This window comes from Populus euphratica, unplaced genomic scaffold (genome assembly GCF_000495115.2).
Source record: "Populus euphratica unplaced genomic scaffold, PopEup_1.0 scaffold2.1, whole genome shotgun sequence".
Lineage (NCBI taxonomy): Eukaryota > Viridiplantae > Streptophyta > Magnoliopsida > Malpighiales > Salicaceae > Populus > Populus euphratica.
The window spans coordinates 2,278,313-2,350,401 of record NW_011499846.1 but is presented as its reverse complement, the minus strand read 5'-3'; the positions used below and the strand labels follow the sequence as shown (position 1 = coordinate 2,350,401).

General features: G+C 32.1%; 5 protein-coding genes across 8 annotated transcripts; 2 read left to right on the top strand and 3 right to left on the bottom strand.

The window, feature by feature from the left end:
• Positions 1 to 15,043: 15,043 nt before the first annotated feature.
• On the top strand, positions 15,044 to 16,606 carry LOC105131040 (phospholipase A(1) DAD1, chloroplastic-like). Its single transcript, XM_011033808.1, has one exon. The coding sequence runs from the start codon at positions 15,178 to 15,180 to the stop codon at positions 16,501 to 16,503; it is 1,326 nt and encodes a 441-aa protein (XP_011032110.1). The 5' UTR covers positions 15,044 to 15,177; the 3' UTR covers positions 16,504 to 16,606.
• Positions 16,607 to 21,926: 5,320 nt separating this feature from the next.
• LOC105131027 (GRAM domain-containing protein 1A) lies at positions 21,927 to 31,167 on the bottom strand. 2 transcript variants are annotated; one of them, XM_011033788.1, is made up of 18 exons: positions 30,742 to 31,167; positions 30,600 to 30,659; positions 29,734 to 29,784; positions 29,433 to 29,498; positions 29,229 to 29,324; positions 28,992 to 29,093; positions 28,767 to 28,864; positions 28,487 to 28,671; positions 28,012 to 28,052; positions 27,789 to 27,876; positions 27,565 to 27,651; positions 27,378 to 27,432; positions 26,288 to 26,354; positions 24,718 to 24,817; positions 23,863 to 23,924; positions 23,730 to 23,769; positions 23,293 to 23,603; positions 21,927 to 22,513 (listed from the first exon to the last, which is right to left on the bottom strand). In XM_011033788.1, the coding sequence occupies exons 1-18, from the start codon at positions 30,928 to 30,930 to the stop codon at positions 22,265 to 22,267; spliced, it is 1,947 nt and encodes a 648-aa protein (XP_011032090.1). In that variant the 5' UTR covers positions 30,931 to 31,167; the 3' UTR covers positions 21,927 to 22,264. The 2 variants fall into 2 exon arrangements, with proteins under 2 accessions (XP_011032090.1, XP_011032099.1); XM_011033797.1 differs by having other exon boundaries at positions 23,293 to 23,600.
• Positions 31,168 to 45,989: 14,822 nt separating this feature from the next.
• On the top strand, positions 45,990 to 51,462 carry LOC105131015 (serine/threonine-protein kinase D6PK-like). Of its 2 annotated transcripts, XM_011033777.1 has the most exons (4): positions 45,990 to 46,433; positions 46,542 to 46,627; positions 47,181 to 48,526; positions 50,436 to 51,462. In XM_011033777.1, the coding sequence occupies exons 3-4, from the start codon at positions 47,229 to 47,231 to the stop codon at positions 51,328 to 51,330; spliced, it is 2,193 nt and encodes a 730-aa protein (XP_011032079.1). In that variant the 5' UTR covers positions 45,990 to 46,433; positions 46,542 to 46,627; positions 47,181 to 47,228; the 3' UTR covers positions 51,331 to 51,462. The 2 variants fall into 2 exon arrangements, with proteins under 2 accessions (XP_011032079.1, XP_011032069.1); XM_011033767.1 differs by lacking the exon at positions 46,542 to 46,627.
• Positions 51,463 to 55,011: 3,549 nt separating this feature from the next.
• Positions 55,012 to 60,472, bottom strand: LOC105131006 (uncharacterized). Its single transcript, XM_011033755.1, has 4 exons — positions 59,094 to 60,472; positions 58,790 to 58,974; positions 57,428 to 57,648; positions 55,012 to 56,069 (listed from the first exon to the last, which is right to left on the bottom strand). The coding sequence occupies exons 1-4, from the start codon at positions 60,268 to 60,270 to the stop codon at positions 55,280 to 55,282; spliced, it is 2,373 nt and encodes a 790-aa protein (XP_011032057.1). The 5' UTR covers positions 60,271 to 60,472; the 3' UTR covers positions 55,012 to 55,279.
• Positions 60,473 to 66,131: 5,659 nt separating this feature from the next.
• Positions 66,132 to 71,811, bottom strand: SBI1 (Leucine carboxyl methyltransferase). 2 transcript variants are annotated; one of them, XM_011033738.1, is made up of 13 exons: positions 71,578 to 71,810; positions 71,365 to 71,453; positions 71,139 to 71,281; positions 70,826 to 70,873; positions 70,518 to 70,599; positions 70,227 to 70,329; positions 69,708 to 69,828; positions 69,516 to 69,563; positions 68,866 to 68,949; positions 68,297 to 68,361; positions 67,303 to 67,354; positions 67,024 to 67,062; positions 66,132 to 66,510 (listed from the first exon to the last, which is right to left on the bottom strand). In XM_011033738.1, exons 1-13 carry the CDS (start codon positions 71,658 to 71,660, stop codon positions 66,433 to 66,435), a joined length of 1,035 nt encoding a protein of 344 aa, XP_011032040.1. In that variant the 5' UTR covers positions 71,661 to 71,810; the 3' UTR covers positions 66,132 to 66,432. The 2 variants fall into 2 exon arrangements, with proteins under 2 accessions (XP_011032040.1, XP_011032047.1); XM_011033745.1 differs by lacking the exons at positions 66,132 to 66,510; positions 67,024 to 67,062 and having other exon boundaries at positions 67,297 to 67,354; positions 68,297 to 68,368; positions 71,578 to 71,811.
• Between the last annotated feature and the right edge of the window lie 278 nt (positions 71,812 to 72,089).

The following is a 72,089-nucleotide window of genomic DNA, read 5'->3' as shown; positions in this document are numbered from 1 at the left end:
CGTATTAAAGGTGTTAATACTTCATTTTACGCAATCAGTCCCTTTACCCAGACTATAAAACCAATTAAGATTTCTTGTGACCAAAATACTAAATGGCAACTCTCATTCCTTTTCATTTACTTATAAATGACAAGAATTCATTGTCCTTTCTACCCAAATTATTCCTAATATATTAAAGGTATTAATACCTTCATTTTACGCAATCAGTCTCTTTACCCAAACTATAAGACCAATTAAGATTTCTTGTGACCAAAATACTAAATGGCAACTCTCATTCCTTTTCATTTACTTATAAATGACAAGAATTCATTGTCCTTTCTACCCAAATTATTCCTAATATATTAAAGGTATTAATACCTTCATTTTACGCAATCAGTCCATTTACCCAGACTATAAGACCAATTAGAATTTTTAGTGACCAAAATACTAAATGGCAACTCTCATTCCTTTTTTTTTACTTTTAAACAAGAATTCATTGTCCTTTCTACCCAAATTATTCCTAATAACCTCAATCTGAGATGACGATTACCACGACGCTACACACGTGTGACATGTATAATAACACATAATTATATCTAATAATCTCTCAAGCTCATAAAAGGGCCTGAAGCACTCATGGACAGGTTTAAAGCTCTCGTGTACGGGTTTGGAGTATCACCCCAACTCAAGGACAAGTTTGTAATATCCATACAAGTGTGAAGAGGACCGATAGCATCCCAACTCATTGATGAGCCTATGTTGCTCATGGACAGGTCTGTGTCACTCATGAAATGGCTTGGAATGCTCATGGATGGGCCTGGGATACTCGTGTATGGACCAACATCCCTAACACTCCCATGATGATCAATCTCAACTTTCGCTAATATTACTTCAAGATGCTCAACTTCTTCGATCTCTTAAAGTTCACCACAATATAAATTGAGCATAGTGTTAGCCATAACATGTTTTATCTCCTCAACACCTTTATGAATAGTCATTGTTGCTTATTGAGCCTCTCGTACTAAGTAATTAATCTATATACATACATTAAAAACCAATTAGTAGTCATCATCCATATTAAAATTAATATAGTATTTAATAAATATATAACAATATTGTCTACCAATAGATTATATCTTGGATATTGGAGGGTATAATGCATTGAATTTTATGGATGTCTCAGGAAATATGATCAGGTTGGTGTAATGAAACGGTGTGTAATGGATAAATACCATGTCATATAGGTATTTATGTCAATCATCGGGTGTTGCTCCTTAAAAAACATGATCTCTCCTAGCAACCTAGAGATCAATGTAAGATATGCAAATTATCAACCAATTTCCCTCGCGCCTACCCTAATCACTAATATTGTGCAACTTGTCTCCAATATCAACATAATCTAGAATATGTTGAGATAGTCCAAACTATCTCATTACCTGATCTGGACTATACATCTCAAAAAAGTCAAAATAATGCAACAAGACTTGTGTTAATAAAATACGAAACCCTCATGATATATTAACGAAGTTGCAGGTATCAGGTCCTCTATATAAAGCATCCATATAACCTACGAAACCCTCATGATATATTAACGAAGTTGAAGGTCTCAAGTCCTCCATATAAAGCAGACTATCTCATTACCTGATCTGGACTATACATCTCAAAAAAGTCAAAATAATGCAACAAGACTTGTGTTAATAAAATACGAAACCCTCATGATATATTAACGAAGTTGCAGGTATCAGGTCCTCTATATAAAGCATCCATATAACCTATCAAAACATATAAGTAACTTATTTTAGATAATCAGTCAAAACTAAATAATTAACATTCAATTAAAAAGAAATTAAATATATTTGTGTTACATACATGATACAACAATTAGGCATCCAATTCATCATGGTAAAACTCATGGGCATGAGTGGGATTTATCGTGAAATGTCTACCCCACACCATCTAACAAGACAAGCGATAAAGTTAGCATCTTTTTTTACATTTAATTTATATAAATAACATATTGAATATATCAAATCTATTTTTAATTATTACCAAGAACCAATGGAGAATGGCCTCTAGGTGACAATATCAAATATATTATTACCCCATCTCTCTAACACCCCATAAGAATATGCTCTCATTACTAAAGTTGTGTTAATCAACATTGAAAATTATAAATTAATATTTAATATATCATTAATTCTCATAATCAAATAAATTGAAATACATAAATCTAAATAACTACAAGACACCTAGCAATATAGCAGTTAGGAATGCATGGCTTCCTCCATTATAAGTGATACCTTTTATCGGTATTAACAAAGATACCATCATGGAAGCATAACATTTCTAAATTATCAGATATTTTTTTAATCAACATAACAAAACATAATTTTAATTTATTGATATCTTGGGGTCTGTCGCATGTCCCCCGCGCGAAGTCCATAGTGATTTTTTTCCATTTGCTTGTTCTTGGAAGTCGGCACCTAGTATTTGGTTCAAAGCTAGTAGGAAACCTAGATATACTAGTCTTGTTAGAGATTCGAGGATAATTGATTGCTTATAACTATTTCAAAGCTAGTAGGAAACCTAGATATACTGGTCTTGTTAGAGATTCGAGGATAATGGATTGCTTGTGACTATAGAAGGTATTAGCACCCTTAGCACACCTTACTTGAAGTAACCTGCTTTGTGATTTGATGTGATTTAAAAGAAAAATAATATTAGTCAAATTTTAAGGCTTTAATAAATTAGTTATTAAATCCCAAAATATATATAAAAATATATTATTATATTTTCATAGAAAATACAATAGGATTTTATTTGTCCTTCAAATACTTAACCATATATAAATTAAAATATTAAATTTCATTTTTTATCTTTTTGTTTTTATAATTCAATAGCATATATAAAAAAATATAAACACGCACACACATCTCTTTTTTTATTTTATTTCTACACCTATATTTACATGTTACTAATCTATAAAATTTAAAATAAAATAAATAGAACATTAAACAAACTAAAAAAATTACAAACATGGCCCCAAAACAATCTGGAATTTTAGGGAAGGCCTTTTGCAACACTAAAACAATGGTGGCGCATTTCTTCCACTCGACACATCCACTGGCAGTGCGTGGGTTCATACATAGCCGCAAGAGAATTCAGACAAGTAAGGGGGTCTGTAATGGCTTCCTTTTGGTTTCTTTTCCTAGCTGGCGATGACTTGCACAAATAGCAAAATCACAACAACCAGTTGATTCTAGTTTCTCTTTCCTTTTTAAATTTGTTCATGGTCTTATTTCTTCCTGTCAATTTACTATGAAAGAGAGTTGTTGTGAGGGAAGAAGGCGGATAGATCTAAGTTTGCGGGAGTCGTTGTGCCCGAACTCTTATGAGAGGCTCTAATTCAATCTTAGCAAGGTAACCGGTTGGCGGTAAAGAAGATCAGCAGCTGCTGTGGTGGGGGCTATTTGTTGGCCCGAAAAGGGATGTTGATGGAAGGGAATAACTGGGATAAAGAGTGAGGGGTTGTCTTGTGACATCCTTCAACAATGAAAAATTATCTTCCATCATGTAAATAGATTCCTCGCAACATCCTCTTCCTCTACTGACAACACATGTTTGGTGTTTCTGGAAGGATTTTCACCAGAATTATTTCCTTTTTTCTCTATTGTCCCTCGAAATTCATGTCTGGTAATTAAAACTTCAAGGTGCTCATTTTTGTTGAGGATATTTAGGTATTAATCCTTTTTTTTTTCTTTAGTTCTTTTATAAGTTTTTGTTTTGTTTTTGAATTTCATCCTTCAATCTAATTTTTTTTTCAAATTTAATCCTATTTTTTTTTCTTTAGCAATCTAATTTTTTTTTCAAATTTAATCCTTTATTTAGATATTTAGAATTTTTTCTTTATTTTTCTCTTTTATAAACTTTCAATTGTTTTCAATTCTATCCTTTAATCAAAATATTTAGTTTGTTATATTTTTAAATTTAGTCCTTGTTTTTTGGGTGGTTTCTTCTTTGAATTATTTTGTAAAAATAATTTTTCTTTTTAATTTAGTTCTTCAATCCAAAATTATCCACTCTCTTATTTTTTAAGGTTGATTGTCATTCTTTTGACTGTTATTTTATGTTTTTAGGTTTTTTTATGATTGCATGTGTTTTTTTTTTATTTCATAATTTGACATTAGTTTTAATCTAAGGTTAGGGCTTCATGATTTTTTCAAATTTGATGTTTCTAATCAAATGGCTCAAGTCACGAGTTTTATAAGCTAATATAGGTTATCATTATTTTTTTGTAGACTTCATATTTTTTTTTATCTCATTATTCGACATTGATTTTTTTTTCAAAATAGGCTTTGTTTTCTTTATTTATTTATTTTTATAAGATTATCCTGATCTCATCACATAACTAGTCAGTTTGGCAAGTTAAGCCAATAGGTTTGCACTTTTTTTTATCTTTTTTTCTTGGGATCCTTTTGTCTTATTGATTTTTAAAAAGAAATAATCCTTTAATATTTTATTTGTTAAGAACTGGCTTTCATGATTTTTTCATATTTGATTCTTCTAATCAAATAGCCTAGGGAATGAGTTTTATATGCCAACAAGGGTTGGTATTAGTTTTTTTTTTACTTATTGTTTTTCCTCAAGGGTTGGCATTAGCTTTTTTTTTTTTTACTTATTTTTTTCCATCTCATAATTCGACATTGGTTTTAAATTAAATCGGGTTTTATAATTTTCTTCATTTATCTTTCTATTAGGTTATCTCTATCTCATAACTTGACATGTATGATTGACGGGTTTATTCAAGCAACTTATGTCTTTTTTATATATATAGTTGCTATTATTTATCCTTTTGCATGTTAGATTTTATTTTATTTTATTTTATCCTTCAATATTTAATTTATTGAGAATTAAGCTTCAAGGTTTTTTCATGTTTATTGCATTTGGTCAAATGACTCGGGTCATAGGCTTAATGGGTAAGCATGAGTTGGCATTTTTTTTTGCTTATTTTCTTTTCTTTTTTTATTATTTGATTTCCTTTCTTTAAAACATGTTTGCATCGACTAAATTTTTTTCTCTAAAATTTTTTTATCCGACCCATGACAAAACAAGAGTCTCATAGCTAGTTGTATGTAAAATTGGAAGAAAGAATAGGATAAATACATGAAAGATCAATATTATTAGGTCCATTAGCGGCTAATTTAGTAATTATTAAAGTGAATCCATTAAGATCAAAATAAGTTTCATGGTGATTAGAATGTAGTCATCCGATCACTCTCTCTCCTCAATATTTTCTAGCAAATTTATCTTCACTCTCAACACTAGAAATTGACATGTGAAAAGGCTAAAGTTTGAGATCAAAATATAAAATTATTAATTAACAAGGACTAAAAAATACATGACTCAAAATTTTAGGGACCAAATAAAAATTTTTAATTCCAAAATGAAAATAGATACCCAAAATTCTATTTTGCAAAATTAATCTTTAATTTATCATTGAAATATTCATCAAGTCTATTTTGCAAAATAAATCTTTAATTTATGTTGAAATATTCATCAACACTTGGCACATGTGAAAGCATGTGAAGCGAAATAAATCTTAAAAAATAACTTATAAGAATCCATGATAAAATATAAGTATATGAATTGTAATTTTAATCATTTCTTTTTCCATGTGTTTTAGTTTTACTATAATGGTGAGATTTAATAGTGAAAACTTACGAGCTATAGGATTGAAGTGAAACTTCTCTGAACTTATAGGACCTAATTTAATTTAAGTATTGAATAAATCATTATACCTTCACACTTATGTGGTAGCATATATTGATCACGACAACTTTCTTTTTCTTCCAGATTTTCTTTCTTTGGCTATGGTTTTCGGTACAAAGAGCATCGAGCTTAGGCTCGGTTTTTGGTTTTTCATATCTAAATGCTATTCTAATTAACCCTTCAAGAATTTGAACCTGAAACCTGTCAATATAAAACCCAAATTTTAAATCCTATGTCTTTAGGGACCATATTTTTCATTGGTTCTTAAAATCATGTTCCTTAATATATGGAAATAGTCATATGATCCAAATCAGTTATATTAGAAGATCAATTGCAGTTAGATACATAGCAAACACTAAGATCCACATCATTAAATCAAATAGCTTTAATTCGCATACAGTCAGGCCAATGCATAGTAATATTTTTTTATATGTTTCATTATTTTTATGAAAAACTATCGGTCCATAATATAACTATCACTTACTGGCGTGGGTGTGTTTTTTGTCCATACTTGCTAAAGTGGAGGCCCATAACGTACAATTTTGATTCTAGAGATCAGGTGACATCCCTAAAAATATCAAAGTTGTCAAATTGTTTTAAAAATCAAATTATGGATTACATATATTAATTCAGATTTATTTAAAATAATATTATTTTAAAAAATTAAAAAATTACATTGAGTTTTGACAAGTTAACTTATTACGTTAATCAAATTTAACTAGTTCAACTCATACCAAATTTATTTGAAAATCTAGATCAGATCTGAGTTAACCAGTTATAAATCGTTTACTACATTGAAAATATCTTCAACAATTTGATGGCTTGATAAGTTCGGTGGGGTATTTTAGAAATTTCCGGATTTTTAGCCAGGGCCACCACTGGCCACCGCGTAACTTTGTACCTAGTGGTGCGCGTCGAAATTTTCTGTGTCGATGATTTAATGTGGAGAATTGAGAGGTCCGGCTTCGACTGATGCAAGTTTATGCTGGCAATGATGAATTCTTTGTGTGTTTCTGTGGGTCAAATTCTTTGTTAAAACTGCCAAAGGATAAAAAAGGGGTACTAGCACTTTAGTGGCAAAGAAATGTTTGGCACCCATCAACCAATTCCCATCATGCTGATGATTGACATTATTTCTACTCAAATCACTCGAAAAAAGAAAGGGGTGGGTTTTATGCTCTGATGAATTTGCTTATTTGCACATGATATGTTGTTGAAGAGCAAAAGGTGACCTTGTGAGATGAACGGAAAACAAACTGAAAAGGGCACACATAACCATAGTTATGAGAACTAATAAGGGAGCAAATCAATCCAAGTCTCGGGTTATTAGGAGATTGACTTGGGGTTTATCCGAGTTTATATAGATCAATTTTGATCCAAAAAAATACTCAAACGAACGTTGCACAGGATATTTTTACTGATCCAACCAGCCGTCAGGCAGAATCTTGAATTGAATTAAGGGATCAGGCGAACCGGATCTTTTAGAACTGGGCACAGGAACACATATATCCCATCTGTTTGACCTTGGTTGCTCCAGAACATTCTTTGCTGATAAGAAATATAGATATTTCGTTTAATGTGAAAGGTTCGGATTTCAAAGCACAAATCTAGACACTTCTAAAAATAGTTTCTCGAGCACATTCGTTAACCATGGAGAATAAGATATCTTATTCTTTACTAAGCATCGGTGTCATGTTTATCACATGACGTGTTTCTACTTGCGTTCCAACAAAATAAGCACTTGGAATTATTCATCTTAAATCCCAAATTGGGATCTCGAGGGACATAGCTTTTCTCAATTTCATCCTCATAGGATACCAAATTAGAGGCCTGTAGATAATTACCTTATTTAGACTACAATAAAAAAGGGAGTGAAATGAATCGGAATATCTTCGGCAAATCAAAGGCAAGATCTTAGTAGGTACAGTTGATGTCTTTCGAGGGACTTAGTGGGAAATTTTCGGGGGCCGAGGATTTGAATCGCACGAGGAACACATTACATTTCCACGTTTCGAGATTGATCAATGGGATGTCACTGTCACTGCTAAACAACAATGGATTATGGCGGCTCCTTCCATCCCTTTAGTTGAAAAATGCTGGCCAGAGGCCAATGGGAATTTCGAGTAATGATATCCATTTCCTTTTCTGTGATTTGTACGACCTCGACATCCTATTGGCCTGGCTCTGTTTAAAGAAGAACGCACATTGCCATCCTTTCACTTCTCGATATTCATGTCATATTATTATGATTCTTTTTTCAGATCAATTTTTGTGTACTCAAATTAAGTTTTCTCTTTATCTAAGTTTTAATTAGGTAATTTTCCATTCGAACCTATGCATTTATAGTATATAACAATAATTAGTTGTGTGTATTTTAAAATTTTATATAGACAGTTTCAATTTTCTCTATCAACCAATTAATTTCATTATGAAATGAGTCTATCGTCATTTATTAAATTAAAGTAATAAACTAGAACAAAATGGTATTTCATTGTTCATTCTCAGTTCTCTGTGAACGGCCATATTCAAGAAACATTGTCCATTTTTTGGTGTGACAGGATACATTTTGATTCCTGATTTTTTATAATTTTTCATGTTTGGTTCATTTAGTTTTAGGTGTTTATATTTAGATATTAAATTTTATGTTTATTCATGTTTTATTCCTTACAAATAAAAAGAGGAGTGCGGAAGTTTTTGGAAAAGAAGAGGACTGAGAAAGCTATATTTCATCCATGAAAAAAGATCAATCTAAAAGTCAAGGATTCGTGTTGGAGGGGAGAATTCAATAGGAATGATTTTTATCTTTAACTATGCGGAAAAGTAGATTGGATTTTATTTTTTTAATTTTATTTTATTTTGGGTTTTTAGACTAGTTACAAAGTGTTTTTTATTGAGGATCCAACAATGTTTTTTTAGGTACTTTTAAATAAAAAAAATTGAAAAATAGGTTTTGAATATACAATCATCTATACACTAATTTTTCTAACCATCGAAGATAATAAGAATTTATTATAATAGACAACATGTTATCTATCTTGTTACCAAACAACTCGTTATCCAATCTATTTGAGAAAAAACACTTTGGCCACTCATTTAAATAACACTTTTAAGGTCAAGTGCACATATTCATTCTTCTAGGCTTAAGCATGTTTAGCCTTCTTAAATCACCCTTCAAGTTCTTCTTCTTTTTAATCCTTTAGAATATTTTATTTAAAATAATATTATAAAAATAATATTTAAGAGATTATTCTATTATACAATTTAAAAAAATAACCAATTATCTCATGGTTTTAAATAAGATTGGAGTTTTTAATGGTAATATTAATAATTATTTTATGAATAATCATAAATGAATTTGATATACAAAAGTTTTTAAAAATCTTGTTCATGAATATTTGATAAAAATAAAATATTAATTTTTAAAATTAACAATTCATTTATTTTTTCATATGGTTGTTAAAAACTTATCGAGTCATGATTTTTTTATTTTTTTATTAAAATTCACTTTTTATGTTTTATTTGAAAAACAATGTTTTTAACAAAAAAATATTTTTTTTCAAAACAATAAATATACATACATGAATAGAGAAAAAGAATTTTGATTAAAGATATATGTTTTTCTCCTTAATTCAAATCATTGTTAGTTTTTATTAAAAAAAAACATATAGCCAATAAAAAAAATGTTTTTGTTAAAAAAAACACTCTTAAAATTATTGTATTTTTTATAAATATCCATTTTGATTACCATAAATCAAATATGAATGAATTTTAAAAAGTAATATGTATCATGACGTGGGGCACGGCTAGCACTAAAAGGTTAGTGCAGGGTGCAGTATTTCGTAATTTTGGTTGTTTTATAGTGTATGTTTTTCAATCTGCAAGTCTTTGTCACCAATTTGTTCCTAGCATCTCAATGCTGCCGGGGGTGGCGAAAATAGTACATTTTGTATGGTAGTGCATATATATATATATAATGTACTCTTATATAACTTTTTTCTAATTTTTTATTTTTTATTTTAACACACTAAAATCATCTGAATAAATCGAAAATCAAGTGATTAAAATGTGTTTTTAAAATATTGCATTCTTAAGCACTCACAAATTAGTCTCCCAACAATATATGCAATTCAAGTAAATTAAGTCCCAAAAGTTCAAAATTGAACAATGTCATATCCTTGTATTATTACACATTACTCGATTTTGTCCTCACATATGTGACTAACAAGAGAAATTAAAAAAATTCACCGAGTAAGTGTGTTTTTCTCAGGTCCCCCAGCACTAGCACTGCTTTTTGGAGTCAATCAACTACTGTTGGCAAGTGGTGCCATAAAAGATCGATCCATCAAGTAATTTGTTAACAATCAATTGCCGAGTAAACTAACAAAAACAAAGTCATATCATGTACATGGTTTTGGCATTTGCAACTTCAATTGAGTTTTTCAGCTAAGATGCTAATTAATAATAAAAACGCAGGCAAAAGAACATATGCTACAGAATTTTGTCAATTGTTTTTTTTCGGAGGGACAGCATTTATTAAAATTTGATCATTAATTTTGAACTTCAAGAGCTTAATTTGGAATTCCCATACATAATTGATGAAATTATTTGTATGGCCTGTTCTTTAACATAAGTAGAAACTCGACCATTATATGTAACCCCATAAAAACATTGGTATCGAATTAACCCGACTTTATTAGCACCTCTTATTTCAAGGTGGATGCGAAAAAAGTTAATTTATAATTAATTGATCTGATTTGCTCATATTAATTCACAATTAAATTGATTATAAAAGTAAAATTAAAATAATTTTATTTTAATTTAAAAAATATTAAATTAAATTAATCCAAGTTAACCTATTCTTTACGTAACATGACCTGTATTTTAGGTCTGGTTGGCCTTGGGAATGAATTTGATAACTATACATGAAATTACAGTTACCTGTAATACTACGACATAAAGTGTAAACAGTGGAGTCAATACAGTAATAGTAGTCAAATAGAGTCGCTAATGCTAGAAAACAAAAACTCGAAACTGTTAAATAAAATATAGAGTGAACAGGGGAGCTAATCCAAGTGTTGTCTACTTTTTTTCCCTTTTCTTTTTTTATTTTTTTTAAATAAAAACTAACATGAAACGGTCAAAAAGGATTAAATTATTAATGGATTCTAAGCACGTGGATTAAATGTATAATTTTTAAAACCATGGAGACCGATTAGTTTGTTTTAATAAACTAAGGGACTAAGTTGTAATTAACTGACTAAGGTAATTAAATAAGAAATTATATTACGAAACTATCAAGTCGACGGTCAAATCATTGACAATGATTGAGAGTCATGAAAACGATAAATTGTTTCTTCACAAGTCATTAGATATGGAACTCAATTTCTTGACTAGAATATGATATGTATAGCTGTAACTCTATACATGAATATCTCATTACATAGTTTTTACACTCGCTATGTCTAGTTTGACGAGTTATTTTGAATTAAATTTTAATATTAACTCAGTCAAATTTAAATTTAAATAATTAATAAATTAAATTACAAGTTAGTTAGTTCAATCAAACTAAATCTAATTTATTGTTAATCAATTAAAACTAGATGTGTTTAAATAAAAAAATTTGACAAACATCTTTTTAATGATAAAGATTAATTCATATTGATCTAGTAAATTTATAAATTTAGTATCTTCATGTACAATCTTAAATTAATTTTAAGAAGTATGATTTATAAGTTAGCTCGGAGATAAAACTAGTAATAATTAAGAATAGAATCGTAGAACAAAAGGTTTTAGCTCATAATGGGACGATAAAAGGAGCTATCCTTCTCTGCTAATCAAACATAAAAATGTATTTTAGTACTGTTTGGTGTAGTGTTTTGAAAATATTTTAAAAAAAATAATTTTTTTATTTTTTAAATTAATAATTTTTTTATTTTTATATCATTTTAATGTATTAATATCAAAAATTATTTTAAAAAATAAAAAAGTATTATTTTAATATATTTTAAAATAAAAAATACTTTAAAACACAATCTTACAACACTTTGAAACTTCAAATCAGCAGCCAGGTACGGATAAAAGCACTTGAAAAGCCTAGATTAGGAATTAAGGGTGGGTGGCTTATTCGCATAAATCCATCTTTCTATCCTTTCTTTAACATAAGTATTTATTGATGCTTATCAAATCATAGAACGTGTAAAGTCGTGGACTTAGGCGGTCCAAAGTTTGATCTGATAAGAGAGGATCTTCACCCATCTTATCGGATGAGTTTTTAGCGTTTTCTTTTTCCTTTCCTTTCCACCTTCATTTCTTTCAAAGAAATCACACAATCTCCTCCTCACTTGACGTGAAAATTACTTATAATAATGATTTTTAGTTGAAAAATATAATCTTTGTTATTTAAGATGTAATAATTAAGCTTTTGAAGGCATTTTTTAAGTGTGTTTGAAGTTGAAAAAAATAAATCAAATTTAATGTTTTTTTTTTAATTCTCGGAATGTTGGAATAAAAAATAACACTCCTATTAAGAGGAAATATTCTTCCATATGCGACTAGAAGCATTCCAGCCAACATGCATCGGTCCCCTCAGCAGAAGAACAATTACATATATTATCGCTCGGAAGTCATAGCTAATGATCTATGCTACAGTGTTGATTAGTTACATGTAGAAAAAAACATTTTTGGAATATGGAATGTTAGGTCGGATGCGTTGATTGATTAGGGGTGTCATAAGAAATCCCATATAACTTCTAAAATCTTGTTCCCAAGTTATTGTCTCTTTATTTTCAAATTTAATTGAAGACTATAAGAAGAGGATTTTTCATGTCAAATTGAGTAGTGAAGCATGCGAGCAGTGAATAGAGATGGCAGCGATCATTTATTGTAGTAGGTTTTATTATTTATATCTTATTAATTATTTGAGGGGTAAGGAATTTAGATATTTATATTAAATTTATTGGATTTCCAGTAATTATATGATTATTCATTATCCAAGTAATATTTATTGTTTAACATAAAATAAAATAATATATAAAATTTACATTTTAGTTATAACACTCTATTTTACTAGTAAGATATTATATGCTTTGACTCACGGACCTCACAAATTTATTCTTGACAGTTACACATGATTCTAAAATATGTTTTACCAGTTAAGATGAGCATATTCATATAAGATCTTTTTCTCGAGTCCTGTAAGATATTATATTAGCTCTCTAATTGTCAAAGTCTTAATTTACCCCTTTATCAAGGTCTTAATTTACCCATTTGCATATGTGACATCTAATAACAAATTATAAACTTCATTTCATTATACAAAACCTAAACTAAGAATACCATAATTATATATTATATGATAAATAAATAAAAGAGTTAAGCATGGCCATTGATAAGGAAGTTTATATATTGTGGTGTAAGATGTGTTTTTTAAAATATTTTTTATTTAAAAATATTTTTATTTTTTATTTTTAACATTATCACATTAAAACCGATGAATCAATATTTATTGATATTTTTTCATATTTAATAGAAAAATATTTATTTTTAACATAAGTTCATAATAGTCCTAGATCTAATTATTGGACTTGTATCTAGCACCTTGTGAGCATGAGTTATGTACCCGAGCTAGGCCTTAAGGGTGCGCCTGGCACTCTTGAACTCTAGTTTTTTTAAAAAGTTTAATTTTTTTTATTATTAATGCACATGGAAAAGATATTTTTTTCATTAATTAATATATGTGTATTGAATATATTTCTTTATTAATGTACATATAAGAAATTTTTATTACACGTTAATGTTATAAAATAAAATAACTTTTGAACACCTTTACTTAAGAAAAAATAAAATTTATATGTTATAAATATTTTTTAAACTACTTGGATAAAAAATTCAAGATTTTACATTCAAAAACACATTCATATTCAGTATAAAGGTAATCTTATTCTTATAATTTAATTTTTTAAGCATATTTATTATTTTTTCTATAAAATTATTGATTTTATAATTTAGAGATCTGTATATCCTCTAAAAATAATATTTTTCATGGGTATCTAGAGGTATTAATCAAAAATTATTATTTTTTATTTTAGAGAAAAGAATTATTTGAATGAATATTTAGTTAAGTCTTAATCATTAAAAAAATTATTTCTGAATATATCAAATTTTAAAATACAGAATTAAAAAAAAGCAATTTAATACTTGCAACCAAAAATAAAAGCTGCGCTCAGCAGCCGTAGAAACAGTACTCTTTTCACAACACAAATTCAAGGCAGGCAAAAGCAGGACTGGTACTGTGAAGTTTGAGTGTCGAACGGAGCGGTGACGCGGCCTGGGAAAAGCACGTGCCTGCACTCTTCCTTTTGTTGGTCGGAAAGACAAAACCCTTTGTCTTTTTTTCGGTTGGGTCCAAATCAAGATCTCCAATTCTTCAATTCAACCCCTTTTTGATATCCAATCATCATCAATAAATTAAAATTAGAGGGTGGCCTCATGCTCATGACGAAGAGATTGTATTAAAACCGAAGTTCAGTGTGATGCTAGGAAAGAATAAATTTTCTTGAATATCTTAATGATTTAATATAAACAATCTATTTTTATCCATAATTAAAAGGATTATAGCTCCTGTGTGTTAAAGTTGATATTGTCGATTTATTCTCTTTCTTCTAGTTTTATTTTTATTAAGCTTTTTAACTCTTCAAAAGTCAATATAATTGGTTTTTTTCACTATTTTTCTCCTTGGTAAGAATATACATATACATATATATATATATATATAGTGCGTTTTCTATATTTTTAATATGTTTTTTTTTGTTTTTTTTACTTTTCTTAATATATGTTTCATATTTTTTTACTTTTATTTTGTTATTAAATTATATATATATATATAAACTTTAAATACTTTAAGATGTGAATATTATATTTAATTTATGAATACAGAGACATTAATATAGTAATGTTTAACAAAACTTGAATAATCTACATGCAACTACACATATCTAAAAACTAGTTCAATAAAAGTATTTAAAAAATTGATAAAGATTAATTTCTATTTTGTTTTTGAAAAGATTTGAAGCCAATAAATGAGACCGCATGAGCAATAGTTAAAAATCTAAAATTGCTGGCAGGACCCACAGCCGTTTTTCAGGTTATCATGATCCAATTAATCGTCCCCGCAACCATAGAGTACTACTACCATCTTTCTCAAATCTATATCATCAAAGCTAAGCTATCACCCCCTCCCCTCCCCCCCCCCCCCCCCTCCTCTTTTTTTTTTCACTAACACATGCACCGCCGTCCACCCTCTCTCTCTCTCTCCATGGTTTTCTATAAATGTCCACTTTTGTAGCCTTCCCAAACCAACGGAAGATAAGCACGATCGTCCTTCTTCCATCTAGAACAATAACAACCTTCCAAAACTAACCAGAACTAACAATGAGGCTTGCTGTTGTATCAACAAGACCATCATCCAACACTTTAGCTTCTGCTTCAAAACACCTCAACCTCACCCACCTCAACATTACTCACTCATATAACTCCCAAGTATCATTACCTTCTCTTAAGCACAAATTATCAGTGCATTGCAGGGATTTCATTTCTAGATCAACAGCAAAGCTTGGCAAGAAATGGATGGAGTATCAGGGGGTCAATAATTGGGATGGACTGCTTGACCCTCTTGATGATCGTTTAAGAAGTGAGATTTTACGATATGGGTTATTTGTTGAAGCTGCATATCGCTCTTTTAACTTTGATCCTTCTTCATCAACTTACGCCACCTCTAAATTCTCAAGAAACTCACTCCTGGCTCGGTCTGGAATTGGAGAGACCGGTTATCGAACGACAAAGCATTTGCGTGCCACTTGCGGGCTCCAGTTGCCACGTTGGATCAACAGGGCTCCGAGTTGGGTGTCCACCCAGTCCAGCTGGATTGGTTATGTGGCGGTTTGTCAAGATAAAGAGGAGATTGCCCGGTTAGGCCGCCGGGACGTGGTGATTGCTTACAGAGGCACTGCTACTTGCTTGGAGTGGGTTGAAAATCTACGCGCCACCTTAACTTTCTTACCTGGGAAACATTGCGATTACGTGGATCCTGATGGTGGTGGGCCCATGGTGGAGAGTGGATTTTTGAGCCTGTATACTTCTCAGACTGCCACGTGTCCGAGTTTGCGGGACATGGTGAGGGAGGAAATTGCCAGGGTCATGGAAATGTACGGTGATGAGCCACTCAGCTTCACAATAACGGGTCACAGCCTCGGTGCCGCTCTCGCTACCTTGACTGCATATGATATAAACTCTACCTTTAAAAATGCTCCAATTGTGACAGTAATGTCCTTTGGTGGGCCACGTGTAGGGAATAGAAGCTTTAGGTGCCAGCTGGAGAAAAGTGGGACCAGGATATTACGTATAGTAAACTCTGATGATCTCATCACGAAAGTGCCTGGATTTGTGATTGACAACAATGACATGGCAAGCAACCGGGCAGTGCGTGTGGCAGGACTTCCATGCTGGTTGCGGCAGCGCGTGGAGGACACACAGTGGGTATATGCCGAGGTGGGTCGGGAGCTAAGACTGAGCAGCAAGGAATCACCATACCTCAGTAAAAGGAATGTTGCCACGTGTCATGAACTGAGCACTTATTTACACTTGATCAACCGGTTTGTGAGCTCAGCATGTCCTTTTAGAGCAACGGCAAAGAAGGTTCTGAATCGGCATCATATAGAGAACTTTGAATGCAGACAAGATGAGAAACTTAGCAGCTAAGAAAATGTAAATGGAGAAATTGTAAATTGTACATAGCATTCTCCAAAATCAAAGTGTGGATTTCTATTTTTGTAGAGATATAGATTTGAAACCATTTTTTGTATCCCAAAATAATTAAAGGAAATCAACACCCAATTGCACATGAGTGACAACACTACTCAAAGATTTTAAATCTTGTTTTACTCAATTCAATCACAAAGTTGGGGTTAAATCACGGGAGTAAGTCCCATTCCAAAATAGTTTAATGATGAGACCATTTTCAAGCTATTATTAATCATGATTTTTTTATAAGATTAGAATCTAAAAACATAACAATTTGTGTATATATTTAATTATTAAGTTCAATAATATCTCTATAGATATGAAGTTCAAACTAAAACAATCAAGTCAATGATAAGATTTTCTATACATACAAAACATAGAGTGTATATATATATATACGATTACAATCTTTTTATACATGTAGAATAATTTCTTAATTAAACAACTAATTAAATGCAATTATTGATCTGCTTCCATCCATTCAAGTTGATCAAACATAAATGATTACCATTTTTTTTTTTAAAAAAGGAGGGAGATCACAGAGAATCCCTATCTTGCTCATCAGCCAAACAATTGGTGATTCTGGTATTTTGATTATTTGATCTGTATGCATGGTCGATGTTGTAACATTAGAGACAAGCCACCCCTCTGACCATCAAGGATCGATGCTTGATATTTGACAGAAACTATAACGTGGAAAACACCATCTGGTACAGCTACAAAAGGCCCAACGGGATCTGTCGTGTCATGGACATGATATATATTCCAAGCTTTGATGGGACAGTGGAAGCCGCACTATTCCACACGTACCTCTGTGGCCTGCTCTCTCATCATTGCAACGGCAAGCCAAGCACTTTCCGCCCACTCTTGCTGAAACTAAAACTAGATTTTGATCCGAGTGGTAGGGGTACCATGCAATTCTCGATCTCTCGGCGGCTTATAGCCCGTACAGAGCAGAGACCATGCAAAATTAACAGTCAGTCGGTGGTCTTCCTATAAAACGAGTAGCACTCGCTGTATCTAATCAGATCACCCTTTAATTGTCTACATTTAGCTCACTAATATCGTTTCGGATTCGCCAGTCATGCTCAAGGGCCCAGGCCTTATAATTGTTTCGTTTTATTACCATCTATACGTAAATTTTAATAATACTGAATATCCTGATAAATGTTTTCTCTATTTAAATAAAACAAATAAATCCTAAGAATATCTTCTTAATTAAATAAATATTATAATAAAATAATTTAGCTTTACAATAATAAGATTTGTATCCCACGTCACCATCAAATTAAGAAAATATTGCAAAGGACGTCGCTCGCGCTTGCAGAATTTCAAGGATTCGACCCGCCGCTCTATAGATTTCGAGCTCAAAGATCCTCAGTTATAAAGAACAAAAAGACTAGAATAACCTTTCAGGTTTATAGTTAAGGCTAATTTGGTTTCTATCGTAGTAATATGACTTTTCAACCCGCTAACTATCAAATATTAATAAATATTTATCCATAAGCTACCAAACTGCTGGCGTAAGCCTATGAAGAAATTGTTTCCCCCTGTTTTAATGTTTTAAAGTGTGATTATGATTAATTTTGGAAGTATTTTTTATTTATAAATATATTAAAATTATATAGTTTTATTTTTTAAAAATAATTTTTAATATTAATATGTCAAAATAATCTGAAAATATCAAAATTTATTAATTTAAAACAAAGAAAAAAATAAAAAAAATCTAATTTTTTTCAAAAATATTTTTGAAACACAAAAATAAACAAAAAATCTATAGATTTCAAGCTCAAAATCCTATGTTATAATTTGGTTTCTACTACGACTTTTCAACCCGCTAACTATCAAATATTACTAAATATTTATCCATAAGCTAGCTAATTGCTGGCCTAAGCCTATGAAGAAATTGTTTTTCCTCGAAAATGAGTGTGGTTATAATTAATTTTTGAAATATTTTTTATTTATAAATATATTAAAACAAAATTGTTTTATTTTTAAAAAATAATTTTTAATATTAATATATCAAAATAATCTGAAAATATCAAAATTTATTAATTTCAGCAAAGAAAAAAATAAAAAAATATAATTTTTTTCAAAAATATTTTTAAAACACAAAAATAAATAGGAAACAAGGTATTGGTTTTTGTGGATAAATCAAGATTAGTTTCTCTAACCTTTTTTTTTTAGAAGACTCTTCCATATTTAAATTAACATAATCAAAGTGAATAACAAATCAAGAAAAAATAAATTTAGAGCAAGAGTGGTGTATGCCTTTTCTTAAATGTCGATTGTATGAGTGGTCCTAGGACATTTATGCGACCTGGCTTGCTTGGCGATAAGGGTAGTTCACCTAACAAAAAAGCATGGTAGCAAAACCGCGGCCTCGGAGAAGAAATCATGACAGGAAGTTTGCTTATCGCTGGAAACTATTTTCTTGGTCATTGAAAATAATAACCGACTACGGAGATCAATCAATAATAAGATTTGCTTGCTTAGAGTATAATAGAAAAGAAATCTAGTAGAATATTTCTCTAAATTAATGTTATGAAAACGAATAAAGTGAGATAAAACTTTATGAACTGTGATATTTTCTAAAATGAGCAATGGGGTGGCATGCACTAACATGGTTGTATTACGACATCGTTCTGTATACCAGCATGAGCTCCCCGAAAATTTGCGTGGGATTGGGATGTGGTCCCAAATACGATTTGTTGAGGGTGGCCTGGAGGATAGATGAGGCCCAAAACGATAGGCTGTAGTGACCAACGACAATCTATCCTCTTTTTTTTCTTTTTTTTTTTGGGGCCACTGTCAATATCTACATCAAAAAAATTATGAAATATAACAAAAGTAACCATTGACTCCATGTGATGACGAATAAAGGTACATCATACATCATTTTCACACGAAAAATCTGACACGACGATATTCTTCTCCGAAAAACAAAATACAAAGTGTGTTAATGTTGCCGATCCACTTTCCAAAGACAGGCGCAAGTATTTAAATTGGGTCAAATCCACCCCTTGCTTCTGATTAAAGGCACTTTCAGAGCCCTATATTGAATTGCATCGTAACGAATGAGCAAAATCAGATGAAGTGACTAAAGTTACCTTTGATTTGGAGAGGTTTGAGCCAAGTACAAAAATCTCAGGGATAGTGTTTGACTTTTAGCCTGTCCACAGCAGTACCGGTCAGCTGTTTGGCCGGTAAGTAGTAGAGCGCACGGACCTGAAGAAACGGCCCGCGTCCTATTGAAAAGAGCAAAGCAAGAACGAGAATACGGTCATCACTTTTGACCTTGCGTTTTTCTGGTACCGTTTTATTTTTCAGGCGCTTGGAACTCGATTGCTAGCAGCAACAAAAAATAATATAATCCATGTGGAACATGCCTCGACGAGGGTTTAGTTTATGGCCATAAAGATCGAGAGAGTGAGCGTGCAGACTTTTCTTTTTACCCATTGTCCCACTATTTTTTTTCCCACTTCACAATCATTGTCAAGAATCTTCAGAGTATAATGCAGATAATGGAGTAAATCTTTGGAAACAAAAAGTCATATAGCACTCACTGATGTACCTAGTTTTTTCGAGGATGGAGTGGTTCGAAGGAAAGTAGTCGGTGGTTCATTTTAGTATTTTTGCTGCTAATTAAAATTGTAAAAATCATAATACATTTTAGGCTTTTAAACGTAGTTGTTGACTGTTGGTTTACTGGGAAAAAAACAGAAGAAGATGAAGTCAACTCTAGCCGTAGGAAAAATTGTCTTTTCATGCTTTGACCTCCACATGATAGCAACAACTCAGAGAAATGACTAGCTTGCTTCCAACTGAGTTAAGCCGCAATGTGTACACTAAACTAAAACAGCAATTTCGAACTGATCATGGTAGCGCTTAATCACACCATAACCACAAGCTGCTAAAGCACACATTACGCACCGGCCTAGCTCTCTACCATTGTTATTAACCTCAATATTTAGTGTATATTTGGGATATAAGTTAATTTATGTATATATATTTTTAAATAAACTAAAATTATATTGTTTTAAAAAATTATATTAAAAAATCAACATTTTTTTATTAAATCAATAGGTTACCTATCACATCAAATTATCTTTTTTGATATTTTCTTATATTTTGTTGCGTGTAACCTTGTCTAGGTGACAAAATAGCTAAAAACTAAAGATCCAATCAATGACATGATATTGACCAAGCGATGTTTTCATTCTTAAACTTAGATGAAAAGGCTACTCCAAGATTGTGTTTGCTGCCAGAGCCACAATGAGAATTAATTAGTTTGCTGCCAGAGCCACAATGAGAATTAAGGGGGTAATTGTTCTTTTTTTAAAATATATTTTATATTAAAATTTTAATATAATAATTTAATAAGTTTTTTTTTTGAATTATTGTTTCTACATCTTTTTCTTCTATAGTTTAAACTATTAATTGATTAAATAAGTAACTTTTTATGCTTTATACTTAATGTTTTAGGTGAGTTTCATTCATTTTTTCTATTTATTTCATTGTTTAATTTTAGTTTTGTTACTTAATAATATGATAATGTATGGGTCTGTTAAATTAATATGTTTATATATAATATTATATGTATATGAATATGAATTTAAATGAGTTTTGATGAAATAATATGTATTTTGTTATGAATTCTATATAAAAAATAATGGTGATTAACATACTAGTGATTACAATTAAAGTACTAAACTACTAAAAAAATTAGGGATAAAATAAAAAAAATATTTATATTTATATTTATATTTAACCTACTTGTGTAAAATAACAAATTAACAAAGAATTGTTGCCAGTAATTTCAGTAATCTCTACAAAATTTAGAAATAAATAAATAAAAGATTCAATGTATATATTTAAAAATAATATCTTTAAAGAAATTAATAATGAAATCATAGTTAAGTAATTTTAAAATATAAAAACTTGAAAAAATTAATTATAATATAAGTTTTTTTATTTTAAAAATATTCTCAAATTAATTTTACTTGATATGAGTTACTACATAAATTTCAAATTGATTTCTCTGTATAAAACATATATATCTATATAATATATAATACTAAGTATTTATAATTTGCTATTTCATTTAGAATTTTCAGCTCCGTCACTGATTATATTATTAAATATAAAATTATTAATTCAAGTTTAGGATAAAACTCGTAATCTTACTGACAAAATCAAAATTTAATTTAACTTTTATAAAAAATTAATTTAAATTAATTTAAATTAACTTATCAAAATTTAATTTAACTTTTATAAAAAAATAATTTAAATTAATTTAAATTAACTTACTACCTTCCAAGTCAAGTCAAGTCTAATAACTCCGCTTCAAGGGAAAGAGGAATTAGGAATTAAGGGAAAGAGGAATTGAATAGTTCATTCAAGGCATGGGATTCAGGTTCTTTCTTCAAATTGTAGATCCGAGCATTTATATGAAATGAGATTCCTATCCCCTCTATTTCCTCCAACCAGACAATGGCTGTAGAATAGTTAAAAAGACATAAAATCTAAGTCCCATTGCTTCTCCGGGGCATCATATAAATTGCCTGTTAATTAGCAACAACACAACAGCTATCAAAAGGTCTTCGGCCCAGAAACTTAAGTCCGGGGTTCGATCAACTAGGTTTCTTGCCATATATTTAAAAGAAACGAGCAGAGCGTGGGAGAAAAAATACTCTCTTTTTCACTATAAAATTTTAGGTTATTTATGTTTTTCAAGATCATCAAGGTTTTTCAACTGTGATTTCAACCATGAGTGCTCCTGCTGCAACCTCTCTAGCTTAGCCTCAACCATAAACATCTCATCTTTAAGGTGGTGCATCCGCCTCTCCAACCAAGCCACAGCTTCAGCTGATTTTTCACCGGCCCCAGCTCGCAGGCCACCCATGTAGTATTCTGGAGAAGCCACGTGGACAGTTTGTGGTCTGTTCAGTAGCACGAGGATGCTCACCTGCAGTTAAAAAGGGTCAAAAAGGCAGTGAGGGTGTAGGAAGCTTACATCCAAGGGGGTACCTATCGATCCAGATGACAATGGTACTGCATAAATGAAAGGCTAATGTTATGCTCTAGCCACTACAAAAACCCATGAGACCGGGGATCTAGGACAAAGTGGATTAAAAAAAAACAAGCAGTAATACATGGAGCCTAGGGCACATGAGCACATGTAGTAAAAAAAATGTATGCTGCCGAGCAATGCTGATTTTTGTGGGGGCACCTTGCAACTAACCCTAATGTTTTGAGGTGGCAACACAGTTAACCCAAAATCATTAAAAAAAAAAAAAACTTCTTTTTCGGCCATTTTGTGAATACTTCTTTTTCGGCCATTTTGTGAATACTGAACTTCAACTGAGATATGTTTTCAGTTACTAAGGTTTTATTTTTATTTATTTTTGGGTTCTTTCCAACAACCAAGGTCATTTATTCTTTTAACCCAATACAAGGATCCCCAATGACTAAGGAAAACGGAGACTGAAAAAAGGAATAGAAAAAACAAATAGATTTAAATTACTTGTCCAGTAGTTATTTCATGGCATCATTTACCACCAAAAACAGCAACAGTGGTTACAAAAACATGGTGACAACAGTCTAACATGCACAAGATGCGTGCAAAATTAAAGACTAAACATTAAAGCCACAATTAAAACATCATGCCAGTGTTGGAGTTAATTGAGCAAAATAACTAGATTGAATTAGGCATGTCACTAGAAGAAATTCGGGGAATTTGCATACCTGCATCAGGATGATCACAATAAATGCAATAACTAAGACTAGAGAAATTTGGCTCTGGCTTTTAAAAAACAAAAAGATCTTTGTCGCATATTCTCCTAGCAAAGATGCAATGGATGTAGCATTTGTAAAATTTCCCTGCACAAGATCATCGGCCTGTTGACTAACAGCCACAGAACTAGACATCTGCTGCATCTGCATCCTCACATGCCCTCTTGGCTTGTAAGAGTTTTCTGAAGCTTCTCCAGTCTCCACTTCTCTTTCAGAATGAACTTCTTCCTCATGAATCATGCTGAGAGTCAGCCCTGCCTCTGCTTTAAGAAAATAGGAAATGATAGAATGAAGTTAGTAATTCAATTTCCTGGCAATATCACAAAAAGCAGAGCACGTCATGCAGAGGAGGAGCTGGTGTGAAGTCTTATGATGATATGATGATTAACCTTGTTTTTCAAGGTTTTTCTGCTTCAACAATTCATGTGCCTGAAAAATTAGTGAACATGCAGTCAATAAACCCTCCATCCAATATACACCGTTGATTTGATAACTCATGTCTAAAAAGAAGGAATATATTACCATGTTTATCCATATTGCGTAAGCTTCTCGACATTCTTCCACAGTAGACTGCACTATCTTACCTGTAATATTGCAAATCATTAGGTATGAAAAATCTAGTACACATTATTATGAAAACATGTATTGCAAAGCTGTTTTCGCAATAATAAAAGCATCCATGAAATGTAAATTACAGAAATGAATAAAAATACAAGTCATAAAAGCTTGTGGGGAACATCCTGACTCCTGAGACTTGATTTCAAGCAATTATTGAACCATAACCCCTGTTCTAAGAGGTATTTGTAGTGATAGCATGAGGGAAAGCATATCAGGACTTGTAGCTCATTTTATTCCTATTTCACATATAAAAGAAGAAATATCATTTTATATTCTTTAAAAAAATCCCTGATCATTCAGATTAGTCTTTCTTGATTACCAGGGAACCTTCCCAGTTCACGCTCCAATCTCCGTACATATTATTTTATGCAAAGTATTTGCATATAAAATAATCTCAAAGGTAGTGCACCAAAAGAATCCCGTTCGATAAAGATCATTATTAGTGAATCCTGTTCGAGAAGAGTTGGGTGGTCAGGATTTTCCACAGGTTCAGAGATGCAATCCATCTGCAGATTGATCGAGGGTATTTCACAAAGCCGGAGGAAAGTTTCCTCCCTCTGGTTTATGCCATGTCTGTAAGCTGTTTCTTACAGTATTATGCTAGCAGAGTTGGTAGAAGCTAGTTAGTTTTTCTTTCAGGTTTTGGTGCCAAAGGATACCAAAAAATTAAAAACATGATGGTGAAACCAAGATAGATTATGGGAAAAAAATGATGCAACATGAAGCATGTAATAAATGTATGCAATGGCAAACGCAAACCTTTAAAAATAATTTTCTTGCTGAATACAACATCCACATATATCCGCAAAATGCAGCCTTCATTTGATCCATTGCGATCTCTAGTCACATCCCATAGTCCCTGACATTGTACCCATGAAGAGAAGAGGGGCATCAGGTAGGTTCAAATAGGAGAGATGGGCTTAAGGAAGATTGAAGCTCATGCCATGAACTATTTTGAATACTTGCTGCCACTGGTATTTAAAAGTATCCATTCTGTTATAGATTTGTTTTTTCTTCACACATGTTGACAAATCATCAACATAACCATTACACTGATCTCTATCCACATATTTCATTTTTTATTTCATGAATTACTCGTTTTGTTTATTATCTCTTCTACATTAATCTGTCGTGTGAAATTGTTAATTGAATCCTGAGGATCATGACCATTCAATTAGTTTTTTTTTTCTCCCTTTCTACTCACTTCCCAAATTTCTTCCTTCTTACTCCTGCAATCTCCCTCCAATCACTATTCTTACATTGTAGGTACTTCTCCTAGACATTCTAGTTGACTTATTGGTAAAAGTGTATTACAAGAGTACCCATGAAGACAAAGAACTGAAGAATTCCCAACAGGAGAGGAAGGAATAAATTAAATAAGAGAGGACAACCTTGTAGGAGGCCGGAGATTGAAAAAACTCTCATATCTCTGTTTTAATTCACCATGATGTGCCCCAAAATACATAGAGTTTATGCTTCAGAAGACAGTAAGAAAATCCTAGTAACTTAAATCCAAAGAATAGAATCAAAACGAAACATTGTTAGACCCAGAAACTTCTTAGATGATAGTTAATTTCTAAGAGATTATTTAAATAATAAACAAATAAATAAAATTCCATTTTCCTGTTCAGTGTCAAAAGGTTTATAATGGGCAAAAGATCATCCAACTTATTATCTCTCCTTCTATTAATAAGAATTCCCTACATCATTCCATCCTCTTTTCTAAAGTCAATTCCAAACCTAGGGGTAGAATGGCTGTATCCTCTCTTATTGTTTGTTTCCAACATCTTAATGAGGTATTAGGAGTAAACTGCTGACCCAAGCCTGACAATCACAGCTGCTTATGGGATACATGCCCTATATGTCTAACATAACCTATACAATTCACTCCCAATCTGGAAGAAAAGGAAACATGTGACAGAGAATGGTGAGAGAGAACGTTAAAGTCCAGGAGGGTGAAAACATAAGGAGGATCACCTAATATCAGATGAATCTATCCAAGAGCAGCCAGAACCATTTGATACATGCATTTTTAAGATGCAGCCTCATAGCATATGCTTGAAAGGAAATAAAGTGACAATTCCTAAGATCCTGAAATGGTTCAATAACTTTATGTAATTCAAGAAAAGAATCAGAACACAAAAGTTGCACCTGCTATATAAGGGCACCAGTTTCTGACTCCATGATAGTTGATTAACATTCAATATAAAATGCCATTATACAATCTATTTCTTGAAAACTGAGTGCACACCCTACTAAATATATGAAAAGGAATAAATTTAAAACATTTTATCCATCATATCAGTAATGGCTCAGAAACAGCTTGTACCTCAACGCAAAAACAATCTCCAAAAGGGACGTCACTGATCTGTTGTGATGTCTCGATAACCAGATTGCTGGTAAAAGCAAAAGTAAAATCACGAGGAAGAACAAACAATTGGTCAAGTCAATTACACGCTCCACAACCAAAAAAGGAGAGGAATTGAATGGAAAATAAACAGCTAAATAAATTTAGTCCGTGCATAGTCTCCATTAAGAACATTATTGATCAAGAGCTTTATATGTAATTTCCACAATGATTTTGCTACAAATTTATTTTACATCAGAAGAAAAACTAAAATGATTTGAGCAAAGACTGGATAAGCAGTGAGTCCACTTGCAAGAAAGTTCTACCATTTGAGGATATGTGAGTGTGACTTGTCTGAAATAGTCTGGCCTTGTAGAAAACAAACATATGGACATCACATAGAAGATAAAATGGATTGATGTGGTGGGAATAAAGAAGAGAGGGAGTGAGAGACCAAAAAGATCATGAATTCAGATAATGAAAGGTAACCTAGCATCAAAACAGCGTGCAAAGTTTTCACTCTAAACATAGCAGAACAGTAATGGACCCAAACTAGTGAAGTAGAAAGTTTAAATGAGTTGTATATGGTCTCAATTTAAGCATATACTTGAATGCGTGCACCAAATGCCTCTAATCACTTTATTAATAAAGAAAAGATGCACAAAAAGGATAGGTTCAAAGATCAAACTCCTTGAACATAGTCAGGGGCAGAGTGTGAAATTCTGCTGATCCATCAAAACCTAACTCTTACTTACCTTTAAAACAAACCTAATCATAACAAAAAATGTCCAGATATAGTGCGCCAGCATACCACCAGCAGCACTATGCTACAAAAATGCCCATCGTGTACTGCTTTAAAAATCCTCAAAAACCTTCCTTTCATTTCCAAAAAGGCTTTCCAGTTTTCTTCCATCTAATAAATACATACTTTTTTTATTTATTTTTTGGTGCTATAAAATAGAGGATGATGGATAGTGAATTATTATTCCATCTTACTGAACTCATAACCAGGTCATCTTCAAAACAGTAACAGTGCATCTAAAGTGTCTCACAAATTACAGGCTACAAGAACCTGTTTCTGTAGACTCGAAATTTCTGGACCTCCTGGCAGCTGCCAAATTTGGCACCTGTATAAAAGCAGAAAAATTTAAAACTAATATTAATGGGTAGAAAGAGTGACAACTGTGCTGAAATCACCACACAAACCAAACATAGATCCATAGTAAAGAAATAGATAAACAAATAATGCACCTCCATACCAAAATATATTTTTATAGGATGCTGAAAAGACACATCACGGGCATGCCCAAATTCCTCATTTGGGTACCATAAAGAGCACCTGAATTCTGAAAAGCACAAGAGTTAACCAACCAAAGATAAAGGTAAGAATTATATCATCCAACATATTCATCAACTTAATCACATTGAAAAACTAGGGATGTTTTACTTGAGTATGGTTCCACGGGAATTCAAAGCAAATTACCTTTATCTCCACATCTACTATGGAAAGACTCAACAAAGCTAGCAGCATCATCTGAAAAGAACAAATTAAAGAACTCCACCACCTTTATCTGCATTCCTTAAAATAAAAGAAGATCAGAGAAAAACTCTTTAATGTGGCAATATTTATTGAATTCTACATGTAGCAAGACAATGAAGGAGCAAATTCAAAAGAAAATACAAATCAATAAAAGATAGAACACTACCGGAAACTTTGTCTCTCCAACTTCTTTAAAAGATTCACGTCCTGCATATCAGAAATACAGTTCAATTAACAGAGAGCAACAAAAAAAATAGTAAATTCACACCAAACATCATCCCAAAATTTTACATATGGAAAACAACCACAATCACAACATTATTTTTCCAGTAGAAGGAAGCTGCATGACCCGTATCCAAAGGATTCAATCCTTTGCATGCCAAATCTTTGTTGGGAATTACCAAATAATTCCTCCAATAGATTTGATATCAAATTCCCAATTGCTTGATTTAGAATTGACCAAATCTTTTCAGTCTCTAAATAAAAGACTCTAGATTTAACTAGAAGGTGGAGAAGAACCATATGCCTTACAATCTTGATTATTAGGAAGATATTGTAGCTGACTGGAAAATGAGCTCGTTCATTGCATGTTATATACAAAACAAAACCACAATTAAAATAATTCACAAGATATAACTAACTCTGAGGTGCTTCAAAACTTTCCACATTCCATGCCAAAGTTGTTGAAGATAAAGAGTTGGTATTTCTAACTAGCTCAACATCCTGTTCCACTTCATCAGCTACTTGTATCTGTGTTATTGAGACAGTGCCATTTTCAACGGATGCTGAAATCTTAGAATCAGGTGAAGGGGCAGTAACCATTTCCCTGTATTAACATACATGCAGGCAATTTCTGATCGATCCTCCAAAACATGAACCAGAGACAAACTCATATAAACTCTATATGGCTTGTGAAAATACCTGTCAGAGGGATCTAATTCACTGACTTGCTTGAAGTTATTCACCTTTTCAGTTACAGCAAGTCCATTATCTGGGTTACTGGTTACAGAAATTGAATCCTGAGGTAAAATCAGCACATAAGAAGGCAACATTGAAACAAACAGACCAACAGAGTTTTTTACCATTTTATAATTCACAATGAAGTAATAAAAATTCATTCAATGAGTTTCCAATGCTTTAAAATACCTGTTGTTCTGTGATCAAATTGGAACCATTACCGTGTTGTAGCCATCCATCACTGATGAGCTTCAAAGCTTCATCACGAGAAAGGAATGATGCAAAGAAGTACTGCCACACTAATAATTGGATTTAGATGTCGCAGTTGTTATAAAAATTGGAGGTAAAAGAGCACTATCAGAGCAACAATTTCAAGAAATGCCAAAACATAATAGGAGAGGATCAATACTCCATATCTAGCACTACCTTCTTTCCTCCAGCACAAATTTCTATGGCATTAGGGAAGATCCCAGCTGTCTTCGCTCTTTTTACATCCGTAATTTCATGGAAAGGGATTGTTTTCTGGATAAAAACACATCAAACATGTCAGGAAACAGTCAAGAATCAGAAAAGGAACCATGAAAGACAGAGACCACAGTAACAAAAATAAAGCTGATGTTCAAACATTACCTTTGTCTCAAATCCAAATATGTTGGAATAAAAGCAAATGTGATGTACAAAAAGGTACATATGCCCCTGCAACATGTAAACAGTAAACAATGCGTGAGTAATTTAGGAAAACATAATCTTACCCCCAGATAAGTTTTTTTTAAAAACAACTTGTATAAACAAAAATTATCACATAACTCATCTGTGATATCATTTACCTAATGAAATTCCAAGTCAAAAAGATGAGATGCAGCATACTATAGCAATTAATGTTTAATGCATGCATCTCCAAGAAACTAATAAAAGTCAGCATCAAGATTACCTGAAGAAGAATACTCTCCTGGTATGCACAATTAAAGTCTTGTATGAGCACCTATTGGGAGGGGACAAAAGATGAAAATTTTAGATGCATCTTCTAATAAAACAGAGGTCCTTTAGAACTGTTAAGATATCCTCTGCTGTGTGTGTGAGAGGGGGGGGGCAATATCATAAGTTTTAACAATAAGAACCGTTCCAGAAAATCTCAAACCATATACGATAAGTCCAAGGTACAAACATGCGCACACATGCTTAACTGGCAGGCAATTACAAGTGCAAGAAAAACTAAGCATCTTGAACTGTCCCATACCTACAATATGTTCGACAGTTTGAAAATGACACTCAACAGATTACTTTTCGTCAGCTTCTTGGCACATTCCACAGCACTTCCATCAATTTTCACCTCATTATATTTGAAATTTGTGTTCTAACTTCTATTTGATACATTGGTAAGCTTTAGAATCCTATTAACTTAAAGCTACGATTAATCACCCTAGACTGGGTCCAGCTGTCACTACAAAAGAATAAAAATACAATGACATGTTGTGAACCTCCAAACCTTCTTAGATCCCCACTCGAAGAGAATTTCTGAAATGTTACAAATTATCGGATCCCAACTCCCATAGAATTAACAGGTTTTCGTCTTGATAAAAATTCTCGTTGATATTAACCTCAAATTTAGCAGTGATATAATTTAACGAAACCAAAACAACTACGAATAATGAAGAGCAAATGAAGATTTAGCATTAAAAACCTCCTAATAGATACCAAATGAGTACTTAATTCTCTTTTTTTTCAGGTAAGGAATCTTTCGAACGAAAGAAAAAGAAATTTAAAAGACATGATCATCCGTAGTATAGAGTGACTTACTTCCTCCGTTGGAAGACGAAACAGTTGCCTATACTCTTCACTCCTCGCTGAAGCCTGTGACTGTAAAGAAATAAACAGTAAAATCCATAAGAAAAGAAAAGCCGCTTGATCAAGTACAGGTGTGAAATTGAAGGAGAAATACGTGAGGATCGACTTCACGGCTAGGACTAGCAGAAATATTTGAGTGATCATTGAGATCAGGCGTCTCGGTAGCGAAAGAAGAGGAAGAAGAGTCAGACGCCACGTCTGTTGCTGATTTTGAAGAGAGAACATCCATCGCTGGCGACGTGTCAGGCCTCTCTCCTCCGCTTGAGGATGCAACTGCTGCCATGGCAGAGAACGAGAGGGAGGCAGGGAGAGGGAAATCGATCTAGGGTTTTTGTATTCGAAAGGAAATGGTGAAATTGGACTGGAAAGCGATCGTGGATTGACTACTGGCGAGCTGGTTAAGTGTTGTTCGTTTCCATTTTTTAGGATAACGGACAAAAAAATTGGTAGACGTTGCCGTCCGTTTAAGTCGGTACTCTGTGTTTGTTGCTAATCGATGTCGGTCATACTTTGGGAAGTTTACGCGTTAAGACGTGGTAGTTTGTTTTGTGAACGACACGTCCTTATGTGATCAGGTACCGCTTCGGGTGGATTGAGGGCGACAGGTCATTTGGTAGAAGGAAAATCTAAAAGATTTTTTTAATTTTTTCACTGTAATAATTATTTTTAAAATATTTTTTATTTAAAAATATATATTTTAAAATTATTTTTTTATATTTTAAAATTTATTTTTATTATCAACATATTAAAATTATTTTAAAAATATTATAAAAAATAATTTGTAAAACAAATTCATATTTTATTTTCTAAAAACAATAGAAGCTGTGTGCACACACATAGCAAAATCCGATTTGTAGATTTTTTGATAAAAAATTTATTGGGAATTAAAAAAATACTTCACTATATTAACATTAAAATTAAAAAAAAATTATAAATTATATATTTTCAATGTAAAACTATGTATTAACCTTCTCTGTAATACATTAAAAAAATATTAGATTGATATTTTTATGTAATTTTTTATTATTTTAATACACTAAATTTATATTTTTATGTAATTTTTTATTATTTTAATGCACTAAATTTAAAAATATATTATTTTAATATATTTTAAATTAAAATAAAACATCATTTATCAAATATACATTCTAAAAGGATGGTATTTTAATTGAACAAAGATAAGAGCTATCAATAATCATAGTTATTAGAATAACCTTGGATTTGTGGTTTAACCCAAGAATTGGGTGACCGAGAGCCCTAGCCAAATCTGAAGAAATTTAAAGTCGGCCTTGCAATTAATTTGGTGAAATCCATTTGACTTTTCATATCAATCAGTGACTTAGATGGCCTTGCAAAACACGACAAAGACCTGTTATTCTATCAATATTTATGCAACAGGCTAAAAAATTTAATATTTGATTCATCTAACATTTTTTTTAGTTTTTTTTATAGTATATTTATTCTATTGCTAGTGCTAGAAGAAGAAATGAAGTTAGAGTGGTTGGTAGACAAAGAAAGATGTTGGAGACAAAGTTGTTAAAAATATTTTTTTGATATAATACGAAATATACAATATAAACTCGAATCATAAAATTATAAATAAAAAATTTTAACTAAAAATCATGGGTAACAAAAAAAATTGATTAAACCGAGAAAATTAAAAGAAAAAAAAAACCAAAAAAACTAAATCGTGAAAAAAACCAATTAAACCACTTAGAAAATTACAAAGTATTTATGTTTTGGTTCAGTTTCAGTTTTTAAAGTTTGAAATCGATTGAACCGAACAGGTCTGGTTCAACTAAGCTATCTCTTGAAAAACAACGAGTATAAATAGAATATTTTCTAACCCTAAGTTTATCTCGTCACTCACTTTCTCAGCCGCTTCTTCTCCATGTCCTCCCATCCCTCAAATCTGTCTTCTTCTTTATGTTATCTCTTAAAAAAAAAGAGTATAAATAAAATATTTTCTAACCCTAAACTTATCTCACCACTCGCTTTCTTAGTAGCCCTCTCCCCTGATCTCTCAAATCTACCTTCTTCTCCATGCTCTCTGTCTCTTATCTCTTAAATTTATCTTAAGGTATAACAGATCCAATTGAAGGAATATGATATTCGAGCTCTGTCTGAGTTGAGTTGTGTTCTTAATAAGGAGGTATAAAATATAGTTATATGCAACCTGTTACATTCAATTGAACAACCTGCAATACTTATAATGCTCAGTTATGGCACAAATGTTTGTCACTGTTTGCCAATTTATAGGAAGGATTTGCTTTTTTTTGGTCTATGATTTAATTCTGCAACACTTCCGATTCTGGCTCAATGTCCCTTCCATTTTTCAGATTGTTCTCATTATTGTCTTTTGGGATTTAGATTGTAAATTACATGCTATCGATTTAGAAGCAAGCACAGAAACAAAAGTGCTGAAAAATATGGTCAATAAAAAGCCTAGAAAAAATTCAACTGAAATAATTTCGGTTTGAACCAGTTTGGAAGGAAAAAAACTAAATCGAACGTAATTGAAATTAATCGGTTTGAACCGATTTTTGGTTTAGTTCGATTCCAAAACTAAAAAAAATTGTTTGGTTGTTTATTTTAGTTCAAAATTGGATTGTACCGAAAATATTCAACCCTACTAAAAATCATAAAATCACAAGTAAAATGTTTTAACTAAAATTATAAAATTATAAGTAAAATATTTTAAACAATACAAATACTCAAACATATTAAAATACATAATTCAAATAAAAGTGAAATAAACAATACAAATATTCAAACATCTTAAAATACATAATTCAAAATAAAAATTAATATATGCCCATAGAATTTCAACAACTAAAAGTTAACAAGCATAAAACAAACAATTTGTTGGTGTGTCATGTAAATTAAAGACACCCTCATTTCCTTTATCTTCCTTATTATTCTGAAAACATTCATTAAAATCATTACCATCTAAATGATTATTACTGTTACTACTAGTACCAGCACCGATGTTATGAATATTAGTGTTACTATCAGTAACAACACCAACATTAATATTGTCAACAATATTTAACTTCAAGCTTCTTGAATTCTCTGGATTGATATCATTCAAAATCTTTAAATTATCTTTAGTTCTATGGCACTCCATCCCAGCATCTTTAAGATTTTCTTCATTGTCATTTTCATTTTCTTTATTATTTTTTTTTCATGTTGCACTTTTAATAACACTAAAATCAAAGTTTGATGAATGATCATATTTTTTTTCTTGGTTATCCAATTATTATCATATGAGAGATGATCAAGTAATGGGATATGATAAACATTTTCCACTCTTCTAATTCAATCTCCTCGTGTGTGTCAATAATGATGGCCATGGCCATATATGAGCATGAGCATGTATAAACTTCAAACTTTTCAAATTATTATCCTTTTCCCCAATTCAACTCTAATTAAATATGGTTTTAATTCACAATTTAGGAACTTATCAAGTGCCAGGTTATATTCATTAAACAAAAGCACTACAAAATGCATTCCAAGACTGACATATTTAGTAATACTCAAAAAGCATAACTACTAACGTTTGCAGTTTTCTCTGGAAAATTAAATGAAAAATATAAAAAACCTTAAAACATTGAGAACCAGTTTAGTTACAAGAAATTACAGCACACAAAACCAGTAAGTAAAAAATTACACAATTCATAGAATACCTAGATAAATTACACTTAAATTCCCTTCACTTTCAGTTTTCTCTCAAAATTTCATATAATTAAGAAGCTTAGTTAAGGATAATGGAAAGTGACCTTAACAAGAGTACAATCCTGGAATGCTTCATTGTTTATCGTTGTTTATGCAGAATTACAGACTCTACAACACCAAAACAAGCAAGATCAAACAGAGTATAGGTGAACGTTACAAGAAATTACAACACACAGAAGTATAACATTGTTAGACAGCTTTAATTGATGGTTAATCTATTCAATCGATGGTGAAAATTACAAGAAATTATAACACACGGAAGTACAAAATTACTAGCAGCAATGCAGCACCTCTCCTCCTCCGAGAAAATACCTAGAAGAAAACTAATTAATAGTAGAATATTCACAAAACACTCAGCTAATTTTTATCTCTAATCACCACCATTAGACCAAAAAAAAAGAGCTTGGGATTGAGAATAAATTTTTGCCTTCGTCTCGCCAGGAACTCTCCAGATCGGGGGAAAGTGATTTTTTAATCTACTAGGAAAATAGAAAAAAGGAAAGGGAGTCAGGGAAAGTGGGAGACAAGGATGAAGTTTGGACTCTAAAGTCACTAGAGTGGATTGTTGAATGTGGAGTGTGGAGAGCCCGTTAGTGAGTCACGATTGGGGTAGGGGTGGGGATGGGGACTAGGAAAGAGACTGTTGAGTTAAGGAAGCATTTCTAATTTTCTGTATTTGTGGAAACTTTTGATGAACTCATGAAAACGCTACGTTTTTAATGCTTTTTATGAGTTAACCTATTTTTATGCGAATTTGACCGAGTTTGATATATTTTACTAGTTTTTGAGTTTTAACCTGCTTTTATATGTTTTGACTTGAAATGATTATAAGAGTTTAAACAAATTTTGAACAACCATGGTTGAAGATACTAGAATCATACCCATCATTTACATTTTGCATATCTAAGGAAAAAAAGCAGGATTTGAGAACCTCATCGTTTGTGTTTTTCCTTTTCTTTATGGTCTGGATTTTTAGTGACCAGAACAACAGGGACACTTTGTAACAAATATGAAATTAGGTGAAGCAGGAGCGTCTCTCTCTCACACACAATGAAAGCAGAAGGATTTCCCTGGCGAAGGAGATGCTGGGATCATGCTTGGGGAAGCGAACAGATGGATTTCCAAGGCAAAGGAGATGTTGACACGTGTGGGAACTTCTAAAACGCTGGCGTTTTGAAGAAGAAGAAACATCAAATTTACAGCTAGTACAATCACGTCCAGATTTGCTTTTGATTTTTAAATTGCATCTATTTATAATATTTTTTAAAAAAATATTTATAGGTTAATTCGAGTCAATATATATAACTCGGCGATTTCTTAACCGAATTAATTCTCAAACAGGCTTAATAACCATGCAAATGGCTGTGAAGGGTGGTATTTTATACGAACAAGTGGCAGCAAGTGAATGGGTATGGCAGTGGTTAATTTAGCACGTGAATGCTAACTTTTGATCGACTGATTATTAATTATGAGTTGTGCCAGTTTATCTATGTCAAAAAATAATAGAGATAAATATAGAGATTTTCATCACAGAGAAAACTTGAATTTTATAAATAAGATATATAGGTTTAATCAAAAATGGTATAAAAAAAGAAAAAAAAATATGAAACCAGATTATTGAAATAAGATCGATACGTATTTGGTATGATTGCTCCTGTATTTGCATGGTGTAAGGAATGAAACAAAACTGAATGTGAAAATATATATTTTCAAGGGGTGCTTGTTTTATAGAAAACATTTTTATATAATTTTTTTTCAATTTTTTTATATTTATTTAATTTTAAGAAAATTTATCAATGAAAAGTGATTCTAATCAAAGGAAAAACTAACCCTGATTTTTCGATCTATAATAAAAAAGTAAAATAATTAAATTAATTTTAAAATTAAATATTTATTAAACCGGATTCAAGAGACTTTTCATATTTTTATATTGGTTTTCAGTAGAAATATTTTTATTCTATCTAGTACAAAGAAAAAAAAATAAAGTTTGAAATAATACAAGTATACCGTCGTTCTTGCATTTTCTTATCTTCATTAAATTTAAAATCACAGGAAAAAATATTCTATCTAGTAAATCATGCATATTTTATTATTTCAGTAGAAATATTTCATTCTCTTCAAAATAATATAATTTTTTAAACTAAAAACAGCATAATAAATTTCATGTAAGTGAAGCCATGTAAAAATAAATTGGCTGGAAATATAAAAAACCATAGTCCAGTTTATAACACATATAAGAGTAATAAAATTAAAAATGAGGGATTCGATGGAGGAATTTTTGTAAAGCAGTTGTTTTTTTCATTAAAAAAAAAAAAAGAACAGGTAGATAAAGATGTCATTAAAAATTTTTTTTTAAAAAGGGAGAGTAATATGGGCCTGGAGTTGAGCCCATGCATGTTTGGGCTTTCTCAGGCCTAGCAATTCGACATGTGTAACAGTCATTCTTTCATTTGAGGCTTTTGCATGATGATATTGTTTTCTCTTGCTCAAGTTGAATTCTAGCCGCTATAGCCGCGATGAATCTGTATTATTTTTATAGTAAAATACTTAGATGTCATAGGTATATTGGAAAAAATAAATTAATTAATAACTTAAATTGTAGCCATAACGATTCAATAAGCTGGTATTGGAAAAAATAAATTAATTAATAACTTGTAGCCATAACGATTCAATAAGCTGATTTTATTTGAATTATATTTTTAAAAAACACAATAATAAACAATAAGAAAAAATATATAAAAAAAGAAGAGATTGCAATAACCTGAGAAAAAACAATTATACAGAAAAAAAGTCATTTTATCTTATTATATTTAATGAATTTATTTATTAAAATTAATTTATAATAAAAATTGATACCCATGCAAAGTTTATTCAATAAAATAAAAAGAAAATAATATTATACAACACTACAGGTGTTAAATATATAATAAAAAATAAATATTTAATTGATATAGAATATTAGAGAAACATATATGAATCACACTAACCTCTTAAAAAATTAAACACAATTAACATAATTAAAAAGTAATTATTATTTTAAAAAAAAGTTAGAGAAATAAAAACAAGATAACAGAGAAGACATGTTAATTAAAGCATTAATTTAAAAAATATGTATTTAAAAAAAACATTAGAAATAAAAACAAGATAACAGAGAAGACACGTTAATTAAAGCATTAATTTAAAAAATATATATTTAAAAAAGACATTAAAAATAAAAAAATAAAAATAAAATAAAAGAACCAAAACAAAAAAAATATATGCTATCAACTTAAATTAAATGATAAGATTAAAAATAAAACACTATAATAATAAAGATCAAATAAAAAACATCAATATATGATAAAAAAGTGAAAATGAATAATTTTTCAACATGTTTTTTTCCATTAAAAAATCATAAGTATATATAAAAAAATTATACACTTATCTGATTAAATAAATTACAAATCATCGTGCAAACAAATGGAAAAGATAAATTACAAATCATCGTGCAAACAAATGAAAAAGAAAAGTCATTAATAATAAATAAAAATATAATTATAAAAAATTAAGGAACAAATATAAATTAAAATATTTAATACCACAATATGAGTTATTTACTTGGTCATGTTCCATGAATTTGATTATTAAATTAATTTATAATAGAAATTGACAAACATATAAAATTAATTTATAATAGAAATTGACACACATATAAAACTTGCTAGATAAAATAAAAAACTATATATTTAAAATTGCACGTACTAATAATATTATAAGATATAAATATTTAATTTGTATAATATGTATATATATATATATTACACATGAATCATGCTATCCTCCTAAAAAAACACACCTAGTATAATTAAAAAAATAATTGTTATCTAAAAAAATATGAAGGGGTATAAAATAAAATATGGATCAAAATTTTATTTTTAAAAAATATCAAAAAAGTATTGATTAAGAAAATTTTAAATTTAAAAAACAAAAACAAATAATATCAAGTGTTGCTAAACTTAGTAAGTCAAAGCACCTAACCCTTAAAGAAAAACCTTATGGGTAAACATTTATTCTTTTCATTAATTCAATGGGATGAAAGACATATCATTCATTTTAACACTAAAAATAACAAGATAAAATGCTGTCTAGAACTTTTAAAATTCAGCCACTAACGTGGCCATAAAAACAAAATTCATGATTTTCTTTACCTTAAAAATAACATGATAAAATGTTGTCTAAAACTTCTAAAATTTAGCTACTAACATGGCCATAAAAACAAGATTCATGATTTTCTTTACCTTAAAACTCATCTCGAATCATTTTTTGATTTTAAATATTTAGATAACATTATAGGAACTTGTTAAATTAATTCATAATCTCTGAAAATATAAAAAACCACATTAAAACCTAAAATAAAAATTTTCCTTGAGTTTATATATGTTTTTCTAGTTGTTTTCAAAGTAAAAATAAAAATATAATCCTAATCCTTTTTATATAAAACTATTCAATATAAAAATTAATTATTTTAATAGTTAAAATTATTATTAATAATAACTTTTTTTCTTCAAACTATAATCGATAACTCTCTTTTTCTCTCGTCCATAAAAAAAAAAACTAAAAATGAAAGAAATAAAGTTTAGTATTAGAATTTTTTTAGAAAAAACTATATAGATTAGTCACGTAATAATTAAAAAGGATGAAAAGCAAAAATAAACTTTGCAAAAAAACTTAAGGCGTAACCCATATTACATGTGTTTTTTTTTATCTTAGTCGTTTTTCTTTTAATCAAACCATTCACTTAAAATAATAAAAAAAAACGTAATTGAATTCAAATCTAGGCTTAATCATGCAAAAAAAGAAAAGGAAAAAACAGAATTGTGAGATGACGAATGGTAAAAATTACCACAGTAATTTAACCACAAGCTTTAGGTTTTGTTAATAATAATAATAATAATAATAATTGGCTGCAAAATATAGAATCCTTGCTATCATTTTCTTTGTCCCAGAAAAATATCTAAACACTCTTCTTATAAATAAACACAAAACCATTTTGAAATTAAAACAAAAGTAAAAAATTCAATTTAAAAGATTTTTGCGTATAGATATATAAATATACCTATCTTTTAGATCCGACGATGAACTTAACGATTTTATACATATGGAATTGAGGCACAAATAGCTTTCGTGGTTTTGTCGTCAATGAAGACCTGATCTTGCTCTTGGCTATTTTCTCTCTATTCTTTTTATTTTTTTTGGATTTCTACATTTACAAGATATGTAATTTTAAAAGCTTATAAGGGTAAATTGAAAATAAAATTTCGTAATATTTCATGTCTTCGCTTTTCCCCCCTCTCCACGTCCCTCTCGAGTATAAGATACAAAATTTTAATCCATTTATGCCTAGGAGATAAACCATAATAATTTTTGTCTTTAATTTTGTGAATCAAACATGATTTTCCGTACACGTTCCTGCATGCTTATGTCATCATGTCATTCCAAACCCAGTCACGAAGATGAATTAGATAAGAATTTAGAAATACGTGCAAACCATGTATTATAAAAAATTAATTTTTATTATTAAAAATTAATTTTTTATATATTTAAAATTAGTTTAATATACTAATTTTAAAAATAATTTTTAAAAACTAAAAAATATTATTTTAATATATTTCAATATAAAAATTATTTTAAAAAATAATTATAACTATATTTCCAATTATACTCTTAAACTAACCAGCTGACATGTCCAGCCAAGAACCCAAGAACCGAAATGTTCTGGTGCACGAGTTTCCAAACTCAAATACAGGACTTGGCTTCTTCTCTGCAATGGGCCTGGACAGTTGAGAAGGAAACTTGATACTAATAGAATGGTGATTAACAGGGTGGAGTAATTATTTTTTAAAGTAATTTTATTTAAAAATATATTAAAATAATATATTTTTTATTTTTTAAAAAATTATTTTTAATATCAGTATATCAAAATAATTTAATAATTTAATCATATTAATTTAAAATAAAAAAAATAAATAAAAAAATAAATGTCCTGTTGCACGACTTTCCAAACTCAAATACAGGACTTGGCTTCTTCTCTGGAAATGGGCTTGGACAGTTGAGAAGGAAACTTGGAATTAATATAATGGCGTTTAACAGAGTCGTAGTAGTAGTTTTGTAAAATAGTTTTTGTTTTGAAATGTATGAAAATATTTTTTTATTTTTTAAAAAATTAGTATATCAGAATAATTTAATAACACTAAAAAATATTAATTTAAAATAAAATAAAATATTTAAATTTAAAAAAAACAAATGTTTTGTTGCACGAGTTTCCAAACTCAAATAGAGGACTCGGCTTCTTCTCTGGCAATGGGCCTGGAAAGCTTGAGAGGAAAACTTGGAGTTAAAAAATTGACTCGGAAGGCAGTCACTCAGTTAACTGAGAAGTCTTGTGTGGGGGTAGTTGACGCTCACTTTTTTATAACGGGCCACGGTGTAGTTGACTGCATCTGTCTGGGCTGTCAAGGATTGAAAATAGTCCATTCATGCCTGCCGACTGTCTGTTTAGTACTGTGAGTAGAATTTTTTTTAAAATTGCTTTTTTACCTGATATTAAAATATTTTTAATTTCTTATATCGGTAGATAAAAATCATATTTTTTAAAAAAATTATTAATTTAATATTTTTTCAAAATAAATTTAAAAACAGTTAAAAAATTTCTCTCAGTCTTGATATTTTTTATATTTTAAAAAATTTATCTAACCTGCCGTGAATTACAATGAAATTAAGTAGGAAAACCGAAAACCTGTAAACAGGTATGCACGCATCGTCAGCTACAAGTATTGAGTTTTTTTTGTGGTAAATTGAAGTGATACGAATAGTAAACCTTTGATCGCAATTCCAGTAAAAAAGCAAAATCAATACTGTCATTTCCGAGAAATTGAATCTAGACCTCAATGCTCGATAGGTATAGTAGATTTAACTCACCACCTACTGCTTTGGTTGGCTCAAGGCTTCGAATCGGCTAATCTTTTAGAGATATTAGTGTACTTGAAAATTATTAGAACTAGCTAGAAGTAGTGCCGGTCATCTCCCCCCCTCCAAGAAACACACAAAAAAGTACACTCGGGCTCCTTATTTAGTGCATGATTCAAAGGCAAATCCCACCAACTAAGAGCACACACCCGCTGATAAAGTCATCTGTGGACCAAGAAATTCTCAAGTGAGAGATAAATCATGAAAGAGCCCACTTTCAATGCTTCTTTTTCCAATTCCAATGCTCTAATCTCCAACTTTTCGTAAAGCAAGGGCAGCAACATGCAAGACCCACAAGATAAAGATGGCTACAAAATGCTTGTTTCTTGGTTTCTGGAGATGTGGGTGCAGAGGATATTTGGTTTTACAGTGAAATCCACGTTTCATGTTTCTTTAATTTTAAATTAATTTTTTAATTTTTTATTTATAATTTTAAAAAATATTATTTTAAAACACAACTACCATCATTATCCTGGACACTAAATTAGCATCTGAGCAGCAGCGTTGGCAGGAAGTATATATCGAGCTAATCATCTTACTCGCTAAGCATAGCTTTCATGGGACTGGAGACCCACTCACCCACATGACAACTTGTTCAATATTGATCGTGACCATCAAAGAAATAAAGTTTTCCAATCATGATCCTCATCATCCATCTCTCTCTCTCTCTCTCTCTCTCTCTCTATCCCACTTAACCAGTTTTATGGCTCTCCTTAGCTTTATCTACATACTGTGATGGGATTATGTCAGGCAAGAGAGCCAGATTTAGTCACATTCAATATTCTTCCTTTCTTGACTAGGTGAACGTGAAGGGAATTGAATTTGGTCTATGAAATCAGGCTTTGTTGGATTCCAATTTGAAACAGTTGCTTTGACCAGTTTTCTCCAGCCGCGAGCATTCGAATATATTTTAGGAAATCTTGGTCAAAAAGCCGCAGACTGTAAATTGATGCGAGAAAAAAATAAATTACTAGTTACTAGAACCATAGGCTCCAAATGAAAACCTCCAGGAGACAAGAACAAGAGTACATGTGTGGTGAATTGAAACTCGATTTTCATGTTATGATTTTAAATTTGAAAGGCGATGAAAAATAATTTTATTTTGGGTTAACGTGGAGTGCTAGTAACAAAGCAAATCATGAGCCAAAAAGGGTATAATTGTATTTCTAGGATAAAACTGAAAAAATACCTCAAACTGTATAGAGGGGTGTCTCCATTTTACTCTTAATAATTTTTGTGTCGTTTTTATCCCTTGAGTTTTTTTTTTGAGAATTTCAATTAAATTTCTCCACAAGTATTTGGTTATAGATTCAATCCAAACTGTATCTCTTTGTTTTTGGAAACAATATAATTTTATGGGAACCTAATATTTCTTATTAAGAAATTCTTACAAAATCCCTTGATTGGGAAATCGAGAATGTTTAAAAATAAAATCAACACAGAATTATACGGTTATCTGCCATTGATAAAATCACCTTGAAAATCCATGATTTTAAATTTATATTACAATAAATTTATAATTAAAATAAATAAATTATTAATCTAACGAAACTCAATAAAATTCAATTAAATTTTTAATAATCCAGCTGATTCAATCAATCCTAACTAGTTTGATATCAAATATTTTTTAAAAAATAAATATTACTATTTTAATGCTAATCAAAATTGACATGGAAGACAGGTACGCGTCTTGGTATTGAGGTTTTTTCAAAAAAATATTAAAATATTTTTTTAATTTACAATATTGATATATTAAAATAATAATAAAAATAATAATTTAATATGTTTCTAAGAAACAAACCTATTTTTTAAAAACAAATCCATCCCATTCCAAAACAGGGGTTGTGATAATTCAAGCTCTTACCGTTCTGGATCGGAATTTCCAGAGGCAGAAAATAATTGTCTGGAGTGACAACATTCTGGACAGGCAAGGCACAGTAAGAAGCAGACGACTCCCACCCTTTTTATCTCTTCTGGTATAATATATTTGCCCCTATCTGATCACGGTCCAGACATCTACCGTTTTTTGCTGACACTTTTTGTTAATTATTGACTGCCACGCTAGGAATTGACCATGCACGCGTGACCAGTGCCTTTACAAGTGTCTTGATAGCGTATAAATAGTTGTTTTTTAAAATAGTTTTTTTAAGTTATATTAAAATAATATTTTTTATTTTTTAAAAATTATTTTTAACGACCAGTATATAAACAGTAAAACAATATAAAAAAATAAATTAAACTTTAGAAAATCTCTGTTTAACCTGTACTCTCTGAAACAGGGCATAATATCCAACTTGACCTATGTTTTATTCCTATCTTGGCTGGCATCATGTCTCTTGTACACAGATCCTCTGGACAACGTCGGTAAAGTTTTTTAAATAGTATTTTTTTAAAATAATGTTTGTTTAAAAATATATTAAAATAATATATTTTTTATTTTTTAAAATTTATTTTAATATCCATATATCAAAATAATATATATATATATATAAAGAATTAATCAAAAACAAAAAAAAATTAAAAGCAATTTTTGGAAAAGAAAAAATACTTTAATAATGCTCATTGTCAAATACAAACTTGCTCTTGTAGCTCTTTCCCGTACATTCCAACAATGTACTGAATTGTCATAGTCAGACTCGTAGAGTTTCATTATTGAGATTTTTTATTTTTCATTTACATTGCGTAATATATATACACACACACACATATATATATTGAAAAAAAATTGATGAAAAGATCTCAGTAAAAATGCGAGAAACATTTAAGACTTGGCTATTAAATATTACAAGTTTGCGATGTAATTGAAAATGAGTACATTAGTTAGGAACTAAATTGATTCTCTCTTTTCTACCTTTATTTGGGCTTTAACTAGTAAATTTTTTAAAAAATTTATGTGATGAAACCAGCTTCCTTTTCGATTGATTTTTGTATGATAACGTACATGATAAATTTGTTAAAAAAGTGTTTTTCAATAAAAAATATATTAAAATAAATTTTTATTTAATTTTTATACTAACACATTAAAATCATCTAAAAAATATCAATTTAATACATATTAAAAGACAGATTAAATAGGAAATACAAAAAGTATTCTTCACCATCGGATCCAGCACCCCAGAGATTGCTGGAATAGTTTTTGGTGCAAAAAAGAATAAAAAAGAGAGGTTATTTTATTATATCTTGGTGATCTATCTCGGTACATGAACTCCTCGAACTAGGAACATTAACAGAAGGTAAATAGGAAAAATGTCTTGGAACCTTTTGATTGTCTAATTTCAACGTTTGAAAGGGACGAGTGGTTGTCGATGAATTCTTGCCGAGCGATTACCAGGCAAGGTTTTGGTAAAGGGTGATGCTTTGAGTTGCAAATACGCCACTTCCCTGATGCAACCAGTCGCCTAGCTTTCTCAGTCTCAATGCGTACATATTTGACATTTTGTCCGTGTTCTTGATCGAGCAACCCTTCTGCTTTCTTTTATTTTTTTTAATTATAAATATCCGAATCAGTTTATATATATATATATCTTTTAAAATTTTAAAATTAATAATTAATTAAGTTTCAAGTAACTATAAAATGTATAATACTTAAAGTAATGATTTTTAAATTGTAAATTTTTTTACTTCCTTTATCACATAAATAGCAAAAACAAAATGAAATATTTGGAAGTAAAAAACCATTTAGGAATGCGTTTTAACTATATTTTTAAATGTTTTAATTTTTTTTATTTTAAATTAATTTTTTTAGTATTTTTGAATTGTTTTAATGTGTTGATATTAAAAATAATTTTTAAAGAATAAATTTTTTTTTAATATATTTTAAAATAAAAAATATCATCGCAACTATATTATTAAATATGCCCAGAGAAATTAAAAATATGAACAACTATTTTTGAAAATAAAACACAATAATAGCTAATTAATAAATAATTTTTTAATTTCTCCGATGAATATTTTCAATAAAAACAAAAATTATATATTCATTGACTGGTACTATTTCAGAATCATATACTTAAAATTCTTCCAACCATCCTTCAAAAAACCAATATTAGTAAATATATAGATAAAAGGTGAATCCAACTGCTCCTAGCTTTTTAGAGTAGAAAATTTGAAATTTAACTATAATGGTTTTTAAAAAATAAATAAAAAATTTAAACATAACATCGAAGGTTAAAATTATACCTATAACTATCTAGAAAGTGATTTATTAATAACAACTTATGATAAAAAAATTTATTTTTATCATGGTTTCAACTTTGAACTCTATGATTATTTATATAATGATTATTGGAAACTTAGTTATTAAATTTAAAATTTATAAAATTAATTAAAATATACATAAACTAATATAAACAATCCCATTAACAAAACAAAATATTATATCTATAAATAATAAAGAGTGTGTCATGGTTGAATCAACACTAAAAATCTGATAACCATGGTTCATACGGAGTGAAATATCAAAAACAAAAGGATATCTAACACGCGCTACGAAACGGGAGTGAGAAATAAAACGAAAATGGAGAATCCAAACCCGATCCTGCAAAACCAAGAGAGGGAGATTTGTGTAGCTTAAAGCACAAACACAGTGGACCCCACACCCAATACACACTGGTCCCCACCACCCTCTCATCTTCTCTCCCTCAGCAGCAACTGAAAAGAGAAAAAAAAAAGAAGGAAAAGCCAGCACTTCAACAACACTAGCACAACAGTACATCCCCGCTGCCCATTCATACAAAGTAGCGAGAGAAAAGCAAAAGCAAAAACTACTCCCTGCAACCATCAACCAAAGCTTTTCTTGCAGCCGAGCTACCCTGTCGGAGCATTCCAGGGAGAGAGCTAGCAAAATTTTGAGAGATTTAGAGAGAGAAAGCGTGTGTTTTAGAGATAGGGTGCGAGAATAAGCAGGACTCTTATTAATTTAGTTTCATTTCTAAGCTTTTAGAAAGAGGGAAACAAGAAGAGGAAAAAAATTCCAGCTGTCTTCTGTCTCTCAGCATAATTCTGCCGTACAAGATTCTTTTTCATTTTCGTTTATTTGTTTAGCAGGTGCTTTTTTATATAATTTTTAATTAATTATTTTGTTATGCTCTCTTTGTTTCTGGTTAAATGCTGCTCGGTTGTTCCTTCCTCTTGCCTTGTTTAATTTCTATCTAGGGTTTCGAGATCTCTCTCTGCTTCAGAATTTTGGACTTTTATTTTGACTTTTTATGTTATTGCGTGGAATTAAAGGGTTTTTTAAGGTAAGGAATGGTGGTAAGGGGAATAATCGCAAAGCAAGTTCATCGAGGTTTTCTTACTTTATTGCAGTTGATTGTGAATGAAGTTAAGAATTTTTTTTTCTCGTTTATTGAATTTTTAGATGCTTGATGCAGTCAGATTTGGAGGTTAGGATTTTTTTTGCTCAATTGCCTTGTACAAAACGGTTGGTGATCATATCTAATTTGTTTAATGACATTTCCAACTGTTTTTTTTTAGTTCTAGCATAAATGTGTTGTTCAAAAATCTAAACAGCTTGGAAATCAATGGAATAAAAGAGATTTAGCGACCCCCGAATCGAAAATTAGGTAGTAGATTGGGTAGTGGGTGAATTGCTTTGAGATTCTTGTGTTTTTCTTTGAAGAAAATGTTGGTTGATGATAACCATATTTCTGCTTGTCTTCATTGTGCTTAAACAAGAGGTAATCATATTATGTTTTTCCTAAGAATAACATGACACTGCGGATGTTTGGATAAATAAATACGGGCTGTTCAAAGTGCCTGATGATTAGTGGACTCTTTGATCTCCATTTGCAGGTTTATCAGCGGAAGGATCAATCCATGTAATATTATTAATTTCATAATATGGAAAGGGTTGCAGAATCGAAGGCTCTTCCTGTGAAACTGCCTGCTGTGAGTCAGGTATCGATAAATGCTTATGTAGTATCTGGGAGAGAAGCGAGCCAGACACCCAAGCTGCAGCCAGGTCTGGTAAGAGATGTGGCGGGGCGATTTAACGGAAAACAATCCCAAATCACAGACTTTCCTGTGCCTGTTAGACCGTGGAAAGGAAAAGTCTCTGCAATTAATGAAGAAGAGTTGATGCCTGATGTTGTTATTACTTCTAAGGGCAGTGGTGATTACTTTGATGAGGGTTGCCCTGGTTCTTTCTCTGGGGCAAGTCATCCACCTGAACCTATTGATACAGATCTAATAATGAAAACAGTTTATGTACCAATTGGTCAAAAGAAAGCTGAGCCTCGATGCCTTGTGAAGAGTATGTCTGTGAAGGGGCCTTTTCTAGAAGATCTTTCAATCAGGGTTCCACCCAAAAAACCAAGCCTGGTTGTTCTTTCTCCAGCAGAAAGTTTGGTTGAAGAACCTAATGACTTAGTTGCATTGCCTACTCCATTTTCAGTTCCTCGTGCATCACAAAATACAGAAAACTCTCTCCTTCCACCTGATTCAGAAGAGAACGAATGTGTGTGGGACACCTCTTTGCCTCCTAGTGGTGATGTGAGTCCACATAGTAGGATTGACAGTACTGGTGTTGTCACAGCTATGAGCATTGTCAATAGCTGTGCCAGTACATATCGGAGCGATGCTGTTACAAGTGATGGCATGCTTAGTATAGATAGAAACTGTGAGAGCACAAAAGGGAGTGTTAGAGGGGATTCACTTGAAAGTGCAAAGACTAGCGTTAGTCGAGCAAGTGACAGTAGTGGCCTTAGTGATGACAGTAATTGGAGCAATATTACTGGGAGTGCAAATAAGCCTCACAAAGGAAATGATCCTAGGTGGAAGGCTATTCTTGCCATTCGAACAAGGGATGGATTTTTGGGTATGAATCACTTTAGATTATTCAAACGGCTTGGGTGTGGTGACATTGGCAGTGTTTATCTCTCAGAGCTGAGTGGGACTCGGTGTTTTTTTGCAATGAAAGTAATGGACAAGGCATCCCTTGCAAGCAGGAAAAAGTTGACAAGAGCTCAGACAGAAAGGGAGATTTTGCAGTTGTTGGATCATCCATTTCTGCCGACTTTGTATACTCATTTTGAGACAGACAGATTCTCATGTTTGGTAATGGAATACTGTCCAGGAGGTGATCTGCACACTCTGAGGCAACGACAACCTGGGAAACATTTTTCTGAGTATGCTGCAAGGTATGTTTTTTAGTCTAGCGGCATTCTTTCCATTACCTGCAGCATTTATTTATTTGATCATTTTGAACAGAGAGTGGTGTCTTTAGTTCTCTTCCTTTATGCCATTTCCTACCTTGCCTTGTTTCGCAGCATGTGATTAAACATCTGGTTAGAAGTTGTGTGCTGCTAAGTTTTTGTGTTTTGTTGGAGGTGCATAGTTTTCAAAGTTTTTCATAGTTTAAAGTTAATGGGACCATCATGTTATAGTTATGAGAATAAACTAATTGATTGTTCAGAACCCTTTTCCTTGTTAACAATAATTTTCCTAGCTGTGTCTAGTCAACATCACAAGAAAATTTTCCACTCCATGCTATCATCTCAGGCTGCTTAGGAAAACCATCTCCATGGTTTATTTTTTTCACTCATCGTTGATGCTTAAACTGTGTGCAAAATGAAAGGCAGAAAGGCACATGTTAATGGGTTTTTACCACATTTCAAACTTGACTGCTTGTAAATGGCACCTGTTACTGTAGTGAATTGCAAAGATGGAAACATAGCATATAATTTCTTTTAGCGGACAATTCCATGATTTTTTATTCACTCATTGTTAATGCTTAAACTGTGTACAAAATGAAAGGCAGAAAGGCACATCTAGATGGGTTTTTACAACAATTCAAATTTGATTGCTTTTATATAGTGCCTGTTACTGTAGTGAATTGCAAAGATAGAAATATAGCATCATAGTTTCTTTTAGTGGATAATTCATTATATTTCCTCATGGAAGTATAAAATTAAAATCTCCATGTATGAGTTTCTGTGTCCTTGAAGTTACCAGGGATGAAAACCAGCGAAATATTAAACGAGCTAGGAAAAAGGTAAGTATAGAAGAGATGATTAAGCTTGTAGAAAATTGGATCAAATTCAAAAATGTTAAACGCAGTGGACTTATGTAGCTTCCACATCATTTGTTTTCAAAATATTAAATGCAGATGTCTTCCATTGATTAACGCTGTCATATTTTAGCCCACATACCAATGCAGGGATGGGAAATGAACAAGTTTTGTTGTCACTAGCTGTTGTTTCCTTCCATATTTCTCTCTCTTCGGGATGACAATGGCATTCAGATCTAGTCTAGGGAGGGCATGCACTTAAAGGAGATCAGTGGAACAGAAATGTACCATGTCATAGTGGGCTGCCTTAATTGAAACCAATTTCAGAGTTCAGACTTTTGACTCTCCCTGATATTGTCCAATTCCAATTTCCAATTCTTGGCCCTGTTGAAATTTTACATGCAAGTTTCCTTCCTATAGGATGGCAGCATCACCAGTCTCTTTCACAATCTAAAGCACTCTCAGGACTGAGAGTGTTGTGTTAGTCTTCTATCTAATAGGATCTTGAGAATGCTGCCTCATTTGTATGGTAAAATGCTCCAGTCACTGTTGTAAGATCTCACGCACAACAAGTGATGCTAGTTCACTAGAGTACCTATTCTGAATGCTCTGGAAACAAAAATATGGCTCAGTTCAATATTCCAACCCCTATGAAACGATTGAAATCTATCTCTACCTCTTTGTAGCCCCCAATGTGTAGTAAACATTCCTGTACTGGCATTTGGAAACTTGATGGAGCACATGAAGCTTCATGCTTTTGGACTGCACAAGATGTCCCAAACTAGATCTTGATGTTAGGTTTTTGCTGATAACTATGAAATGGAGGGACCCCTCTGGAGTCAGATGGATTTCCTTCCATGATATTTTAGGAACAAAATAGATTGTCCCTCATCAAGGATAAATACTATTTCTGCTGCAAAATGTTTTCTCCTACCCTCCAGCACTCTCCCTTTTTTGATTTGATCACCGTCTAATTTTTGCCAACATTAGTAATTTTTAGCCGAGAAACTATATAATAATTGCTTTCTTAATGTGTGCAGATTTTATGCGGCAGAGGTTCTATTGGCACTTGAATATCTTCACATGCTTGGAGTTGTCTACAGAGACTTGAAACCTGAAAATGTCCTTGTCCGTGATGATGGCCACATAATGCTTTCAGACTTTGACCTTTCCCTTAGATGTGCAGTCTCACCAACCCTGATAAGAACCTCATTTGATTCTGACCCTTCAAAACGAGCTGTTGGTGGTGCATTCTGTGTTCAGCCTGCCTGTATTGAGCCTTCATCGGCTTGCATCCTACCTTCATGTTTTGTGCCTCGTATCTTCCCTCAGAAGAGTAAGAAAAAAAACAGAAAATCTGGAAAAGATCTTGGGCTGCAAGCTAGTTCACTTCCAGAACTCTTGGCAGAACCGACAGCTGCTCGGTCCATGTCCTTTGTTGGTACCCATGAATACCTGGCCCCTGAAATCATTAAGGGAGAAGGGCATGGCAGTGCAGTTGATTGGTGGACATTTGGCATTTTCTTGCATGAGCTATTATATGGTAAAACCCCATTCAAGGGTTCAGGAAACCGAGCTACCTTGTTCAATGTGGTCGGGCAGCAGCTTAGATTCCCAGACTCACCAGCAACTAGTTATGCTAGTCGAGATTTGATCCGAGGCTTACTGGTGAAGGAACCTCAACACAGGTTAGGGGTGAAGAGGGGTGCAACTGAGATCAAGCAGCACCCTTTCTTTGAAGGGGTGAACTGGGCTCTAATTAGGTGTAGCACTCCACCTGAAGTGCCAAGACCTGTGGAAACTGAGCCGCCTCCTGTCAAGTCCGGGGTGGTCGACAAAATTGGGGTTGGCATTGTTGGCAGCAGCAGCAAAAGGAGGATGGCTGGGACAGACGCGAGGCCTGGGGGTAATTATCTGGACTTTGAGTTCTTTTAGTACAGGCTTGTTTAGCTGTATTCAGCCTGTATAGTAAATGTGTCATTTATTAATCTTACAAGAACCTGCCTGCATTACCCTGTTCTGATAATCACCTTCCTCATAAGAGGATAAAGCATCAGTTGGAAATCAGTAGCTTTAATTTACAGAGTAGTTTAGGTTTCGCCCATTGGGTTTTAGTGGTTGGGCATCACAATCCATTTGAATCATTAAAACTATTCTTAGTCGTGTGGGTTTTAGTGCCCAGCTTTTACCAGTTTCATTACTGAGTAATGCTAAAAAATTTATTCATTGAATGAGTGGGGTTCCATTGGTGGATCTCAAAAAACCAATGGTTAAAATATTCCGGTTGGTGATTGTGAAGGCAATCATGAAAAACCTGGTTTCATGGAGTTCTGTCCCATTTACCCAGATGAAGCTGGGCGTGGAGGAACATTAGTTTACTTGGAGACTTGCATGGAGGTGGTAGAAATACTCGGAAATATTTCAATATGGAGGAGTAGGATATCTTGCGATCCAATGGACTTTTATTAACTGAATTTAGATATTTAAGTAATTTAACATGTTTATAACTTTTCAACATCTAAAATGCTGGGATATTTTCTCTGCTGTTTACATGAACAGCAGATTATATATATATATATATTTTTTTTTAAAAAAAATAAAAATTTCTTTAATATTATTAGATTTTAAATTTGTTTTTATAAATTATTTTGTTTTGCTTCCATGAATAAACATTTTAATATTTGATTTGTTTTTAATTTTACAAATATTAATTTTTTTTCTTAAAATAGTTTTAAAAAAGTTTTCCACTTCATCACTAGATGATGAATTTGATAGATAAAGTCATGAAATATATTAATTCAATATGTTTATATTCAATATTAAAAAAAAATTCATCTTAATTTTTTTAAAAATTAAATTATATTCTTTTAATAATTATTCATATTATTTTTGAAGTCACAAATTATATCAAGTTTCGTAATAATACTAAATAATCTTCTATAATTTTTTTTGTCTCGAGCTGCAACACAGCGCGGCGCTCCATGTATATGGATGATTGAAAGTTGCCTTTGACAGAAATGGAAGCACGTATGGGGGTTAGGAAACTTCCGTGAAAACTACCTCGGCTTTGCTATTCCTAATTAGAGGTTTAGGGAAGAATCCGTCCATTTTCCTCTGTCCAAGCCTGCAGGGTTCCATTTACCATTAACCAAGCAGGAGATATATCCAGATTCAACCTCTGCTCCAACGACTGAAAAATGAAGCGCCTCCCCCTGTAGTAGCTGTCGCAGCATTCATGAAATTGACAAAAACCTGTATGCTACTCTTTCAAGGCAAAAGGTATCATATTAGAAATTTAAGGCCCACCCATTTATACCTTTCTTCTGCCTTTTCTTTTCGTCAATTAGTTTGGTCCCCTGCCTGCTCCACTATCCCACCATTGTTACATGCATCTGGACGCTACAGCTTCACTTCTTGCGGAGTCCTTTTTACCTCTTCTGGTGTCTAAATATCAGCAATTCTGTCATGGTGGTTTTTGAAAGTGATCGCCCGTTTGGTGATTATCTGACACGCCCTGTATCATTCCTGAACTTGGGAAAGTTGACAGGATTGCTTTGAAAGCGCTAGTAGTAACTGGTTTATGTAACATTTGCTAGTTGTTGGCTTGTTGCCTTCATTTATCAAATAAAAAAGCATACTTATAAAAGCCTGGCCCTACTTGGAACCTGGCTCGAGCCGGTTTTGCTTTTAAACTGTTTGAGAAGTTGATCCAGTTAAATCCAGGTTATTAGACGAGTCAGTTCGTGATCTAAATAAGAAGTAGGTTACTTTTAAAGTTGCAATCTAGAATAATATAATAATATCATTTTTAAATAGATTTGGGATGATCTACTAACCCACAAGTTAATTCAGCTAACTTTAAACTCGGGCCTCGAACCGATTATCATAACTATAATAAAAAGTAAAGAAAAAGAAAAGAAAAACCTTGAGGTATATTGGCTTATAAGGTCACCCGAAGATCTCAATCATCTCGTCGGCTGTTTCCAGCTAATATGTTCTAGTCACTGCTGCAGGCATCGGATAACGAGTCAAAATTGGTAAAGTAACATGACTTGGCTTAAAGATGGCCATTTTTTTCCAATCTTTCCATATTTTTAACCCACCCCATCAGTCCAGCAACAGGATTATTTAACTCAAGCAAGTTAGCAAGCATTAGATTCCATAACAGACATCAAGTGCTTGGTAGGATCCGATTCTTGCTGCTATACAAAGAAGACTTGCAGAGGGCTTCAGATCCAAGGTAAGAAAATACATAAAGTAACTGGATTTCTTTTCCCAAAAGGTAAATAATCTAATAATTGTAGTTTGAGAAGATGACTGAGGTTTGCTTTTCAACAAGCAACATCGTCAGTGCAGAATGCTATATATAAAATATTTGTTGCGGACTGAACTGTTCAGTGAATGAGTGAGGACCTGACCACTAAACTGGCTGTTCAATTATATTATTATTCGTTAGGTTTATTGCTTGCCGGTGAAATGTAAGATCATTGTCTTCAAAAAGCTAAAATTATAAGTTAATTTAATTAGATTTCTGCAACGAAGCTGTATAACGTGCATGGGATTCTCAAATCTAAACCACTTAGTTTTCCTCCTCCTTTTTTTCACTTTTTTTTTTTAAATTGCCTTGCATCTCTGGATTTGAATGGAAAAAGGATTCTTCTGAGAAACAATTTCAAATTGGTATATGTTTTTATTTCATTTCAATGATTAGATGACATCAAATGTGTTACAAGTCAGAACATGTAGAGCATGTAGCCTGGCTTTATATTTGATTGTTGCATCGTGTTTAGATTTTGCCAGACTTAATTTTACAAGGGGTTGGTTTGCTGTAACCAGCTAGGTCCGAAAGATCTTCAAATTAGGTCTATAAAATCTTTTTTTTTTCCCATTAATTTTCTAATTAATTTTGAATTTTAATTAGTCTTTTTATTTGACTTTATATCTTTTTTGTTAGGTCGGGTGTGTTATTTTTTTCAGAAAATATAGAGTTCTCTCTTTATTTACTTAAAATATTTTTAAGTATTGATTATAAAGTCTATTTTCAATTGATTTTAAGCATCTCCTCCATTAAAAAGTGTGCTCATGGGCTAGTAGAGGTGAGTATTGGATAAAAAGTAGCTATTTCAGGTAGTTTTTTGAATTATCCGAATTTTATTTTTTTATGTAAATTCTCTGACTTAAAATAATTTTTAATTTTTTGAATTACATTTTATCTTATTCATAGTTTGGATAATTTGGATAACCTGAATTACTCGAATTTTGAACCCACTAATTGTTTAGCCAAAATTCCTCTAAAATTCTTAATTAACTGGACAAATAAAATTAGATCCTAGAAAAGTATTGACTCTCCAAAATTAGATTTAAGGAAAATCACAAGCACATTAATTTCAAAAATTTAAAAATAAATTTAAAATATAATTCAAGTAATTTGAGATACCCGATCTTTTCCCTCCTGTTTACAGGTAATTCTCTAAGATTTTTTAAAATTCATTATCCAAATTGTAAGATAATTGGTAATTCAGGTTTTTTTTCGTAGAAGGTTAGTGGTCAAGCTAATAGATTCCACATTACAAAGTAACAAATGCAAGGAGCTAAAACAGTGAAAGCAAAATATCATGAGGAAAAAGAAGTATTAATTTATTAATCAGGCTGAAATTGTGAAACCCTGATACTACAATCCAAGCAAATTCCTGTACAGAGAGACATTTCACTCTCTTTAAACTTAGAAGGATGACCAAACCGCCAAAAAGTCCCATATATTTACATGTCAAAAATCCCCCCAAGAAAATAATGACAATAATCATAAGAGCTCACAGCCAAAAAATTCCCAGCCCTTATGAAATTCCAGCTTAACGCGAAGATCCAAGTAGAAAAATTATGTATGCTATTTGATGGCGTAGGAACGGCTGCATACCAATTCAAGTGCCTCCATAAACAAGGAAGAAAAACTGGTCAATGCCTGAAAAACTCCAGGGAGGCCTGTCTGAAGGTTATTTAGTGTCATTGCTCTTGTCACCTCTACTGCCTTAGCATGCCTCAGCATTTCATCTTCCACACGCCTCTGACAGGCTACAAGCTCTGATTTCTTTTCAGCCAGTGGATCACGAGCATCCAAAAACTGTCCATTATCAGATCCACCAGTATCAGGAAGTCCAATGCCAACCATGGAGTATGAGTGGTAGAACTTTCTTTCTAAGCTGCGAAGAGAGGAAGCCTTCTTTTCCAGCTCCTTTGATGCAGTATCGGTTCGCTTTTTAATCTTGAGCTCTTCAGTTTGTTTCGTAGATATCACATGAACAACATTGATAAAGCTCTTGATGGCTTCGGAAGCAACCGTGTCAGGGACACGGTCAATGGCAAGCTTCCACTCATCAAAGAAGGCATATACATCAGAGGGTTCCATGTTGGCGTTCATGTTGTCACTGCTTACAGGAATAAGGGTGAGCTTGAACCAGCCATGGATGGATTGAATAAAGTCCCGTTGGAACTTTATCAGGTGGCAGAAACTGGAGTGCCAAGCAGAAACAGCTGATTCAAGGTCACGTGTAGCCTGCTTGTGCAATTCAGAAGTTGAATCACCCTTGGCTGATTGGTTCACAAGGCCACGGACTTGCTGCACAATGTGGTTCTGAACTTCATGGTATTGATGCATTGACCTCCACATGTACATGAACCTGCATTCAGATCAGATCCATAACTATATCAGTCTAGATGGATGTCATTTTAGCAGCCCAAAATTTCATCATTCAAATCACAAAAGACACCAGGGTGCCATAGAGGCATGGTGCAGATGGTGTTTCTCAAAAATATATCTGATCAGATTATGATTGTCAAGTCACATCCGGGTTCTAAAGTGCCTACATCGACGGCAGAAGCATATCCAGTCTTTCAATGAACAATAATGGTGCCTGCTAGTTCATTAATCTGATTTCTCTTCCCGACTTTTCTCCACATACCACAGCAGACCACAGGCTAGCATCACCAAGTTACCATCAATCATAAGGCCTTGTAAGGTAGCTGGAAGCTACAAACGTGTAAAATGAACCCTCAGATGTGGTAAAATGGATGTCATAATCTACAGTAGCCTAATCTAGGACTGTTAATCAAATGGTCAAATATTCCAGAACATAATAAACATATATCGAGCAACCAAAGCACTGATAATGCCGTGACGTGTGCACACCAGAGCAGACTCTAATTAGAAATATGATTATAGTTGTTTTTTAAAATATTTTTATTAGAAACTGTATTAAAATAATATTTTTTTATTTTTTTAAAAAATATTTTTAATATAGTATATTAAAATGATTTGAAAATAAAAAAAATTAATTTTTTTAAAATACTTTTAAAATATAAAAATAAATATAATCTTTACAGAGTTATTGAGAAATGATGACATAAGAATTACAAGCCTAGCAATAAAATGGTTGTTGAGTTTACCCCATCAAGAAACGAGGCTACCAATCCAGCAGGGTGGGTCATATCATACTTAAAGTCCCTTCCACCAAACTTTCCACCCATACTTTAACCTCAAAAGGCCCCACCAATCAGATGAAACAAAATCACTGGGAGGTTTAGGGTTGGGGCCACTGACTGATTTTGAGAGGTGGTTTAGCAATGGACAGTCAAGGAGGGCAATGCACATGTGGATACAGACTGGATGAAGCAACACCATAGCAGTGCTATAATGCTTCACCTGCTAAGGTCTTATCTCATACGAGGATATTAGAACATGAAAGTCAGGATTTAATTCAGTAAGTATGAAACTAGATCAACTAGTGAGAGCCACATTCTTCAAATCGAAATATACAGGTAGAAAATGCCTCTTTTGAGAATGTACTAGCGGCTTTGCTTAGAAATGGTTCTTGATTATAGCAATACTTTAAAGATTTTGACCCGGGCAAGAAACTGGACAGTATTACGATTAAAGCTATGTGGCCTCACAACCACCACAAATTGTTGATGCAGATTGATCTCATATTTGGGCATAAACATAATTTACTCATAAAAGCTGAAAAATGAAATGGCATACCCATGACAGAGTTCAACTAGCTGAGGAACAAGATCACTGTCTCTAAGTCCAATGATGGCCGTTGAGGTCGTAGAAACAGCCTGAGATGTAACGATAATCAGAGATTGCAGTCTTGTTATTGCAGCTTTGGTCTTGTCTAGCTTTGCTTCATCCCCCTTGTATTCCTGACTTTGTAGAGTAGACAGCTTCTTCTCATGCTCAATTTTAACAGCTTCTCTGTCCTACAAAAGCACATTAACAAATTGTTCTATGCATTGCACATAATCCTAACACAACTGGACATTAAAATTCAGATGCAATAATGCACAATAAATGCATCAACTTGATGGGAAAAACGCGCCCTCTTAGGTGGACCGACCACTAACATGTTCCTCCAGAAAACAACAGCCGTCCTTGTCTTTCTGACAGGTTGTCAAGGGCATTCTAGCCATTAACAAAAACAATGAAAGCAATAGACAGGTAATTCTAGGAAAATGACAAACCCTCCAAAAACTGTTATTAGCTGGGATAATCCTGATATGACACCTTTTTAGACGGTTCATGTCCTCTTTCCTACATGTAAACTTCAACATGGTGTTTTCACAGGTATAATCCGGATACATCAATCGCATCAACCGTCGCTAGAGCTAGAAATTTTCTAGCTATTTTTGGTTTTTGGCAATTTTTTTAAAATTTTTTGATAAAACAGTATAATTAAAAAAATTAATAAAATAACACAATTTATACATGTGAAATAATACAATTCATACATAATTGTAAAACATGATTTTTAAATATGCTATTTTGTTATTATTTTTAATTAATTGTGCTAATGTAAAAAAAAATCAATTTTCTAACCACCATGAATGATGCTATCCATCAAATAAATAAGATTGGTAGGGGATATTTTTGCAGAAAACATCACTTGCATGTATTCTGCACTGTAATAGTTTTTATCTACTTGGAAAAAAAAACTAAAAATTATAGTTTTTTTTTAACCAATATTTTTTTTGTAAATTATGTAAAAACTGTAATGTATATTAATTATCAGGATATTTTCAAATATATAATTAAAACAAAACACTCAACACTTTCAAATATATAATTAAAACAAAACACGGACAGCAATCAAGAAAATCAAACAGAGACTGACGAGAAAGGGCCCAGTTGGGTCATCGTAGTCAAAAACTGCGGTGGACTAACGCTGACCTCACAGGCGCACTTCCTACTCAATCCAGCACCCTTTTTAACCCCAAAAACATCAATCTGGTAAGGTAAATTAAGATATAGAGAGATGAAAAAATGATTAAAAAAATTGTAAAAGAGTAATTCTAATTTTTCAGACAAAAACCACCACCATTCGATTTGTGGTGCAAAACTTACCTTAACTTCGTCGTAGAGTTTCTTCTCCCAGGCCAACAACCGCTCTACGGTTGAACAAAGACTTCTTGGACCACCAGGTTCAATCAGTGAACCGGTATCGAGTCGATACTTCACGGCCAACGGTGGCTTTGAAGTCCAACTCGAGCTCAAGTTGCTCAAAACACTACTCGAATGATACACAGTCTCTGCAGCAATCAAACAAAAACCCAATATTATATTATAATCAAGATCAACTCTAAAATACTGAACAATTCAACAAAATGTAAAGAAGAAAAGAAGCCCTTAAGAAAAAATTGAAATTTACTCTTCAATTGCCGGAAACTTCTATCGAGCTGAGCTCTACCGATCTCAAGCATCTCGGAAACCTGATCTCCAGCAGCAGCCGCCTTGTCAAAATTATCCTTGATAGCCTCAACAATCTCTTTCAAATCCTTATGTCTGACAACCATTTTCATATTAGAAACCTCTCCAGTCCTGTAACTGGTCGTCGAGGATCCCGCCTCAGACTTGTTATCCAACTTACCAAAAGCATTATCAGATTGTTGTGGATGTGATTGTTGCTGCGAAGGATGCTTGACTGGCCCGAAATTGGACTGGGTTCCGATCTCGGATCTGGACTCGGTATCATTATCCTCATCCGATGATGTTGTTGAGTTGCTGAGATGATCATGATCTCCCCATTCACTGCATTGAACTTCCTCTTGCTCCGTCTCGCTATAATTTTGTTGTTGCTGCTTCTTATGCTGTGTGTATTGCTTTTCGTTAAAGAAGTCATACTCTGAGAATCTCTCTGTTGCAACATCCTCATCTGCATCTGATGACGACCCATCATCAGTATCTAAATGGGGACGCTGTTGCTGTTGGTTGTGGTTGTGGTTGGCTTTTCGAGCGAAGAATTCTGAGTCTGGAGGGGAAGGAGGGTAGAAGTTTTCCCAGTTCCATACAGAAGAAGCTTGAGAAGGCGTTGTAGAATAAGTTGAATGATTTTGAAAAGCAGTTGGATAATCATAATTCGATTTCGGAGAGACTGACGGGCTTGATTCTGAAAGAATATGAGGAAGCTTCTGAGGCTTGACGCGGCGGTGGCGGTTAGACTTAGAGTGAATATTTGAAGAAGAAACAATATGTGGAGGTTTAGAGCTAGCTATAGAAGGAGAAAATGGACGAGGAGGTGGTGGAGCGTGGAGAGAGGGGGAAGGGGAAGGTGGTACACGTGGAGGGATAGGATTGCTAGGAGGAGTTGGGCTGGTTGCTGTAGGAGGGTGGAGGATAACAACAGGGGTTTGGTCAGAAACAGAGAGGGATTCACCAGCTGCGAAACTGGATAGAGCTGAGCCAGTGACTCGGAGTGAACGGCAGTAGTCTGCGTGTGCAGCAGCTAGGTGGTGGCGGGCGTAGACTGCTTCTTTCATTAGGCGGCGGCGCTCCTTGCACCGCCGTACTGTGTCCTCGTTGTCTAGCTTCGACGCCGTGCAGCCCATGTTCAGAAACAAGAGGAAGTGCTATATAAAGAATACAAATGGTGAAGTTTATATAGCTAAGTAGAGAATACTAGCGGTGACGCGTATGTAGGTGGGTGGCGCGTATCAGGTGGTGGCGCCTGAATTCTTTGTAAGAGAGTGAGAGTGGAGAGCAGGAGAGTGAGGTGTTATAGTAGGTGTTCATTGGACTGTTTGCTGTTTCTGTCCCCATCTCCTATATTTTCTGTGTTTTTTTATTTGTTTATTCATTGTAATTAACTTATTATAATATATATAAATATTAAAATATTGTTGGGTTAGTTTTTATAAAGTAAAAGTAAATTTTATTCGAAATATTTAAAAATTAATAATTCCCTATTTGATATCAAAGATTTTTCTTATATTTTTCTTTAATAATAAAAAATATATTTATATATATTTCAAACGAAATTATTTTTTTTATGAGCATAGTGTATTTAGGATTTGTTGTTGGGAACTTGACATGATAATTTGGATAACAAATTCATTAATCATTAAATCCAATGCTAGAAAGGAGAAGTAATTAGTGATATAATAAATTAATAATGTTGGATTAGTGATGAGTGATTGTTTATTAATAATGTTGGTAATATAATAAGGAATAGTGTAGGAAAAGGGGAGAGGCTTTTTTTGTTTTGTTTTTTTTTGTTTTTTGTTTTTTGCGAGCCAAGGCAGACGGCATGGTGGTTTGGGGGTGGGGATCTTTTGTCAAATTGTGTGGGCCTTGTTAATTTATTATTAAGCAATTATTATAGTTATTGATTTTTTTATTTTTTATTTATATTTAGATGGTTAATTTATGTAATGAAAAGAAAATTATAACAAGTAATAATACAAGTCAAGATTATATAGATTAAATGGGTTTGTTACAAATTAAAAAATTTTAAAATCAACAAGGTTTATTATAGATTAAAATCTTAAAAAAATAAATAAGATCATCATGATTACAAAAGGACACTTGAAATATTAGATTTTTATTTATCTCCATGCTGTATGGAAAACTAAAAAATTATTATAATAATGAATAAGAAAATAAAATAAAAAATATTACCTATAAATATAAAAAAATAAAAACCCCTAATAACACTAAATATAAAAATAAAAATAAAATTTATAAATACTAACACTCAATCCTTTCTTGCACGTTTATTTTGAGAGAAAAACTTTTTCTAATTTTCCCTGATCATCTTGGAAATCATATCCTTTTTTAATTTTTTGGATCTTTCTTGAATTATTAATTTGATTTTTTTTTCTAAATTGTCATTATTTAACATAATATTTTGATAAATTTCCATGATTGGTCAATTAAGTATTAACTCTATCAAAGGGGAGGAGGGTCGTGAAATTGAATTATGAGGTATTTAGTAGAATGGGCCAGCCATTAGTGAGAAAGTTTCTCACAAAACCATGATTATGTTCTCTCTTTTATTGGTAATTTTGATTATTACAACCATCTCCAACGGAGAAAAAGATTTTTAAAAGCTTGAGATATAATCCAAACAATACAAAAATTCTTACAAGCAACGTCTCAAGCACACTCTCATTTTCTTCACAAGCAATCGATATAGCCAGAATATTAATTGTTACGGCAAGAAAAATGAATATAGGATCAACTAGATAGCTTGCTCACGATTGGGTGGACCTGATTTTTTTTAAAAGTAAAAATAACAATAATAAAATGTTATAACTATATTTTAAAAAGAAAAATAACTAATCGCTTCATATCATATAAAAAAACAAAAAAAAAATTAGCTTGTCAGTTCTTAAAAATCTAAATAATAAAGATAAAATCAATATACAAAATCAATTAACAAAAAAAATACCAACAAACTCGAGTAATGAAATTTAAAAAAATATATAAATCTAATAATGAAATAAAAATAAATTAAAATTTTATAAATGTGTGCATAATAAAAATTTAAAACTAAAATATTGAGGATTATAACCTAAAATACTATTAAATATTAAATTAAAGTGCCAAAATTTTAATATGTTGAAAGATAAAATAGTCAATACAATACTTGAATTCACCGATTCTCCTCACATGTTTAAAAAAAAAAGGTTGATCTTTTTATTTCTTTTTAATATATATAATTTGCTTTTCATTGTGAATTTATTATTATTTTGAAAGAATACATAAGTGTTAGTTGCTATTTACGTATTGTAGACGAGTTTTCCCGACCTTACCATTTTAATTTTGGATTCAAAACAATATGCTAAGAAAGCAATTTCTCCCTGACACAAATCTTTATAATGTGAAAACTCATTTAAGATCTAACTAAAGAAATCTTTTTAACATGGACATCTCGACAAATATTTAGGTGGTATTTGGTTATTGTCTCAAGATAAAAAAGATAGAAATAATAGAAACAAGATAAAAAAAATAATATAATTGTATTTGATAGTGAAATGTAAGACAAAGTAATTGTTTTTATATTTTGTTTGGTTATGATAAATAAAATAAAATAAAATAAAATAAAATAAAAAATTATTTTACATTTAATATATATTTTTATTAAACTTAGATATTTAAGAAAGTAATTAAAAAAAAATTAAACTTAGATATTTAAGAAAGTAATTAAAATTTTTTTTACTTTAATTTATATTGAATGTTGAGATTAATAATATCATAATAAACTTAATTATAAAATCAAGAGTGACTTAATGTGTTGGCCCATAGCTTAGACTAGTATGGTTTAAGAAAAACAGAGGAGTAATCAACTCGACCTGATCAAAAACCCAAGTCAAATTGGAATAAAATATAGTAAAAAATTTATTGATTTTTTTTTTAAAAAAATAGTCAAAAAATTTATTGATTTTTTTTAAAAAAAAATAGTAAAAAAAGGGGTTGCTTTGATTTTTTTTTAGAAAAAAATTTGATTTGCTTGATCGGCCTTCCTGACCTATGACCTTAACCTTAACCTTACCTCATGGTGGCTCTCAAATTAAATTTTTAAATTATAATAAGAACTATTTTTATCCACTTGCTAGCCCTCGACCTTTGACTTGAGTCTTAATCTAGTCAAACTCAAAACCAGATCTTAAAACTATGATGATAATAAATTTTATCTTTACATTGATCTAAGTCAACTCTCTCAATTCATGACCTAGGCCTTGTCCTTGGTTGACCTCCAAATTAAGTTAAAAAATTATGATAATAACTATTTTTATTTTATATCAACATGAGTTAACCCTCTTGACACTTGACTCAAGTCTTATCCCGATCGACCCTCGAATCAAATTTTAAAACTATAATAATAATAATTTTTGTTCTTACATTGACCTAGATTGATGGTTAACCCACTTGTGACCCATACCTTATCTCGGCTTGACCCCTGAATTAAATTTTAAAATTATAGTAATAATCATTTTTATTTTTACGCTGACAAGGGTCAACACGACCCATGACCCAAACCTTGACCGGTGGCATGGACTTTGCCTTGAATCGACGATTAAGTATAGTTCTAAAAATTTAATAATAACTATTTTTATCATTGCATGGTCTAATTAGATAATTTTGAATTTATAGTTTTTTACCAAGATATTTTAGAAATAAAAAATAAAAAAAATTATATTTGAAAACATGTTTATTTTTCATTTTATGTTTTAGATATATAGAAATTCACTCTAATATTATTCTAGAAACAGTCCTATTTTTATGTTTATATCTCTATCTCTTCAATTAAATATATTTTTATTTTTATTATATTTATTTTTTTTGTCCCATGATAGTAATCAAATGATATCTTAATATGTTTAATAAAATAGGGCATAATGTTATTTCAATTAAATTAATACTTTTTCTAATTTTAGTATCATCACATTATAATCATTAAAAAATATATTTTAAAAAAGTAATTTAATTATTTTTCATACAAAAAAATGCTTTTTAAAAAGTGGATTAAACCGGAATAAATAATTAATATTGAAATATAAAAACTCAAAACTGGATCAAAGTAATAAAATTATGACTTACTGTGTTGCACAATGTAGTTAAATCACTGAATTGAATAGTGAACTAACTAGGGTTGATTGCCATAAAATGATTATTTAAAAGCAAATGCAAAGCATGGAAAGGTGGAGAGAGTCGGGAAAAAAGCAGGGGGTGAAAGGGATACCTGTTGTGTGAGGGAAAGGCAGAGATTGAAAACGGTGAAAGGATTGTGTTCTTTCTATCCCCGTGGTCTTAGTAGCCTCGCTGGACCCAACCATCTTTTCCCTTCTTTTTATTATTTATCTTCTTTCAAAGGAAAGTTTGTGCTTTCGAATTGTCATCCTCGGACCTCATCTTTACACACTGTCTCGCGCACTTGCCTAGGGTTTGCACAGAAGAATTGGCGGTTTGAAAGTTGCTCTCTTAGGGTTTGTATTCTGGGCCTTTTCCAATCCTTTTCAGACCCCAATTCTATTTAGGTCAGCATCTGATTCCTCATGAGCTTAAATGTTTCTTTCAAGATATTCCCTTTTTATTCTTTTCTTCAGGCAGCTTCTCACCCAAGATTTTTCTACTTTTTCGCTCTGCTTAATCGGTGTGGGCTGCGATAATCAACGCCAGAGACCGAATTGCCCAAACCCTTTCACTGGCTCCTAAATTTGTTATTGAATCCAAACCAAGATGCCATGACTGAGCTTTGTCGAGGTAGGAAGTTCACAGTGCACATATTTCAAAGCAGAAGATTAGTACTGTTCTTCTGCCAGGTTCAAGTACATTTCTAATATTTTTTTTAACGGTAAAAACAGCCCACAGCCCACATTTGCTGCTCCAAATTGCAAACAGAGAAGTGTAAAAGCTGCAGCAAGTAAATAATTTTCCCAGCGGTGTAATTAACAGCGTCCAGGATCACTACAAAAAGTCGAAAACAAACAGATTTAGGGTTGGCCGCAATCGAAAGAAAATGATAGTACTGTTTTCATTCAAAAAGCAAACCAACGTGGAACATCTTTTCAGACCCAGCTCGAGAAGGTTATCTAGTATTTTAGTAGAGGCCTTTACATCCATCTATCTATACAGTCGGTGCATTGGGCAACCCTTTTATTTCAGTATGTACATTTAAATACATGTACTAGGTAGTTTACGAGTTTCAAACAATGGTTTTTTCAAAAAAAAAAAAACATTAGTTTTTTATATATTTTTCATCACTTTAATATACGGAAACTAAAAGTAACTTTTAAAAATTAAAAAAAATATTTTAAAAAATTATTCGCTATTATATTCGGTGAGAGTTGAGAATACAAATTTGATTTTTCAGAAGTGCCAGAAGTGCAGAAAAGCTTTGCCTTCGTACTCCTTGTCCCAAAAAGGATACTCGTGATTAAAAAAAATAAAAAATAGAGGGACTAGAACTGTAAAAGAAGAAAAACAGGGGTTTTAATAAGTAATCAGAAAATAAAATTTTAAGATACAAACTTGCCACCGAAGTTTCCTATCCTTGGGAGGGATAAGGCGAGCTTTGATTTTTTATAAATTTAACTTGGTGTTCAATGTGATTGGATTGCAACACGTTGCATAAAATAAGATTTGATATAATATATCCTTGAATCACCATGTTTGATTTTATCACTAGGCATCCTTTGTTCCCTAGTACAAGAAAACTACCATCACCATTCATTCGTAGTGCAGGAACTCCAAACCAAGAAGGGTAGCAAATTCCCATAAATAAAAGTGCTATGACTTTAATTATTATCTCTACCTCAAACCTACTCAGCCTCTATGCTTCTCGCTACCAGTCTATAAGTCGTCCATTCTTTTTCACAAAAGATGATGCACCCACTAGTATCTTGATCATCCACCAAAGAAACATAAAACACATAAAGGCAAGCAAGTGGATAAGGAGAAGGGAAAAGAAAAGGGCAAGTCGAGGAAAAATACATTAAAAAGCAACCAACCATACACAACGGGGCATATATTTTTCCACATGATACAGGCCCCACAAGAGATTGATATGACACATTTTGGTGCTGTAAGTGAGGTCCCACCACAATTTCTTTTTGCCAAACAGCTAGCACAAAAAAAAAAAAAAGGATCTGTCTTGTGGAATCCGAACAAATAATATGCATAGAGGCATATTCTCAAAATAGGTCATCAAATACCTTATGAGACTTTTTATCCAGACACTAATTACCGGCTCTTGCGGCCTCGTGTGTTCATGGCAATGCTACTGTTGAGGGAGAGTTGATCACGTGCGGCTGGGTCTTAGTAAAACCAAAATCCCCAAACAACCCCTGCATCATCGAATGGAAGCCATCATGTGAATTTCAAGACTTATCCTTCCCAGGGCATCAAATACTAAGCATGTGCATCACCAGAAAAAGCGAATTGAGTTTTAATATCCTTATCCAGGCATATTCAAATGAGAAGCGGAAGAGATCATTGTATAACTATACTTTTCCACTCAATTGTTTGTTCTTACACTGAACCTTTTCATGTCCAAAATCACTTAAGCTTTGAGCAGCAGCGTGTGTTCCAAATTCAAAAAAAGAAAAGAAGCCTTAACTTCACATGAAAAACAAACATGGTTCAAATTCACTCGGATTTACCAATACCACTCATTTGGAATGCCAAGGAATAGTGAATGTATTGTTAACTTTTACTACTAAAATACACTAGCATTTCACGTTCAAATTTTAAAACATGAAGAACGAAATCTGGAGTTATGAGGGAAAATGACATTGCAAGGGATAGAAGAACAGATTGGGGAAAAGAGGGTTTGGGAATGGTTTCATCTATAGACATACCATGGCATCGTTGATTGCATAAGCCACACAGTAGTGCTCCTGAGAAAAAAGAGTTAGGGAGAAAAATTAGGACAGACAAAATCAACAATGATGACAGAGAACCAGACCAGAATTTATGACTAACAGAACATAAATCACAACTCCCCAGATACTCTCAAGCAGATACAGCTTAGTTCTAATTAGGTTGAACCCCATGCACATAGAATACCACGTATTGTCATTAATTAAGTATCTGTGGCACTTTCCACTTTCTTTTTCAACAGGAATGATTTGACTTGCCTGCATCATGTACCACTCTTCAAACTCATCGAACAATTCCAATCGTTCAATCCTGATCACCAGAAAATCGTGGATGAGAAACTTCTCAGGAGCACGCCAGGGTTAAAAAGGGTAAGAAAACAAAGTTTGTACAGTTAAGCAAATCAGAAAACAAACTAGTTAAGAGAGAGAGAGACGTGAAGGATGAAAAGCCAAACAGGAAAAGAGATTCCCTTTGTATCATCCTAAAAGCATCATTTACAAGACAATGAAAGAATTAAATCGGCTGGTTTTTTTCACAACTGCAACCGAACCAAAATCTTCACAAAAAAGACAACAATATTCATTCTTTTGCAAAGGAAAAAATCTGAAAGACTGACGTACAACCAGGTACCCGTGGTCTCTTTAACCACTCCTGATATATTTCCTTTTCTCTACTTTTATTTTTTGTTGGTTAATAGGCGAACAACATTTTGAGGTTTCTACTCCCAGACATGCTCTCAAACAGCCAGAAAGATGTCATTTTGCCACCGTTCAAAATTGCATATTCCAAGGAGAGTTATAAGAAAGACGCTGCCCCTTTTCCAAATTTCTTAAATTGCAAAAGCAGGCATCTGCTGAGCTCTCCCAAAATGCATTCTACAAATGTGCCCTCGTGTCCTTATATGTATGCATGTTTTTAATCATGGTAATCAGATGATGACTGATCCTGTTTCCAAAACTATGAGCTCTAGAAAAGCATAATTACCCACAAATTTACTATGTCATCCCAAAGTATGTACACATATTACACTCAGCCAAAAAATACACAGAAGTAGAGCATAGCACATTTACAGAACCCATTACTCCTATATAATTAGGAAACTGATTAGAAAGTTCTGATAAAGTATAAGAAATAATTCCCAGCACCTATCTAGTACATCAATAACAGGCCACTGGGCACATCGGCAATGTAACAGACAAGATCAAAGCAATGAAGTATTTGTGAAATGTCCAAGGATTATAAAGCAAATACCTGCGCCTTTCTTTAGCTTCAATAAAATCAGTATAAACTTTCAGCATGTCCCAGGCAACAGCTCTCTGATACCTCACATATTTTGTAACACAAAAATATTTTAAAATACGAGAAAAGAAACAACAGAAAATGAAGGTAAAAAAGGCTTGCCAGACACATTCTAAACCAACTTCAACTCCCAAATATCAACTTCAATGCCAATGCCTAAAACCATACAAATTTGAAGTTTTTGGTTTCAGCACTAAATAGAACTGATATTTAATTGACCATGTAAGATGCTCTTCCAGACAAAAATCCCTGCACCAAAAGTAATTAATTGGAGCTCCTGAAAAAATAAGTGGTAACTGCACTGCCTATGCTTCAAAATGTACTATGATTAGATATCTATGATTAGTTGTTGAACTATTCTCATAAATCGGAACCACTTATCAAGTGACTGCCACGTCTAGGAAATCCATTGCCCTCAGATAACACATTGTTGAACAAGATTGATTGAATCAACACTGTATTTTCTTTATTTGTAAAAATCTCAAGTTTGATTCTCAAAAGGAACTCATCAGAAGACATACCTGCCATCCTTGATCAAGAAAAAGTTTTTCCTTGGCAAGTAAAGTTGGTGTGTCATAGATACCCAATAGTGCACAACCTCGACTCTGAAAGCAAACATAACAAAAGGACACTTTAGTTTAACAAATACATTTACAACACAAACAGATAGGTCTGGTATTGTTCATTGTGTAGTCAAGACATTTAGGGAATTATTTATGTAACTGGTACCCTGTGCACAACCTGGTGTACCCAGTATTAGAGCAATAACTTTTTACTTGCTCAAGGGACCAGAGAATTCTGTGGTTCATGTATTGTTCATTCAGCATTAAGAACTCTAAATTGCCTGGGGCCTGGAAAGGAGGACACATTACCTAGCATATAACAAAGTGTTCTCGGACTTAAAATCTGAACTTCTTTAGGGATTCAATAAGTTAACTCATTAAACTCCTACATTTCCCTTGCACCTAGGTTAGGGATGGTCAATAAGAAATAAAAGATGTGTATTTCAGTTGGTAGTGATGGAAGTCAATTTCCTGAATTTGAAGGTAGGAATTTTCAATTAAGGACAATTTACTTGGTTCTATTTGTGCACTCCAACCATTAAAAGATGTCAAGGATAAAATGAATTAAGCCAATTCATCAACGTATACATTAAAAAGGAAAACTCAACCTCCAAGTTTCTGATCATTTGCTGCCCAAAAGCATCATCCGGGTGTATCTATTGAACAACCACCATAAAATGTAAATATAACAAATTGTAAGCAAACAGACAAGACAAGCCAGGACATGAATATGAATAAAGAAAAAGTGACAACATGCAGGGGAAAAAAATAAGTCAATTAGCCTTGAGAAAGTTTAACACCTGCTCATATAAGAAAAATGCTGCTGTTGAAAACGTTTTTGAAGCCCAACCTACTATACCACGAGTTGACTCAGGATCCAAGTATATTAAAACGCATTCTGCAATTATAAACGTTGGCAAGCTGATGCCAGTATCAGAATGAAGACAAATAACAAAAATCCATAAGAAAAATGATAGGAAAAAACTGAATATAAGGAGAAAGCTGCTTGATGATGGAAAATTGCCAAGTTTCCAGAACATCATGCATGCAACAAAATACATAATTGGCAAAAATCCAAAGCAAAATGCTTTGAGAAAAGCAGAAGGAACCTCAAAAGCCACATGCCTAGAGATATGAACATAATGCCCTTAAAAAGTTCAGGTGCATAAAATAGCTAAAACCATCATAATGACTACTTAGAATAATAGGGTTCTAAACAAAATTAGAAGCAGACAAGACCCAATTACAAGTTCCAAACCAGGTAAGTTAATGAAATTTGATTTGGTTAAAGAAAAAGAGGATTGGGACTGCACGTATACCTGGGATTCATACCAGCCAATGCTATGATATCATCTAGTTTTTGCATTTCACGCAAATCAACCGAAAGCAGCTTGTAATGATCACTGAGCACTTCTCCCTTCTCTGCAAGGTCAAGGAAGCCAAATAGTGCAAACCAGAAATGAAGCCAAGCTTTTGAAATCATATCAATATTGCAATTCATGCACACCCCATAAAAGAAATCTGTCAGGAACGGAAACAGATGCTACTCGTTTTTTTTTTTTTTTAAGAATACCTCCGGAGTTCATGGCCTTGCAACCAAAGTCACTTACCTGGTGAGATTGAAGCCGTAGCACCAAGCTTTTCCCTCAACTGACTGCTGGTTTCAATAATTGCTGCCTTTTTACTAGTTACCTAAAATTTAAAAGCATTAATTTCATCTAAGTTGGAAATCAATAGTTGATCATTGGTCCAGCAAGCATGTATAGATGAATAATTAACCTCGGACGGTAAGCCGAAATCTAGTGAAATAGAAAATAATTTAGTACATCGGCAACTTCTATCATCATTACTTTTATATCATAAGCGCATTGATAACTAAACTAAACTTCTATGGCAACATTCAACTTCAAACTCTCACCTCCTTAAAATCCAGCTCTACATATAAAAATGGTGCTTTTCCTTCATCCTGCCATAAAAAACACAAATATTGCAATCAAATCTATAGTGGTATCAGGTTCTTATTAACACAATTAATGAATGAACTGCCGCAGCAAAAAGTTTATAAATTGATAGTAAAAAACGTAAAAATTGCTTCATTTTAAGCATATATTAAAAAACCTATTGAAACAAAGGCTACGCAAATTATGTCAGATCATAAGGTTATATGGTTGCCTTGAAACAGAACATGCCAAAAAAAATTAATCATAACACCCAAACAAACTACCAGGCACCTGTAGTTGAAAATACATGGTATCAAATCCTGCTCCGAATGATAATATCTGCTTTTTTGTGTCGCATTTTCCATCAATATTCGATTCACAATCAAGAAACTGGAAGAGAAGCTTTCGAAGAGCAGCCCAGCGCGCAAAATAGCCTTAACAGAAACAACACACAGAAATTAATTAAATACAATTAGTATTATATAGAAATTTTTTTAAGAGAAAATTTAGCAATTACCGCGGTTGATTATTGGAGATCGCCTCACAGGTCTTCTAGCAAATAAATGGATATAATCGTCTTTCATGTATCCCTTCTTAACACAAGACCTGTGATGAAAAGAGTGATGATAAGTGACGAGTAATGTTTTCCTTGATTTTTAGTTTTTTCGTTTTCTCGGCAACCAAACAGCGAGGAATATAACAAAGATAGAAGAGTAAGATTGATGCGAACAGTTTACTGGCGGAAGCGTCATCGTTTGTGGCTTGAACTGCTGCTCTGTTGCTATGCGAATCGGCTACTGGCCTCGTTGCCATCGTTGTTTTAGGCGAGATGACGGAGGAGGAGCTCAAAATCGCTGTGTGTAATGTTCTAAGTAAGAGGAGGCGGCTTGAAAATCGATTTTAATCGGTTGGAAAATGAACGTATTTCTCCGTGACGAAGAGGGGCTTTCGACACTGACGCTCCGTCTCTGATGGACCAGTAAAAATATGGACGCCCCGGGCCCCGGGCCCTCGAGTAAATTAGACCGAGTCCCTTTTCAGAAAATATTAAATTAATCCCTTGAGTTTAAAAAATTCATGTTTAGGGATCAAACATTTAGCAGTAAACTATTTTTTTATTAAAATTTAAATTTTTTTATTTTAAATTAATTATTTTTAAATATTTTGATTATTTTAATATAATAATATAAAAAATAAATTTTTTAAAAATATGTTATTGTAATACATTTCCAATAAAAAAAC

Bases quoted from the DNA above. Each gene is read 5' to 3' on its own strand.
- LOC105131040 (XM_011033808.1), top strand. From the start codon at position 15,178: ATGAGGCTTGCTGTTGTATCAACAAGACCATCATCCAACACTTTAGCT.
- LOC105131027 (XM_011033788.1), bottom strand. From the start codon at position 30,930: ATGGCAGCAGTTGCATCCTCAAGCGGAGGAGAGAGGCCTGACACGTCG. The intron at 28,865-28,991 runs GTATTTTAAAGC...ATTTTACCTCAG, and splicing joins ATTTGATCACAGAACAACAG to GATTCAATTTCTGTAACCAG. The intron at 23,770-23,862 runs GTAATATATTCC...CTAATTTTTCAG, and splicing joins ACGCAATATGGATAAACATG to GCACATGAATTGTTGAAGCA.
- LOC105131015 (XM_011033767.1), top strand. From the start codon at position 47,229: ATGGAAAGGGTTGCAGAATCGAAGGCTCTTCCTGTGAAACTGCCTGCT. The intron at 48,527-50,435 runs GTATGTTTTTTA...TAATGTGTGCAG, and splicing joins TTTTCTGAGTATGCTGCAAG to ATTTTATGCGGCAGAGGTTC.
- LOC105131006 (XM_011033755.1), bottom strand. From the start codon at position 60,270: ATGGGCTGCACGGCGTCGAAGCTAGACAACGAGGACACAGTACGGCGG. The intron at 58,975-59,093 runs GTAAATTTCAAT...TGATTGCTGCAG, and splicing joins AAGTTTCCGGCAATTGAAGA to AGACTGTGTATCATTCGAGT. The intron at 56,070-57,427 runs GTATGCCATTTC...ATCTGAATGCAG, and splicing joins CTAGTTGAACTCTGTCATGG to GTTCATGTACATGTGGAGGT.
- SBI1 (XM_011033738.1), bottom strand. From the start codon at position 71,660: ATGGCAACGAGGCCAGTAGCCGATTCGCATAGCAACAGAGCAGCAGTT. The intron at 70,600-70,825 runs GTGAGAGTTTGA...TTTAAATTTTAG, and splicing joins TAGAGCTGGATTTTAAGGAG to GTAACTAGTAAAAAGGCAGC. The intron at 70,330-70,517 runs GTAAGTGACTTT...TTGACCTTGCAG, and splicing joins TACGGCTTCAATCTCACCAG to AGAAGGGAGAAGTGCTCAGT.